We start from the raw sequence: 72,089 nt of genomic DNA, 5'->3' as shown, positions 1-72,089 counted from the left end.
AAAATTGTTTCTATTACTTCCTCATCAGGGGTTGGCGTCCATTCTGCAATAAACTCTTCCAATGCCCTGCTCTGAATTGTTGATGTGCTCTCAAACTTTAGACCCAAACTCGACAAGTCCAAAGCCTACTCCACTATTCTGCCAGTAGCCTCAGGGTTTCAGAGTATCCTTTGCAATGGGAAGCGAGGGACAACCATGATCTCATGGGCTTGGAAGTAGTGGCACAGTTTCCTTGAGGCCACGATGAGACAAAGGATCAATTTTTGCACGCCAGAGTACCTCGATCGAGCCCCCTTTAACAAGGAACTGACGAAGTACACTAGGCGCTACACCACTTTCTTCCTTGCCATGTCCTTGGAGTTGCCATCGCTGCTGTCGGGGGGATGAACCACGGGCAGGCAATAGAACCTAGATCTTTTTCAAAAACATTGGGGCGAACATCGCCGCTCAGTCCGGCTCACACTTGGCCGGGTTTCTCAACCCGGCCAAGTCCCTCAACCCGGCCGAACTCTTTGACACGACCAAGACGGCGACCCGGCCCTACCGGCTGGCGCAAGCCGGCAGAACCCGCCGCATCGAGGCTTCCCCAACAAGCTATTTCCCCCGTGGCGTCTTCCTCCACCCGACCACGGGTCAGCTCCTGTCCCATCCCAGCCATACGATAGGACAAGTCTCCAGTCAGAGATAAGCAAGGCAACAGTGCCCCACCAACTCCTCTGATCGGTGGAGTCATGGCAATAGTGCCCCACCTACCCTGCTAACCGTGGCCGGCGTGGCTACAGTGCACCCGTTGTCACTGCTGACGACAGCAGACAGCGACCAGGCAGAGCGCCACTGTAGCAGACTCGACCTAGCCACTCCGTGATGTCCGGAAACACAAAGAATAGTGCCGCCTGGCACATGGGATCCTCGCCGGGGGAACCGGCGAGCCCTAACACTCGGCGGGTCCCAGCACCGGCTTCCCGGACGATGACAACCCAGCCCCACAGCCTGTAACTTTACCATTATGACCCTGGGGGGTTGACCTATAAAATCCTTTAGGAGGCCTCCATGTACAGGAGAGACGATCAGTAGAACACACATCCACATACACACAAACCAGGGAGAGGGAGCAGCCTAAGCCTTGGCCTGCCTTCCTTCTTCCTCCAGACAACTCTAGGAGTAACTCTGTACCATATCATACAAACCAACCTCGGCAGGACTAGGGGTGTTATCTCTCTGGAGCGCCCCGAACCTGGGTATGTCTTGCGTCCCACGCTCGCTCATGCCGACCTCGCCTCTGGAGCCCACCGATGCCCTCGAGCCACCACCTCTCTTTAGCCATCCTTTGGCATCTGCTGTGCGCCCACCACAATAGTTGGCACCCACCGTGGGGCAGCTCGAGGTCCTGGTTGGCGTCACGTTCCAGACGGGGCTCCCCTCCAACACTGATGAGCCATTCTCGCTGGCGGACGACGTCATCGACATGCTCGCCGCCTCCTTCATCGCGATGCGCATCTCGATGTGCCCGTGGTCGACGAGTACCCCAGCAGGGTGCTTAACATCTCCAACTCCCCCATCTCCCTTGGCGACGGTGCTCCCACTGGGGCGATGGACCTCTGTGTTTGGGTCAAGGTATTCGCCACCAACGCCAACGCCTCCTCTTCGTCCCGCACGGCGAGGAAGATCACCGAAGACGTGTCAGACCGCGCCCACGAGGCCGACCCTCTCTGCGCCATGATGCAGAGCGTCTGCATCCCCATCACAACCAATGTCGACGCCTCCAACACCGCTGAAGCCCAAGCCCAGATAGAGCAGGATCACCGCTGTCTGCTGGATTTGTCCGAGATGCTCGCTGCCATGCAGTGCCGTCTGGACTCCGATCAGCGGGAGCGCAACGCCGCCTATAGCTTCACACCTGCCGCCGCCGAATCAAGCCGGGTTGCTAACGTGCGCGCCCGGGGTGCCGCCACCGGTCGTGCCCTTGGCGCAATCCCTCCCGTATACAAAACCGCAGTGAAAACATGTGTGCCGCCCAGGCAGCCGCGGTCGGCCTGGACCAGCTCCAGGGCGAGGAGCTGAAGGACCGCCTGAAGCGGGTAAATGACCTCCTTGACACGACCAACACGCAGCAGGACCGCCTCAACTAGCTCAACAAACCACGGGATCCGGCTCGCACCGCACCAATGACCCCGAGGACCAGCAGAACACGGCGTCTTCGCCACCCAGCGAAGCTTATTCCGGCCGCACCTAGACCCGGCGCAACCGCGCTCCGGCGACTACTGGCGGCATGGCCGATGAGCCGGCTCTGGAAGATTATCGCCAACACGACCCTGCCACACGACCCGACCGTCGTCTGGCTTCGGTAGACCCGCTCCCCCCCCCCCTCCCCGCGGCGCGGTCACTAGCAGGCTAGACCTGTGCGCCATCGACCACACCGATGCTCGCTACCGCCTCGACCATCTTGCTCTATCCTTGGAGCTAGAGGAGAACAACGTAGTCGGGCCGGCCTGTTTCGGCCAGCGCATCCGGGATGAGCCTTTCCACAAAGGGTTCACGCTTCCCCGCGACACCCCCAAGTACAATGGCACCATTAAGCTGGAGGACTAGCTCATCGACTACACCAACGTCATCGGCATCCCAGGCGGCAACCACCACCTCGCGGTACGCTACACCCCATTCATGCTCCAGGGCTCGGCCTGCACGTGGTTGAAGAGCCTGCCGGCTGACAGCATCAACACGTGGGTCGACTTTGAGTAGGCCTTCGTGTGCAACTCCACCGGCACCTACAAGCGACCCGGTCGTCCCAGCCAGCTCGCCATGTGCGTGCAGGGGCCGATGGAGACCAGCTGCGAGTACGTCGCATGCTGGACCGAGCTCCAAAACAACTACGAGGGCCTCCACGAGGTCCAAGGCATCCAGTACTTCGTCAGCAGATGCTGAGACGGCACCCTCCTCAAGCACAAGCTCCTGCACTACGAGCCGGCCACCATGGCCGCACTCATGGTGATGGCGAACAAGTACGCCAATGCTGACTCTGCCATGAAGATCCAAGTAGCGCTGGACGAAGCCAACAAGGCGAAGCCAGTTCCCCCTTCAAAGTCGGCTAGCGAGAATAGCTGCCAGCAGAACAACCAGCAGAACAACAAGCGCAAGGTCGACCAGCCGGCCCAATGCTACGACAACCGCCTCATCGCGACCGCTGAGCAGGCGCCCGCGGCCGAGCCGGCCGCCAAACACCGGCAAACCGGCAAGACGGCGTGGAAACCCGCCATGAGCTTCGAGGAGATGCTCAACGCTCCCTACAAGCACCACAGCGGCACGAGGTTGTTCACGCACAAACTCCGGAACTACGCCATCACCAAGCGCATCATGAGGGGCGACATCTCGCCCCCCCCCCCCCCCCCCCCCCCCGACTCCGTCTCCCGGAGCGGTGTCCCCTCCTCCTCCGCCTCCGCCTCGGTGGACGGCACAAAATGTGATGACGTTTACCCTGCCCAGAAGGCGATGTCGGAGTAATGGACCACGGGTAGGCTAACCCGAGGCCCAGAACCTTTCAAGACATTGGGACGGGCTGCGCCGCCCATGCCGAGTCCCAGGGACGACTCCGAGACATACCGAGTCCCAGGGACGACTCCAAGATATGCCGAGTCCCAGGGACGACTTCCAGATGAGCCGACTCTCAGCTGACGACTTCCAGAGGAGCCGACTCTCAGCTGACGACTTCCAAACGAGCCGACTCTCAGCTGACGACTTCAAGACGAGCCGACTCTCAGCTGACGACTTCCAGGGAAGCCGGCTGAGGGTAGGCGGCTCACGACTACAACCACCCCTTGCCTTCGCCCCGAGGGACAGGGCAAGGGACGGTCATAGCTTGGTCGTCTCTACCCTGCCTGCGAAGGACCAGCATGGCTACAGTGCGCCATATCGCTGGAGATCTCCATCGTGGCGCGGCACTGTTGCCATGCCGCCCCTGACCTCAGCCTTAGTGGGTGGCGCACTGTGCCCACGACGCCTACCTATACGACCCAAGGACGGCGGGACCGCCTATCAGCGGGTAGGCAGAAGACGGCAAGAGCGCCCTGAAGACGGACCCGTGGGAGTCGGCCCCCTCGAGTCGGCCGGCCCCTCCCACGGGCCCCGTGCGCCATTAATCAAACAAGATGGGGAATGGCGACAGTGAACGCCCGCCATACGGCGGCACTGTTGCCATGACCTCATGACCAAGCTGGCGTCATCAGAAGCACCGCTACAGTACCAGGCCTGTCCGCGGGGCCCGCCAGTCGGCGGGCCCCAGTAGTCGGCAGAGAAGACAACGGCCTGAGAGACAAACGGCTGGGACCCGCGTCCAGCCAGATTACCATTGTACCCCTGGGGAGTAGGCCTATATAAACCCCCAGGAAGCCCATACAAAGGGTTCGGACCCAGATAGCACTAGACCCCAGAATATAGGAAGGAGAGAGCTAGCCTTTCCCTCTTCTACCTCCAGAAACAGCTCCAGGAGCACCATTGTACTCACTTTGCCATAGTGACCATGCGGAGACCCCACAGAGCAGCAGTAGGGGTGTTATCTCCATGGAGAGCCATGAAGCTTGGTAAGATCCGTCGGCGTGCATGTCTTCGCCTCATCCCGCTTCTCGACACCGGCGATGTTCTACTCGCCCCCACCATGATAAGCCATCCTTTGGCATATGTCGTACCCAACCCCCGACATTTGGCGCCCACCGTGGGGCGAGGTGCACCGTCGTCCGGAGACCTGCTCTGGATGGGAACCCTTTTTCTGACCGGCGAGCACAGCCAGCCCAGCACGCCAGATGGAGTCTGTGCCGACGCACTGCACGGCGCTGAGATCGCCTGCGCGGCCAACTGCCTCGCCGAGCTTATCGGCGAGGTTCGCCTCTCCGATGAGCCTGGGTCCGACGCAGGCACGAGCGGCCCCGAGAGCCTCCTCGCGGGTCTCCTCGACCAACTCCACGTCGCCGGCGAGCCTGCCGTGGACCTGGAGTCCATAGGATCCACCGCCCCGATGCTGGTCGACTCCGACACCATGTCGCTCGACATGTTCCCCACCAATGTGGTGGTCTACGATGAGCCGCTCCCTTGCGCGGAGAGCGGCGGAAGCACCATCACGGAGGTCCTCGTCCTCGATCACGGTGAGCGTTCCAGCGAGGGAGCGCACGACCCGCTGGACGCGGCTCTGCGAGACCTCACCGCGCCGATTCCGGGAGATGCTGACGCCGAGACGCTGGAGGCGCACCGCCTCCAGCTTATCGAGGGTGCAAAGAAGCTGGCAAGCATGAGACGCTTGTCAGAAGCCTACCAACGCGAGATGGATCGCGCCGTGGGCGGCTCGCCGGCTCCGACTGGGCCTAGCCGCCTAGGCGTGGTCCGGCAGCGCGGCGTGGCAATCGCCAATCTGTTCGGGGCCGATCGCCCTGTGTATGCCACGCCTACAGAGAACATCTGTGCCGCCCAGGCGGCGGTGGATGAGCTCGACAACTTCGAGGGCCAAGAGCGCCGCCTGATGACGGAGCGAGTTCAGCAGCTCCTAGATGCGGCTGCCGCGCAAAACGAAGCCGGCTGCCACACGGAGGCGCCGCGGCGACAAAACGACGACCCGCCACCCCGCCGAGATCAAGGCGCGACGTCTCGGACGCCGACTGGCAGGGTCCACGAAAGAAAAGACAAGGAGCCGGCTGTCAGCCACAGTCGGACTCGCATCACCATCGAGCGCGACCAAGATGGCCGCCCCAAAGCGGTGGAACGGCGGGACGACTATCTGCCTCCCCCTCCTCGCAGAGAAAGGCGAGTCTCCCCGCCACCCGTAGAGCATCCAACTCTCGGCGACCACCTTGGCCGCCGAGAGGGAGTCAAAGAGAACGATGGCCACCACCGGATCGACCGACTCCACCGATCCCTGGCGCTGGAAGAAGAAGACGAGCTGGGTCCCCCCTGTTTCGGACCCCGCATCCGAGATGAGCCTTTTCCCAAAGGGTTCACGCTCCCCCGAGACACGCCCAAATACACCGGCACCGTGAAGTCGGAGGACTGGCTGATTGACTACTCCATAGCTGTCAATATAGCAAACGGCAACAAGCGTGTTGTCATGAGATATGTTCCGCTCATGCTCCAGGGCAAGGCCCGGACGTGGTTGAACAGTTTGAAGCCCTGTAGCATCAACAGCTGGGTCGACTTCACCGAGGCCTTCGTCCGCAACTTCATGAGCACGTACAAGCGACCTCCCAAGCCTCGCCAACTCTCCTTGTGCGTGCAAGGCCCCAACGAGTCCACTCGCGACTACCTCACACGCTGGGCCGAGCTTCGGAACTCCTGCGAGGGTGTAACGCCTCGGATTCAATGCGCCAGGTGTCTGCCAGTTATTCGTCGTTGTTGCCATGTCATTTGCTTTTGTGTTGCATTTTATCATGTCATCATGTGCATTGCATTGCATACGTGTTCGTCTCATGCTTTCGAGCATTTTCCCCGTTGTCCGTTTTGCAATCCGGCGCTCCTATGCCCTCCGGCGTTCCACTTTTGTCTCCTGTTGTGAGTGGGTGTTAAACCTTCTTGGAATGGCCCGAGTCTTGCCAAGCGTCCTTGGTATACCACCGCTAGACCGCCTGTCAAGTTTCGTGCCATTTGGAGGTCGTTTGATACTCCAACGGTTAACCGCGTAGCCCGAAACCCCCCTTCTCTTTGCAGACCAACACCCCTTCCAAACTGGCCCAAAACCCATCTAACTCCCCTCCATGCTCTCGGTCATTCGATCACGATTGGGTGGCCGAAAACCGCTCCTCATTTGGACTCTCCTAGCTCCCTCTACCTATAAATACGCCCCTCCCCCTCCATTTTCGGGTCCAAACCCTAAAATTTCCCCTCGCCGCTAACGGACACGTCCACCCGCCGCCCGTACATGTTCGCCCCACCGCCGCGCCCAATCCGAACCCGCCACGTGTCCCCGCCGCTGCCGTTCCCACCGCACGCCGCCGCCAGGCCCGCGTTAGGCCCGCCCGGGCCGGATCTGGGCCCGAGCCGGCCCGTGCGTCGCGCCGCTATCACCCGCGTGCTCCCCCACCGCCGTTAGCCGCAGCCGCCCGCCTCCCGGCGCCCCGCCGCCGTCCGCCGCCTTCTGGCGCCCCGCGCCGAGCTCGCCGGAGCCGCACTCCTCCGCCCCGAGGCGCCCGGCGCCGCCTCGCCGTCGAACCGCCCCGCCGCCTCCTTGTCCCTGCGCCCCGCCACGTCCCCTACTCGGCCCCGCCAGCCCCGCCATGGCCGTCGAGCCGAAGCTCCACCGGCGCCGGAGCCGCGCCCGTGCCCCGCCGTCCCCGGCCGGATCCGGGATGGGACGCCTCCGCCGCGCCTCCCCGGCCCTCTCCCCGCCTCCTCCGGCCTTCCTCCGGCCGATCTCCGGCGAGATCCGTCGCTGCTTCGAAATCCGTGCACGAGGTTGACTTTCCCCCCTATGTTTTCGTCTGTCCCCAGATCTGCAGTAATTTTCATGCCATGTTCATCGCATCGTATCTCCGCATCCGTAGCTCCGTTTCATGCGTGTAATATGTCAAATTGTTCGCCTCGACGAGTACATCATTTCATTCCAGTGCATCATATCCATTTGAGCTCATCTTGATGCCTTAATCATCGTTGTAAGAGTGCTTCATGATGTTTTCTGCAGTCTGTTAACAGCACGAGCTCGTCATTTTTGCCATGATTGATGTGTGCATCCTATGAGGTTGATGTCTTCATGTGTTTTGATCTATGCTATGTCTTATTTACAGAGGTGCTTACCATGTATTTTTGTGATCAATGTGGTGACTAGCACAAGCATGCAAACTAGGCATCGTGATTTTGTTGATTTTAGTCCCTGTTCTGCTGTTATTTTGATGCCATGTAAACTTGATGCTACAGAGAGATCCATGCTTATTTTGAGATACTTCAGTAAGGATGTTTTGAACATATGGTTATGCTCTATCCATCCCTGCCCTTGGTTTCAATTATGGAGTAATCTAGCATGTCATTTTCGTGCTCTACTTTTGCTTCAAAATGTTTCCTGGCAGATTGTTTATATGTTATTCAATTTTGCCAAGGTTGTTGTAGTTGATCCTTGCAAGCTATGGACTTGTTCTTGCCTTGGTTTGTTTCATAAACATGCCTTCTTACTGTTGGTTGCCTTTCCATGCCATGTATTGCTCTGTGGTGAGTGGTACAAGCTCATCTACATGCCTTCATAATTCTGTTTCTGCCATGTTTGAATCTGTAATATAACTTGCCATGTTTCCATGGGTGCCATCATATTTTCTGATCCTTTTTGGCTTATGGTCAGTAAGGGACTTTTGATCTATGCAATTAGTAGATTCATGCCATGCCTTTGTTTGCCATGTTAAGTTATTTTAACATGTTGTTTGATAGCTCTAAACATTGCAACCTGATGTTATTTTCTGCAAAGTCTGAATTGTTATTACTTGCAATCTTGCCATGTGTGTTTGAGCATGTTCTAGTGATTTCTGGAGATAGCTCAGTGTTCATGTTTTGTTATGCTTTACCTGTACATCATGCATATGCCTTTTGTTTTCATATTGTGATGCTGTAGCATATTGTTTTGATGCTTGCAATATGCCTAGTTGCTGTTTTGGACAGCTTGTCCTTTAAACTTGTATAGAGTGTGTGTGTTGCACCGTTGCTCCGTTTTGAGTGTGCCCTATATGAAACTTGCTTAGAATTGCATGTAGCTTCATATTATCATGTTGCATCCTTGTTTTGGTGTGTTTGCTTGATGTTTGTATGCATTTTGCATCAATGTCATGTTTAACTTGTTTTGCTCATATCTTCTAGGCCGTAGCTCCGAACTAAATGAACTTTATATGTAACTTGACTAGAATCTCGTGTAGATCATCCTTGTGCCTCTTAACTTGCTGTTTAACAACTTGAACATAAGGTGTATTCAGATCTGGATCAACTTTGAAATTTGCATATGAGGACTTACCGGAATTGTTATATGTTGTTCCCGGCCTCATTTAAACTTGCTTTGATGTGTTGCTCTTATTTGCATCATCCCTTGCCATGAGTAGCTTCATGTAGTCTTGTCTTGCATCATGCTTGTTGTGCATCATGCCTTGTTCATGTGCGGTGTATTTACCATGTTGTGTGCTTCTTCTTGTTAGCTCCTGTTTCGTTGCGATCGTGAGGATTCGTCCGTCTACGCTTGGTTCGGCTTCATCCGTTCGTCTTCTTCATGGACTCATTCTTCTTCCTTGCGGGATTTCAGGCAAGATGACCGCTACCCTGGATCTCAATACTATCATTGCTATGCTAGTTGTTTCGTTCTATCGCTATGCTGCGCTACCTATCACCTGTTCTTCAAGCCTCCCATTTTGCCCTGAACCTCTAACCTTTGACACCTTTCCTATGCAAACTGTTGCTTGGCTATGTTACCGCTTTTGCTCAGCCCTCTTATAGCGTTGCTAGTTGCAGGTGAAGTTGAAGATTGCTCCATGGTGGAGATGATTTTGGTTGAGATATCACAATATCTCTTATATTATTAATGCATCTATATACTTGGTAAAAGGGTGGAAGACTCGGCCTTATGCCTGGTGTTTTGTTCCACTCTTGCCGCCCTAGTTTCCGTCATACCGGTGTTATGTTCCCGGATTTTGCGTTCCTTACGCGGTCGGGTGATTTATGGGAACCCCTTGACAGTTCGCTTTGAACAAAACTCCTCCAGCAAGGCCCAACCTTGGTTTTACCATTTGCCTCACCTAGCCCTTTTTCCCTTGGGAGTCGCGCTCTCGAGGGTCATCTTTATTTTACCCCCCCCCCCCCCGGGCCAGTGCTTGTTTAAGTGTTGGTCCAAACCGAGCGATGTCCGGCGCCCCCTGGGCAATCAGGGTCTATGCCAACCCGACGTCTGGCTCATCCGGTGTGCCCTGAGAACGAGATATGTGCAGCTCCTTTTGGGATTTGTCGGCACAGCGGGAGGCTTTGCTGGACTTGTTTTACCATTGTTGAAATGTCTTGTAAACCGGGATTCCGAGTCTGATCGGGTCTTCCTGGGAGAAGGTATATCCTTCATTGATCGCGAGAGCTTATCATGGGCTAAATTGGGACACCCCTGCAGGGTATAATCTTTTGAAAGTCGTGCCTGCGGTTATAGGCAGATGGGAATTTGTTAATGTCCGGTTGTAGATAACTTGACACTAGATCCGTATTAAAACGCATCAACCGTGTGTGTAGCCATGATGGTCTCTTTTCGGCGGAGTCCGGGAAGTGAACACGGTCTTTGGGTTATGTGTGACGTAAGTAGGAGTTCAGGATCACTTCTTGATCATTGCTAGCTTCACGACCGTTCCGCTTGATCTCTTTTTGCTCTTATTTGCGTATGTTAGCCACCATATATGCTTAGTCGCTGCTGCAACCTCACCACTTTACCCCTTCCTTTCCTATTAAGCTTTGCTAGTCTTGATACCCATGGTAATGGGATTGCTGAGTCCTCGTGGCTCACAGATTACTACAACAACAGTTGTAGGTACAGGTTTATGCGATGATCATGACGCGAGAGCGATGTTTGCTTGTATTGGAGTTCTTCTTCTGCTTCTTCTTCAATCAGGGGATAGGTTCCAGGTCGGCAGCCTGGGCTAGCAGGGTGGATGTCGTTTGATTTTCTGTTTGTGTCTCGTCCGTAGTCGGATGATGCTCTTATGTAATGTGATGTTGTATTCGTGTGGCATTGTATGCCTTATGTATGTATCCCCATCTATTATGTAATGTTGATGTAATGATATCCACCTTGCAAAAGCGTTTCAATATGCGGGTCTATCCTTGGTGGTACCTTCGAGTTCCTTTTGGATAGGGTCGCATATTGGGCATGACAAGTTGGTATCAGAGCCTCGACCGACCCTAGGAGCCCCCTTGATTGATCGTGTAGTTTGGCCGTTGTTGAGTCTAGAAGAAAACTGTTTTCGGGGTCTAGTTATATCAGAGAGTAGGAATTCTTTTTACTCCTTAGCCCCTTCGTCGCTCTGGTCAGGAATCTTGACGTAGGTGTTTTGAATTACTCCTCTTCCCCTTCAAAATTTTCTTTAGGATCACGCAGTTGGTTTTTCGGTAGTTGTTCCTCAGCTCTTTTCATCCGGTGCATTTCTCGCCTAGTCGACTCGACCCTCTTCATCTTTGCAAGCTCAATCCTCAGTTTTTTTCTTTTCCCACCCGCCCAACCCTTTTTCATCTAGGAACCGGAGTCCGTAATCGAGTATCCATCCTACTCGTGCGACGCCTTTGCTTTCTTTCAACCGGTCTTTTTCTCTTCAAGATATTCGTAGATTTCCCCTTCCAAGTTGCCTTTGTTTTTCCCGCCCTCCCACCCTCTTCTTCTAGGAGCCTGAATTTGTCTCAACCATCTATCTCATTCATGCGGAACCTCTTCAGTCTTTCATCAATTGTTTCAACCAGTGAATTCTCGTCTCGTTCGTCATTCTTCATCCCTTTCTTTTTCCGGTGCACTCAATTCAAGTTTTTCGGTTTGATCACATTCTTTTCCTTGAATCAAGTGTTTTCCTTGCTCGTTCGCCTCTCGCCAGTTTATCATTCCGGAGTGTTCAAGACATCTCAGGAGATTCGTCTGTGTTTCAATTAATTCGAGGTTGTCACCTCATTCAAATAGTTCAACTGTTCCGGTGCATCATCTATCTGCTCAACAAACATTTCCAATGGTGTTTTCTTCTAGTGGGCCCTAACCCACAGGTCTTTTCCCAGGATCTTACCTGACTCTTCTAATTTCCCCGGAGTTATTCTCAAATTCTTTTCAAAGTGTGACGTAAGAATGAATTTCATCAGTCAGATGCCTTTCCAAGATCAATTTCAAATTCTTTTCATTGTTGGCTCAACCTTTTCGATTTTCATTCTCCCGGAGTATCTCAGCAATCTTGGTGTTGTTTCTCGTCGTCATTTGAAGACCGAAGAAGAGTTCCTCTTAAATCTTGTTCATTCTCTCGAAGTTTCGCGGTTCTAGCCTCATGTTATCCTCTTGAATTATTCCATTTGTCAGATATTCCTTTTCTCAGCCATCCGGAGTATGTCAGAAGTTGTTTTCCCGTTTCTTTTCACCGGAGGCCATCATTCCAGTTTTTCATTCTCTAATTATCCCGGTGCTTTGTTCAAGTGTTCTTTAATCAGCCTGAGTTCTTCTAGTTCTCTTGCATCTAAATCCCCTCTAGTTTATTTGTCCTTCTAATTCTTCCTGGTGATTCAGTCCCTTTCATCAGTCATTTTTGAATTCTAACGGTGGCTCGTTCAAGATTCTTATTTCATCCTAGTGAGTAATCCATTCCTTCGGAGTTTGTTCATGATGAATAAATTCTAGTTCTAAGTGTTTTCATCTTTTCTTTTCTGGAGTTCAAATTTCCTCAGCCATTTCGTCGGAACCTCCATCTAAATCATCGCAAGGCTTTTATCTTATTTCTTTCTCACCCTTCAATTTTATTTCATCATCCTTTTGTTACCGGAGTTCTTCATGGTGGTTCTTCATGATTTAATCTTTTCTTCAAGAGTTCATCAAGATTTTTGTTGGAGGAATTCAAGTATCCTTTCTTCTTGCGTCTTGAAGTGCAATTAATTCTCCGTATTCTTTTGAAGTGGAGTTTTGCATTTCTTCGTTATCCCCAGATATTCAAGCATTTGCTTGTGGCATAATTTCACCTCAAGTTTTGAGTCGTTTTGATAAGTCCACAACAAGTTTATTCTTTCATTGTTGATTTTCTCAACAACACCGTTCTACCCTTCCTTCTAAATTCTTTTCATTCCATTCTTTCTACTCTTCCGGAGGCATTGTGTTGTTCCTCTCGTCAAGCATCATTCCATCTTCCCTACTTCATGATTCCATCCTCTCCATGTTCAGTCAGAGTTCTACCTAAATTCTTTCAGTCTTATTCGTTTTTTTATCCCGTTCTAACCAGAGTGGTTTCATAGTCTATCTGATTCCGTCAGCTTTTGATTCTCGTCATTCTCGTCGTTCCTCTCTTCTTCTCGAGTGCTCTCGATTCTTTGCTTCTTTTCTTGAGTTCTTGTTTCACCTCATCCCTTTTTCCCTTCCGTCTCGGTCCTAAGATCTCGGGACGAGATCTCTTGTTAGTGGAGGAGTGTTGTAACGCCCCGGATTCGATGTGCCAGGTGTCTGCCAGTTATTGGTCGTTGTTGCCATGTCATTTGCTTGTGTGTTGCATTTTATCATGTCATCATGTGCATTGCATTGCATACGTGTTCGTCTCATGCTTTCGAGCATTTTCCCCGTTGTCCGTTTTGCAATCCGGCGCTCCTATGCCCACCGGCGTTCCCCTTTTGTCTCCTGTTGTGAGTGGGTGTTAAACTTTCTTGGAATGGCCCGAGTCTTGCCAAGCGGCCTTGGTATACTACCGGTAGACCGCCTGTCAAGTTTCGTTCCATTTGGAGGTCGTTTGATACTCCAACGGTTAACCGCATAGCCCGAAACCCCCCTTCTCTTTGCATCCCAACACCCCTTCCAAACTGGCCGAAAACCCATCTAACTCCCCTCCATGCTCTCGGTCGTTCGATCACGATCGCGTGGCCGAAAACCACTCCTCATTTGGACTCTCCTAGCTCCCTCTACCTATAAATACGCCCCTCCCCCTCCATTTTCGGGTCCAAACCCTAAATTTTCCCCTCGCTGCCGACAGACATGTCCACCCGCCGCCCGGACATGTCCGCCCCGCTACCGCGCCCAATCCGAGCCCGCCACGTCTCCCCGCCGCTGCCGTTCCCACCGCGTGCCGCCGCCAGGCCCGCGTCAGGCCCGCCCGGGCCGGATCTGGGCCCGAGCCGGCCCACGCGTCGCGCCGCCGTCGCCTGCGTGCTCCCCCGCCGCTGTTCGCCGCCGCCGCCCGCCTCCCGGCGCCCCGCGCCGAGCTCGCCGGAGCCGCACTCCTCCGCCCCGAGGCGCCCGGCGCCGCCTCGCCGTCGAACCGCCCCGCCGCCTCCTCGTCCCTGCGCCCTGCCACGTCCCCTGCTCGGCCCCGCCAGCCCCGCCATGGCCGCCGAGCCGAAGCTCCGCCGGCGCCGGAGCCGCGCCCGTGCCCCGCCGTCCCTGGCTGGATCCGGGATGGGACCGGCCGGATGCACCTCCGCCGCGCCTCCCCGGCCCTCTCCCCGCCTCCTCCGGCCTTCCTCCGGCCGATCTCCAGCGAGATCCATCGCTGCTTCGAAATCCGTGCACGAGGTTGACTTTCCCCCCTCTGTTTTCATCTATCCCCAGATCTGCAGTAATTTTCATGACATGTTCATCGCATCGTATCTCCGCATCCATAGCTCCGTTTCGTGCGTGTAATATGTCAAATTGTTCGCCTCGACGAGTACATAATTTAGTTCCACTGCATCATATTCATTTGAGCTCATCTTGGTGCCTGAATCATCATTGTAAGAGTGCTTCATGATGTTTTCTGCTGTCTGTTAACAGAACGAGCTCTTTTGTCATTTTTGCCATGATTGATGTGTGCATCCTATGAGGTTGATGTCTTCATGTGTTTTGATCTATGCTATGTCTTATTTACATAGGTGCTTACCATGTACTTTTGTGATCAATGTGGTGACTAGCACAAGCATGCAAACTAGGCATCGTGATGTTGCTGATTTTAGTCCCTGTTCTGCTGTTATTTTGATGCCATGTAAATTTGATGCTACAGAGAGATCCATGCTTATTTTGAGTTACTTCAGTAAGGATGTTTTGAACATATGGTTATGATCTATCCATCCCTGCCCTTGGTTGCAATTATGGAGTAATCTAGCGTGTCATTTTCGTGCTCTACTTTGGCTTCAAAATGTTTCCTGGCAGATTGTTTACATGTTATTCAATTTTGCCAAGGTTGTTGTAGTTGATCCTTGCAAGCTATGGACTTGTTCTTGCCTTGGTTTGTTTCATAAACATGCCTTATTACTGTTGGTTGCCTTGCCATGCCATGTATTGCTCTGTGGTGAGTGGTACAAGCTCATCTACATGCCTTCATAATTCTGTTTCTGCCATGTTTGAATCTGTAATATAACTTGCCATGTTTCCATGGGTGCCATCATATTTTCTGATCCTTTTTGGCTTATGGTCAGTAAGGGACTTTTGATCTATGCAATTAGTAGATTCATGCCATGCCTTTGTTTGCCATGTTAAGTTCCTGTAAATGTTGTTTGATAGCTCTAAACATTGCAACCTGATGTTATTTTCTGCAAACTCTGAATTGTTATTACTTGCAATCTTGCCATGTGTGTTTGAGCATGTTCTAGTGATTTCTGGAGATAGCTCAGTGTTCATGTTTTGTTATGCTTTACCTGTACATCATGCCCATGCCTTTTGTTTTCATATTGTGATGTTGTAGCATATTGTTTTGATGCTTGCAATATGCCTAGTTGCTGTTTTGGACAGCTTGTCCTTTAAACTTGTATAGTGTGTGTGTGTTGCACCGTTGCTCCGTTTTGAGTGTTCCCTATATGAAACTTGCTTAGAATTGCATGTAGCTTCATATTATCATGTTGCATCCTTGTTTTGGTGTGTTTGCTTGATGTTTGTATGCATTTTGCATCAATGCCATGTTTAACTTGTTTTGCTCATATCTTCTAGGCCGTAGCTCCGAACTAAATGAACTTTATATGTAACTTGACTAGAATCTCGTGTAGATCATCCTTGTGCATCTTAACTTGCTGTTTAACAACTTGAACATAAGGTTTATTCAGATTTGGATCAACTTTGAAATTTGCATATGAGGACTTACCGGAATTGTTATATGTTGTTCCCGGCCTCATTTAAACTTGCTTTGATGTGTTGCTCTTGTTTGCATCATCCCTTGCCATGAGTAGCTTCATGTAGTCTTGTCTTGCATCATGCTTGTTGTGCATCATGCCTTGTTCATGTGCGGTGTGTTTACCATGTTGTGTGCTTCTTCTTGTTAGCTCCTGTTTCGTTGCGATCGTGAGGATTCGTTCGTCTACGCTTGGTTCGGCTTCATCCGTTCGTCCTCTTCATGGACTCGTTCTTCTTCCTCGCGGGATTTCAGGCAAGATGACCGCTACCCTGGATCTCAATACTATCATTGCTATGCTAATTGTTTCGTTCTATCACTATGCTGCGCTACCTATCACCTGTTCTTCAAGCCTCCCGTTTTGCCATGAACCTCTAACCTTTGACACCTTTCCTATGCAAACCGTTGCTTGGCTATGTTACCGCTTTTTCTCAGCCCTCTTATAGCGTTGCTAGTTGCAGGTGAAGTTGAAGATTGCTCCATGGTGGACATGATTTTGGTTGAGATATCACAATATCTCTTATATTATTAATGCATCTATATACTTGGTAAAGGGTGGAAGACTCGGCCTTATGCCTGGTGTTTTGTTCCACTCTTGCCGCCCTAGTTTCCGTCATACCGGTGTTATGTTCCCAGATTTTGCGTTCCTTACGCGGTCGGGTGATTTATGGGACCCCCTTGACAGTTCGCTTTGAATAAAACTCCTCCAGCAAGGCCCAACCTTGGTTTTACCATTTGCCTCACCTAGCCCTTTTTCCCTTGGGAGTCGCGCTCTCGAGGGTCATCTTTATTTTACCCCCCCCCCCCGAGACAGTGCTTGTCTAAGTGTTGGTCCAAACCGAGCGATGTCCGGCGCCCCCTGGGCAATCAGGGTCTATGCCCACCCGACGTCTGGCTCATCCGGTGTGCCCTGAGAACGAGATATGTTCAGCTCCTATCGGGATTTGTCGGCACAGTGGGAGGCTTTGCTGGACTTGTTTTACCATTGTCGAAATGTCTTGTAAACCGGGATTGCAAGTCTTATCGGGTCTTCCTGGGAGAAGGTATATCCTTCGTTGATCGCGAGAGCTTATCATGGGCTAAGTTGGGACACCCCTGCAGGGTATAATCTTTCAAAAGCCGTGCCTGCAGTTATATGCAGATGGGAATTTGTTAATGTCCAGTTGTAGATAACTTGACACCAGATCCGAATTAAAACGCATCAACCGTGTGTGTAGCCGTGATGGTCTCTTTTCGGCGGAGTCCGGGAAGTGAACACGGTCTTTGGGTTATGTTTGACGTAAGTAGGAGTTCAGGATCACTTCTTGATCATTGCTAGCTTCACGACCGTTCCGCTTGATCTCTTTTTGCTCTTATTTGCGTATGTTAGCCACCATATATGCTTAGTCGCTGCTGCAACCTCACCACTTTACCCCTTCCTTTCCTATTAAGCTTTGCTAGTCTTGATACCCATGGTAATGGGATTGCTGAGTCCTCGTGGCTCACAGATTACTACAACAACAGTTGCAGGTACAGGTTTATGCGATGATCATGATGCGAGAGCGATGTTTGCTTGTATTGGAGTTCTTCTTCTGCTTCTTCTTCGATCAGGGGATAGGTTCCAGGTCGGCAGCCTGGGCTAGCAGGGTGGATGTTGTTTGATTTTCTGTTTGTGTCTCGTCTGTAGTCGGATGATGCTCTTATATAATGTGATGTTGTATTCGTGTGGCATTGTATGCCTTATGTATGTATCCCCATCTATTATGTAATGTTGATGTAATGATATCCACCTTGCAAAAGCGTTTCAATATGCGGGTCTATCCTTGGTGGGACCTTCGAGTTCCTTTTGGATAGGGTCGCATATTGGGCGTGACAGAGGGCGTGCACGAGGTGCAGGCTATCGAGTAGTTTACTACCGGGTGCAGAGAAGGCACCCTCCTCAAGCACAAGCTCCTCTGCGACGAGCCGAAGACCCTCGATGAGCTGCTGATCATAGCAGACAAGTACGCCACGGCCGACTCCTCCATGAAGGCGGAGATTCAAGTTAGCGCGACTGGCAAAGTCGCCCCTCAGGCTCCAAGAACTCCGGCTGGGGACACCAGTCGGCGGCAACAGTAGAACGACCACAAGCGCAAGGCCCCACAGCCGGCTTCCAACAGCCGGCAAGTGGCGACAGTCGAAGACCAAGAGCCGGAGGGGCCGCCTCCGATGAAGCGGCAGAAAAGCGGCAAGTCCAACTGGTTGTCGGCCTTCTCCTACGAGCAGACCCTGGATGACCCTTGCAAGTTCCACAGCGGCGCGAAGCCGTCGAACCACACCACCCGGAAATGCCACTAGCTGACCAGTATCGCCAAGGGAGACGGCCTACTCCCTCCCCCGCCTGCTGGGCCGCCTCCTCCACCAACGCCCCAGCAGCCGACTGTCAGGACAGTCGGCGCGATACAAGACGAGTTCCCAGATGAGCACGGAGCCTATGTAGTATTCACCAGTGTGGCTGACGATCGACGCAGCAGGCGCCAGCAGCAGCAAGAGGTGAACGCGATCGCATCAAGCACTCCAGAGTTCATGCACCGGTCCGAAAGGCCCATCAGCTGGAGCAGAGCTGATCACCTAGAGGTGATGCCAAATCCAGGCTCCTACGCCCTGGTCTTAGGCGCCACACTCGCCACAGATAGGCGGGCCACGCATTTCTCGCGAGTACTGATAGACAGAGGCAGCAGTATCAACATCCTGTACAAGAATACGATGGAGAAGTTAGGAATCAAGCGAAGACAGCTTCAGAGTAGCCGGACTGTGTTCCACGGCATTGTTCTCGGCCTTTCCTGCTCACCAATCGGCAAGATCCTGATAGACGTCCTCTTTGGGGACAAAGATCATTTCCGCCGAGAGCCAATTTGGTTTGAAGTGGTGGACCTTGAAAGCCCGTACCATGCGTTGCTTGGCCGACCTGCTTTGGGCAAGTTCATGGCAGTCCCCCACTACGCCTACCTCAAGATGAAGATGCCGAGTTCCAAGGGAATTCTAACCGTGGCCGGCGACTACAGAAAGTCGTCCGCTTGCGCGGCCGAAAGCAGTCGGCTGGCCGAGTCCTTGGTGATCGCGGCCGATAAGCGGCTTCTTGATCGGGTTGTGGCGATGGCCGGCAAGCAGCCCGGGATGTCGCCCGACCCCAAGGAGTCGGAGGCAGAAGGATCATTCAAGCCGGCCAGAGAAACAAAGAAGATACCTTTGGACCCAGAGCACCCAGAGAGGTACGCTGTCATGGGTGCAAACCTTGACAGCAAATAGGAAGGTGAGCTCGTCGATTTCCTCCGTGAGAATCGAGACATCTTTGCATGGTCCCCCAAGGACATGCCGGGTGTACCGACGGAATTCCCGAGCACAAATTACATGTCTGGTCTGATGTGAAGCCCGTCAGGCAGCCCTTGCATCGCCTGTCAGAAGAGAAGAGGAGAGTTGTTGGAGAAGAGATAGCTCGGCTCCTGGCAGCCGGCTTCATTATGGAAGTGTTTTTTCCAGAGTGGCTAGCAAACCCAGTGCTGGTGCTGAAGAAGAACAAGCAGTGGCGAATGTGTATCGACTACACAATCCTCAATAAAGCCTGCCCCAAGGACCCATTCTCTCTGCCGAGAATTGATCAGGTGATAGACTCCATAGCCGGATGCGAGCTGTTGAGTTTCTTAGATGCATATTCTGGATATCACCAAATCAAGATGAACCTGGCTGACAGACTGAAGACCGCCTTCATCACGTCGTTTGGTGCCTTCTGTTACCTGACCATGACGTTCGGCTTGAGGAATGCCAGCGCCACCTTTCAGCGTTGCATGCAGAAGTGCCTCCTCAAGCAACTCGGCAGAAATGCCCACGTCTACGTGGATGACGTGGTGGTGAAGATGGAAAAACGTGGAACTCTATTGGAAGACCTCAAGGAAACCTTTGAAAACCTGCGCCAATTCCAGATCAAGCTCAACCCCGAGAAGTGCGTCTTTGGAGTACCAGCCGGCCAGCTCCTTGGTTTCCTGGTATCCGAACACAGCATAGAGTGCAACCCTGTGAAGATCAAGGCCATCGAGAGAATGGAAGCACCCAGACGACTGTTGGATGTGCAAAAGTTCACCGGCTGTTTGGCGTCCATCAGCCGATTCATCAGTCGACTGGGCGAGAAGGCTCTCCCCTTATATCAGCTCCTGAAGAAGACAACCTTTTTTGAATGGACCCCCAAGGCGGACGAGGCTTTTCTCGAACTGAAGAAAATATTGACTACTCCCCCTGTGCTGGCGGCTCCGACTCCCAAAGAGCCCATGCTCCTATACATTGCCGCCACCAGCCGGGTAGTCAGCACAGTCATTGTAGTCGAGCGCAAGGAGGAAGGCAAGGCGCTACCTGTCCAGAGACCGATATATTACCAGAGCGAGGTACTGTCGGCCTCCAAGCAGAACTACCCCCACTACCAGAAGATGTGCTACGGCGTGCATTTTGCCGCCAAGAAATTGAAGCCTTACTTCCAGGAGCATCCAATCACTGTGGTCTGCACAGCCCCACTAGCCGAGATCATCGGAAGCCGAGATGCTTCTGGCCGAGTGGCCAAATGGGCCATCAACCTGGCTCCCTACACCATCTACTACGAGCCCCGCACCGCCATCAAGTCGCAAGCACTGGCTGACTTCCTTGTCGATTGGGCCGAGACCCAGTATCTGCCACCAGCGCCCGACTCCACCCATTGGCGGATGCACTTCGATGGCTCCAAGATGCGCACCGGCTTGGGAGCCGGCGTCGTCCTCACTTCCCCCAAGGGCGACAAGCTCAAATATGCGCTGCAGATCCATTTCGCCGCCTCCAACAACGTGGCCGAGTACGAGGCGCTCATCCATGGGCTCCGGCTTGCCAAAGAACTCGGCATTCGCCGGATCCTGTGTTATGGCGACTCTGACTTGGTGGTCCAGCAATCATCTGGCGATTGGGACGCCAAGGACGCAAACATGGCGAGCTACCGCTTCCTTGTGCAGCAACTCAGCGGATACTTCGAGGGGTGCGAGTTCCTCCACATGCCAAGGAACAACAACGACCAAGCAGACGCTTTGGCACGAATCGGCTCCACCCGCCAAGCAATACCATCCGGCATCACCCTTCGGCGCCTCCTCAAGTCGTCTATCAAGCCTTCACTAGAATCAGACTCAATCTTTGTGCCGGCTCCACCCGAAGAAGTCGGATCCGACTCCAAGAAAGCTGCAGTGAAAGCCGGCCCGGGGACTTCAGAACCCGGCCCGGGGACTTCAGAACCCGGCCAGGGGACTGCGGCGACCAGGCCAAAGACTCTAGAACTCGGCCCGAGGACTACTCTAGTCGGCCCGGGGACTTTGTCAAGTCAGCAAGCAGCTGCGGACTCCAAACCGCCGCCTCCCAGCCCAGCCGCCCTTGTCCAAGTCGCAATAGTGGCAATTGAGGAAATAGCAGCACCCTCATGGGCCTAGGCCATCCTCAAGTTCCTAGTAAACAGAGAGCTGCCAACTGATGAAATCTTGGCTCGGCAAGTGCAACGCCGAGCAACAGCCTACACCATAGTCAATAGAGAGCTGGTTAGGCGTAGTGTCACTGGGGTCTACCAGCGCTGCATCGAGCCAGAGCAAGGCCAAGCAATACTCAGAGACATTCATGAGGGCGAGTGTGGCCACCAAGCGGCCTCGAGGGCACTCGTCGCCAAAGCTTTCCGACACGGTTTCTTTTGGCCAACTGCCCTAGAAGAGGCCAAAGAGTTAGTCCAAAAGTGCAAGGGGTGCCAGATGTTCGGCTCCAAGCCACATCAGCCGGCTTCTGCACTCAAGAATATCCCCATTGCTTGACCCTTTGCGGTTTGGGGCCTGGACATGGTGGGACCATTCAAAATAGCACGAGGCGGCCTAACTCACTTACTTGTCGCGGTGGACAAGTTCACCAAGTGGATAGAAGTGAAACCCATCAAAAAGTTGAATGGTTCGACTGCAGTGACTTTCATCGCCGACATCACAACTCGGTACAGCATCCCACACAGCATCATCACCGACAATGGCACAAATTTTGCCAAAGGCGCCTTGGCCCGTTTCTGCGCGACTCAGGGCATCCGACTGGACTTAGCGTTTGTTGCCCATCCGCAGTCAAACGGCCAGGTAGAGCGAGCAAATGGCCTCATCCTGTCCGGCATAAAGCCTCGACTGGTCGAACCACTGGAGCGTTCGGCCGGCTGTTGGCTTGACGAATTGCCAGCCGTCCTCTGTAGTCTACGCACGACTCCAAACAAGTCAACCGGCTTCACACCCTTCTTCCTCATCTATGGTGCCGAAGCCGTCATCCCGACGGGCATAGAGTTCGACTCCCCCCGAGTCACCATGTACACCGAGGAAGAAGCAGAAGAAGCACGTCAAGACGGCGTCGATCTGCTGGAAGAGGGCCGGTTGTTGGCACTCAGCCGGTCCAGCATCTACCAGCAGAGTCTGCGCCGATACTACAACAGGAAGGTCAGGCCAAGATCTTTCCAAGAGGGCGACCTTGTGCTCCGACTGATCCAGCGAACAGCCGGCCAGCACAAGCTGTCGGCACCTTGGGAGGGCCCCTTCATTATCAGCAAGGTGCTGGGAAACGACTCCTACTACCTAATCGACGCTCAGAAACCCCGAGCACGCAAGAGGGACGACTCCGGCAAAGAGACAGAACACCCGTGGAATGCAAATCTTCTCCGAAGATTTTACAGTTGATGCAGTATGTATCACGCTACCCTTTGTATTAAAGTACCAAGACTTTGGGCCCCCCGAGACGAGCTCGGGGACTGCTTTTTTTGTTATCCATATGATAAGAATTATGCCTTTGAGTATATTACTCTTTGTTAATGCCGCTTGGCACCGGGCTCGACTAGTCGGCCCGGGGACTCGCCGCCTTGTGCTATGAGGTGCTTCCCGCAGTCAGACAAGTAGTGTGTGGCGCCTAAGCTGTCTCCTGTCCAAAGCCGCAGCTCGCAGAGTGACTGTTTGGTTGGCAGGAGTGAGGAAGACCGGGCGCCCATACGAAAAATGGCTAAGGAACCAGGGCACAAACATAGCCTAAGACGGCCTCCAGCATCTTTTAAGCAAGAGCCGACTCATGAGTAGTCGGCTTACCGCTTTCTACTAGCCTCCATTAAGGAAAGCCGACTCTTTAGTAGTCGGCTTGCCGCTTTCTATCCACCTTGGTAAAGAGACTCTATAGTGGCCGAGTACTTGCCTTTCTAAAGAAGCCAAGCATTTGATCCAGCAGCATTCCGCAGAGCGGTTGTCCGTCTGGCAAGGTGGCAACTAAGGGAAGGCGGCAAAGGGAAAAGCCTAAAGAGCAATGAGCAAGGAAAGATAGAACTCGGATAAATATTTACATAGGCCCTTGGCCGAATCTTCAAGTAGAAGTTCAAGATACACCCCGCGGGTGGAATTGTTCGAATTTAACAAAGTTTTTCAAAAGACTACTAAGGCAGATAAAGCTAAGGCAAAGACGGCAGCCTAGGAGGCGGCATCCGAGTTCGGAGGGTTGGAGGAGACGGCGGTGTCAGGCGTCGGGGCGGCCGGCTGGGCAGTCTCGGTTTGACCGTCTCCGGCGGCAGTCGCCTTCTCCGGACGCGGCTCGTTGCTGGAGGCGTGGTCGAGCTGAGGCTGGTCGCTTGCTCCGTCTTCTGGCGCCTCCGTCTCGCCTTCGTCCTCCGCCTCGTCTTCCTCCCCGGTGCTGGAGCCAATCACCTCTGCCGAGTCCTCGTCGTAGTCCGGGTTCATCCCGAACCACTACGGCGGCACCTCCTCGCCGCCTGCAACGCGCTCGGGGACGAAGACGCTGGTATCTGTGTAGTCGGCAATCGCTGCTGCACGCTCAATGAGGGCGCCCTCCACAGCCACCAGCTCCGCCTGGGCCTCTGACTGGAACGCGGCCAGCCGGTCCAGGTCCAGCCCCGGATACCACGCCTTGACAAATTCCAAGGCTCGGCGCGGTCCGGCCCGAGCCGAGGAACCCTTCCAGGCTTCCAGACGGCCAGCTGCGACCTCCAGACAGTCGGCAGTCCGACTGGTAGTGCGCAAAACCGGCGCGTCTGGCCACAGAGCGGCAACCACCTGGGCGCCAGCACGCTGAAGCCGGCACATCAACCGATGGGCCGGCCGAAGACAGGCCTCGATGCTCAGAAGCTGCTCGTCGATGGTCAGGGGGGCGTTAGCAGCGATCTCCACGCCATCTGCCCTCCGTGCCTCACGATCGGCCTCGATGGCCTGTGTGACTGTCTGCGAGTGGCCAGGGAAGAAGTCTGCCAAGACAAAAAAGAAACAAGTTAGAGTCAAAAGTCGGCCAGACCTACAGTCGGCGGCTCAAAGGAAACCAAGAAACTCACCATCGACGATGTTCTCGATCTCATGGAAGCCGGAAGTTAGCTGCGCCTCCTTGTCGGTCCAGGAGGAGCGCTCGCTCTCAAACTCGGCCAGGAGCGCAGCCTCTTTCCTATCTGCCTCCTCCTGCGCCTTCTTGAGCATCTCCTTCTGCTCCGCCAGTTGCGCAGCCAGTTGATCACGCTCCGTGACAAGCTTGCTGCACCCTCCCCCTTGGCGCACAAGGCGGTGTTGGCCTCGCCCAGCTGCTGCTGAAGGGTGGCGTTGGCCCCTGAAGAAGAAAAAAGAAAAAGACGATAAGTCGTCAACAAAGAAAGTCGCTAAGAAGATCCGGCCCGACTGCTCAGCAGTCGGCCTGAATCTCGGGGACTACAGCCCGCGGGTGCGCCAGCGCGCCCCCGCAAAAAAGAAGAAGGACTCACTCCGGCTCTCCGACAAGTCGGCGGTCCGCTTGCCCAGCTCCTCAACAATGCGGTTGAAGGCAGTAGCGCGGAGGTTATGATACTCCTGTAATAAGCATTTCAGGCAAAGTAAAATATTTGGAACTCGCCAGAGGGAGTTCCGAGCCGCCTGCTCAGCAGCCGGCCCAAAACTTGGGGACTACACCCAGTGGGTGCGCTGGCGCGCCCCCATAGAGAAGAACAAGAAAAACAAGAATCAAAGATGAAGGCGTACTCGGACGGCCGTTCGCGCTGCCAGATGCGCCCTGGTGCAGTTTTGGAGGGTGTCGCCCTCAGTTCACAGCTTCGCCTGGACGTCCAGAAGTGCCTGGTTCAGTGGACCTGTGCCGCCTCCGCGCAACCACCCAGCGGGCGCGGCGCTTGTCGCCTCGGCATCTGGGATTGTCGAGCTGGCGGCGCCGGTCTCCAGGGGTCGCGGCGCCGAGGTTGCCCTCTCAAGGCGGCGGCGCATTGGCGAGGCAACTTGGAGAAGCAGCCTCACCTCGGACTCGTCCGCAGTCGGTGGCACCGGCGGGCTCGCCGACTATTTTCCATGCGTGCTCCTAGACGGCGGCGGAGGCGGCAGTGGCGGCACGAGCGTGTCCGACATGGAGGCCTCACCGCTTTCCTTCTCCACGATAGGATTCTCGGTGCCGGCTTCTCAAGTCTGCCCCGTGAACTCCGGGGGCGGCGGCGCGAAGGACAGCGGGATGACGAACAACACCGATTGGCGGTGCGCGGCCTCCTCGGCTTGCCGCCTTGCTGCAACTGCGGCTTCGGCCTCTTCTAGTTTTTTCTGGGCAGAGGCCGCCGCCTTCTCAGCCTCTGCTTTCTCCAGGCGGTCGGCCTCCTCCTCGTCACGCTTCTCCCGCGCGTTTCGCTTTGTCGCCTCCCGGAGGTCGGCGGCGGGGTCAACCCACCGAGTGTTGGCGGACGTCTCCGTCGACCCCATGACGGAGGGGCGGTGACCCTCTCAAGGGTAAGAGGAGCCCTGAAGCAAGGAGGGGGTGTAAAAACTCGGACAGAATTTACCAAAGGAAAAAAAGGCGAAGACAGAAGCACTTACGCAGAGACCAGTGGTGGCCTTTTCACTTCCTTGCGGAAACGATTGGCCTTCGCGGCCGCCTCCTCCCGTTTGGTCGCGGCGGCTGCCCCCTTGAACTTCTTCGGCTTGCCGCCGAGTGAACTCAGCCCGGCGTGGAGCCTCTTCGTGCCGCCTTGGCCGACGGAGGAACTCGCACCCGGCGGGCCAACCCTCTGCTGGCGGCGTGGGACGACTTCCCCTTCGACATCGTCTTCAGGCCAGTCGGCGAAGGTGGCCGAAGGCCTGAAGCTGCTTCCCGCTCCCCCGCCTCTGCCTTCGGCGTCGGCCTCCATCGCTGCCGCCCCCAAGTTGGGGTCATCGACGTTGCTCTCTGTTCGGTCAGGGACGAATTCGCGGGGCGGTCTTTCGATGCCGGCTGCATGCTGAATGAGGGGATTCTGACTCAGAGAAACCAAAAAGATCAGAAGTCGGATTCGGCTACAAAGGAAACAAAGCAACAAGAGATGCGACTTACCACCGGAGGAGGGTTGGCGCGCGAGTACAGCTCCTTGCCGAACTGCCAGTCTGCCGCGAGCTTGCAGTTTGCGATGTGGTTCACCATGTTTGCCACTTCCGCGTGGGGCATTTCCCTGGTGCACATCCGACTTGGGTCCCGGTGGTCGCTCATCTGACTAATCATATGAGGCCGGCCTTGGAGAGGGAGGACTCTTCGCGCCACGAAGGCGGCCAACAAGTCGGCTCCAACCAGGCCCTCCGACTGCGTCAGAACTCGGAGTCGCGCTACGGCGGCGGCTCCGGCGGGAGTCAGCGTCTTGACTCGGTGGGACCAGCTGGGGAGCCTCCCAGCCGGTGCACCGGCTTCGTAAGGTGGCAGATTGACCCAGTCGCCGTCCGGGGCGACGTTCTTCTCGTAAAAATAAGACCGCGGCCACATCTTCACCGACTTGATCAGCAGGATGGAGTGAAACGGATTGTCGGCTGTCGTTCTCCGCATCGTGATGAAGGCGCCGCACTGGGCCGGCACGCCGGCGACGTGCGTGCCGAGCTTGGATTGGAAGAATTCGCCCCACAGCTCGATGGTGGGGAGAACGCCAAGGAAGCCTTCGCACAGGGTGGCGAAGGCAGCCAGCAGCACCACCATGTTCGGCGTGAGGTGGTGCGGCTGGAGCCCATGGAGCTCCAAGAAGGAGCGAAAGAAGCCGCTCGCCGGCAGCCCCAGGCCGCACATGAGGTGCGAGCGGAAAATGACCCGCTCGCCCTCCTCCAGCACCGGCAATATGTCCTTCGCCGGCGCGGCGCGGGCTCGCACGAGGTTTGCACCGGGGAGGCGGAGCGTCTTGCGAAGAAACTCGATGAGGTCATCGTCCACGTCGGAGCCGTCCCACACGCCGGAGCGCACGGCAGGAGCCGCGGCTGCGGAGGAAGAGCTCATCGTGGCGGGCGCGGCGTGGTTCGGTGCGACGGCGGCAAGAAGGAGATAGGAAGCAAAGGAGGCAGGAGGAGGCGGGGGAGCAGGGAACATGGGCGCGTGTGCTTCGTCGCTCCTCTCCCCCGCCTACTTATAGCCTCATAGGCTGAGAAGCCGATGGGTCGGGCGTGGGATTAACTGTGCACGGGACCCCACGCCCTCTCCTCCGATCTACCCCACGAAGTTACTACGCGTAGTAACAACGTGGGAAACCCAACCGTTCGTGCGGCCGCAACGGATCCGTTCGCATGCCGAGGCGCGGTAGTGGCGGGCCCCGCCTGACGGCATGTCCCGTCGCGCGCGTGGGTAGGCAGACTGTCCTCGCCACGTGGCGCTGTGCGACGGGGCAGTGGCGGGCGACCGCGGGTAAACGTATCAGGCACGCCGCCTGATTTCCCGCCGTGACTTTCGAACTCCTTAGGGAGTGAGGCGGCCCTCTGCGAGACCGATTCCGTATAGTCGGCCCAAAGGAAGACGGCAAGCGAGGCCCAGATTCTGCAACCAGAAGAATGAAACTGTTGAAGCCCCACGACGCAGTATCCGCGGAGCCTCACTGGCTTCGGGGACTACTGTCGGAGTAATGGACCACGGGTAGGCTAACCCGAGGCCCAGAACCTTTCAAGACATTGGGACGGGCTGCACCGCCCATGCCGAGTCCCAGGGACGACTCCAAGACATGCCGAGTCCCAGGGACGACTCCAAGATATGTCGAGTCCCAGGGGCGACTTCCAGATGAGCCGACTCTCAGCTGATGACTTCCAGATGAGCCGACTCTCAGCTGACGACTTCCAGACGAGCCGACTCTCAGCTGACGACTTCCAGACGAGCCGACTCTCAGCTGACGACTTCCAGGGAAGCCGGCTGAGGGTAGGCGGCTCGCGACTACAACCACCCCTTGCCTTCGCCATGAGGGACAGGGCGGGGGACGGTCACAGCGTGGCCGTCTCTACCCTGCCTGCGAAGGACCAGCATGGCTACAGTGCGCCATATCGCTGGAGATCTCCATCGTGGCGCGGCACTGTTGCCATGCCGCCCCTGACCTCAGCCTTAGTGGGCGGCGCACTGTGCCCACGACACCTGCCTGTACGACCCAAGGACGGCGGGACCGCCTGTCAGCGGGTAGACAGAAGACGGCAAGAGCGCCCTGAAGACGGACCCATGGGAGTCGGCCCCCTGGAGTCGGCCGGCCCCTCCCACGGTCCCCGCGCGCCATTAATCAGACAAGATGGGGAATGGCGACAGTGAACTCCCGCCAGACGGCGACACTGTTGCCATGACCTCATGACCAAGCTAGCGTCATCAGAAGCACCGCTACACTAATAGGCCTGTCCGCGGGGCCCGCCAGTCGGCGGGCCCCAGTAGTCGGCAGAGAAGACAACGGCCTGAGAGACAGACGGCTGGGACCCGCGCCCAGCCGGATTACCATTGTACCCCTGGGGAGTACGCCTATATAAACCCCCAGGAAGCCCATGCAAAGGGTTCGGACCCAGATAGCACTAGACCCCAGAATATAGGAAGGAGAGAGCTAGCCTTGCCCTCTTCTACCTCCAGAAACAGCTCCAGGAGCACCATTGTACTCACTTTGCCATAGTGACCATGCGGACACCCCGTAGAGCAGCAGTAGGGGTGTTATCTCCACGGAGAGCCCTGAAGTTGGGTAAGATCCGCCGGCGTGCATGTCTTTGCCTCATCTCGCTTCCCGGCACCGGCGACGTTCTACTCGCCCCCACCATGATAAGCCATCCTTTGGCATATGCCGTACCCAACCCCCGACACGCGACCTATGTCGTCTTCACCAGCCTTGGTGACGACAAATGTAGCAAGCGCCTTCTCCGGCAGGAAGTGAACACCGTCATCCAGGTCAAGTCGGAGTACATGCATTGGTTAGATCGCCCGGTCACCTGGCCGGGAGGACCACCTGGCCGTCATACTGAACCCAGGTGGCTACGCCCTCGTCCTCGACCCCACCAACGCCGCACCCTGGCGCACATGCAAGTTCTCTCGGGTCCTCATCGCTGGCGGCAGTAGCATCAACATCCTCTACCGCGACACCATCACCAAGCTCGACCTTGAGGCCAAAGACCTGGAGCCGACCCGGACGATCTTCCACGGCATCATGCCTAGCCTCTCCTGCTCCCCAATCAGCCGGATCCGGCTCGATGTCCTGTTCGGCACCCGCGACCACTTCCGATGCGAGCTGCTTTGGTTCGAGGTGGTGGACCTGTCCAGCGCGCATCACGTGCTGCTGGGCGAGCCCGCGCTCGCCAAGTTCATGGCGATCCGCCACTACGCCTACCTGAATATGAAGCTGCCTGGTCCGAAGGGCCTCATCACCGTCACCGGTGACTACCGCAAGTCCCTGGAGTGCGCCCAAGCCGCCACCAAACTCGCCTAGTCACTGGTCATAGCCGAGGAGCAACACCAGCTCGACCAGATCGTCGCACTGGCCAAAGAGACACCGACCGTGCCAGCTTCGGCCAAGAAGGCGGTTGATGAAGCCTCGTTCCAACCCTCCAAGGAGACCAAGAAAGTCAAGCTGAACCCAGAAGACCCCAACTGTAGAAAGTACGTTGTCTTGGGCGCCTGCCTCGACAGCAAATAGGAAGGCAAGCTCGTCGACTTCTTCCGTGAGAATCGGAATATATTTGCACGGACCCCAAAGGACATGTCGGGTATTCCGAGGAAGTACGCCGAGCACAAACTCCATGTCCGCAAGGTCGCGAAGCCTGTTTGTCAACCCCTATGTCGTTTTTCTGAAGAGAAGTGAAGAACCATCAGTGAGGAGGTCGCCAAGCTGTTGGCGGCCGGCTTCATCATGGAAGTGTTCCACCCTGACTGGCTGGCCAATCCAACCCTCATCCTGAAGAAGAACAACACCTGGCGCATGTGTATAGACTACACCATCCTGAACAAGGCCTGCCCCAAGGATTCATTCGCCCTCCCATGGATCAATCAAGTCATCGACTCCACCGCCGGCTATGAGCTCCTATCCTTCCTGGATGCTTACTCCAGCTATCACTAGATAAAGCTGGACCTGGCTGACGCCGAGAAGACGTCCTTCATCATGCCCTTCATGGCGTATTGCTACATCACCATGTCGTTCGGCTTGAAGAATGCCGACGCCACCTTCCAACGCTGCATACAGAAATGCCTGCTGCCGCAACTCGGCCGCAATATCCACGTCTACCTGGACGACATCGTGGTGAAGACCAAGCAACACCTCATGCTCCTCGACGACCTAAAGGGAACCTTTGCCAATGAGTACCAGATCAAGCTCAACCCAGAGAAGTGCGTATTCGGCATGCCGGCTAGAAAGCTACTCGGCTTCCTCATCTCGGAGTGCGGCATTGAGGCAAATCCGGAGAAAATCAAGGCCATCGAGCGCATGCGCCAGCCGGCCCGGCTGCGCGATGTCCAGAAGTTCACCTGCTGCTTGGCCTCGGTCAGCCGGTTTCTCTGCCGGCTGGGCAAGAGGGCCTTGCCCCTATATCAGCTAATGAAGAAGACGACATCGTTCGAGTGGAACGACTAGGCGGACGAAGCTTTCCAGAATATCAAGCGCTTGCTCTCCACTGCACCCGTCCTGGCCGCACCGGCCGAGAAGGAGCCGTTGTCGCTCTACATAGCCGCCACCTCGCTGTCATTCAGCACGGTGATGGTGGTCGAGCGACCAGAGAAGGGCAAGATCCAGTCCATCCAGCACCCGGTCTATTACCTGGGAGAGGTGCTCTCCGCCTCCAAGCAGAACTACCCGCACTACGAGAAGATGTGTTACAGTGTGTATTTCACCGCCAAGAAGTTGAAGCAGTATTTCCAAGAACACGTCGTTATCGTTGTTAGCACGGACCCCATCGGCGAGATCATGGGTTGCCGGGATGCCTCTGGCCAGGTTGCCAAGTGGGCAATCAAGCTAGCCAGCCATACCATCCTCTACGAGCCCCACACCATGATCAAGTACCAAGCATTGGTCGACTTCTTCGTCGACTGGACCAAGACCCAGTACCTGCCGCTGCCGCCGAATTCGACTCACTGGCGCATGCACTTTGACGGCTCCAAGATGCGCTCTGGCTTGGGAGCCGGCATCGTGCTGTCTTCAACAAAGGGCGGTCGGCTTTGCTATGTGCTCCAGATCCACTTCATCGCCTCCAACAACATTGCCGAGTACGAAGCCCTTGTGCATGGCCTCCGGCTTGCCAAGGAACTTGGCATCCGGCGCATCCTGTGCGATGGCGACTCAGTTTGGTGGTGCAGCAGTGTTCCGGTGAATGGGACGCTCGCGGTGCCAACATGGCCAGCTACCGCTTCCTCGTCCAACAGCTATCTGGCTACTTCGCCGGCTGCAAATTCCTCTATCCTGTGTGCAGAAAACGACGCCGCCCACGCGCTAGCCAATATCATCTTATCCCGGCAGGCCATCCCGCCCGGCATCTCCCTCGAGCACCTGCACAAGCCGTCTGTCGATCCATCTCCGGACTCAGAATCCATCTTCGTCCCGGACGACCCAGTCCGTGTCGGGGCGTCTCCCTCCAGCACCTGCATAAGCCGTCTGTCAATCCATCTCCGGACTCGGAATCCATCTTCGTCCCGGATGACCCGGTCGTGCCTCGACACGGCCCGGGGACTGCTGAACCTGGCCCGAGGTATTCCGAGCCCAGCCCAGGGGCTGCCGTGGCCGATCTAGCTATTGTCGACCCCAACCCGGCCCCGGGGGCTGCCAAGCCCGGCCCGGGGACTGCCTTGCTCAACCTGGCCGCCGTCGTCCCCGACCCGGGGGTTGCCACCTCCGGCTTGGGGGCTACCGCCCCAGAACCCGCCGTTGTGGCCGTCTTCACTGTCGTGACAGCTCCGTCATGGGCCCTGCCCATCTCAGAGTTCCTGGAGAATGGGGTTTTCCCCATGGATGAGACCGAGGCCCGGCAGACCCAATGTCGAGCGTCCGCCTATAGCATCATCAACAACAAGCTCATCAAGCGCAGCAAGAAAAGGGGATAGAGATCCTCCTCCACACACACCAGGGCAAGCACGGGCACCACGCCACCTCGAGGTCTTTGGTGGCCAAGGCTTTCTGACATGGTTTCTACCGGCCCACGGCCCTCCAAGGCACCGAGTGGCTTGTCCTCAGATGTGAGGGGTGCCAGCACTTCAGCAAGCGTAGCCACAAGCCGGCTTCAGTCCTGTGAACTATACCGATCACCTGGCCCTTCGCGGTCTAGGGGCTCGATATGGTGGGACCTTTCAAGACCGCTTGAGGCGGCATGACGCACTTGCTGGTGGCGGTGGACAAGTTCATGAAATGGATCGAAGCGTGCCCAATCAAGAAGCTGGATGGGCCAATAGTCGTCTGGTTCATCAAAGATATCGTGGTATGCTATGGCGTCCTGAATAGCATCATCACGGACAACGACACCAACTTCGCCAAGGGCGCGCTCGCGTAGTATTGCTCCGTCTCTGGCATCCGCCTTGACCTGGCTTCCGTGGCATATCCGCAGTCCAACGACCAGGTCGAGTGGACCAACAGCCTCATTCTATCTGGCATCAAGCCACGGCCGATGGAGCCGCTTGTCTGTTCGCCCGGCAGCTGGCTCGACGAGTTCCGGTCAACCTTTGGAGTCTCCGCACAACGCCAAACCGGTCGATCGGGTTCACCCTGTTCCTCCTCATCTATGGACCCAAAGCCGTCATCCCGACCGACGTCGATTTCGACTCGCTGCAAGTCATGATGTACACCGAAGCCGAAGCCAAGGAACCCTGCGAAGGCGGCATCGACCTACTCGAAGAAGCATGCCTCTTGGCGCTTAGCCGGTCAGCCATCTATCAGCAAGGCCTAAGGCACTTCCATAGCAAGAAGATCAAGCCTCTCGCGTTCCGCGAGGGCGACCTCGTCCTCTGACTCGTCCAGCAGCAAGCCGGCCAGCACAAGTTGTCCTCCCCATGGGAGGGCCCCTTCATCGTCAGCAAAACCATGTGTGATCGTAATGCGTACTACCTCATCCATGCCCGCAAGTCAAGCAAGCGCAAGAGAGACAACACCTGCGAAGAAACAACCTGGCCATGATATGCAGAACTCCTCCACCCATTTTACAGTTAGCTATATGCACGTATGTATCACTACCTTTTGTAACTGCATGAAAACTATGGGGTTCCCGAATGATGCTTGGGGGCTGCCCTTTCCGACCAAATTATTGTGTCTCACGCACTTGTGCAATTTTTTTTAAACCCCCACCGCCGACTCACTCAAGCCCGCGGGCTTGGGGGCTGGCCGGCTCGGCCACCACCCGCCGCCTTCCTTAGCAAACGTTGACGTGTTTACGTCGTTGCGGCCCTACACTTTTCCCTACGCCATAGAATCGGCTTCGGCTGTTGGCTGGCCTGAAACATGGGCCAAAGCACAAGAACGCCACATATACTAAGTTAGGTCCGCCGGATTGACCCACCCGGCCCCGCCACTTTAACTTTACCGCTTGAATGGCTGCTCGCCAACTGGCTTTGTCGTATTGCCGCCAGCCGGCCTAGTGGGTGTTCCGCTCGTGCTCAACGTTTGAAAAGCCTAAGTATCACACACCCATTTCAAGGGTTGAACTCCTTGTCAGGGACCAAAGCCCGTCCGTTCAACTCACGGGAGGGAAGCCTGAGAAGGGAAGCAAGCAAGAAAACGACTCAAAAAACAGAAGCAAAAGTGCAAACATTCACGAAATATTTACATCGCAACTTAAAATAGGCCCAAGGCCAGAGTTCATTACATTCCACCAAAAATCCCCAAGTGGGTGGGTGGACCTGCTACCTAACAGAAATTTTTTGAAAAGATAAAAATAGGATGGCTTCGGCCTCAGGCATCTCCATCGCCGGGTTGCGCAGCTACCGGCTCTCCCTCGGTGGCGTCCGGGTTGGCTGAGGTGCCGGTATCTTCCTCTTCAGCATCCTCGTCCCTGTAGACACCCGTCTCGTCGGAGCTGCCCTCCAGATCATCCAGAAGTAGCCCGAAGTCGTCAGCAGGAACGACTCCGCCGTCATCCATTCACTCCGGCTGCAACCCGTCGTGCATGGTGAACCCGGCGTTATAGCTGGCTCGAGCGGTGATGCATCCGGCTTCTGGCTGTAGCTGGAGCTCCGCACCGGCGTGCTGGCCCATCATCCGATCCAGCGCCAGATTCGGATGCCAAGACATCACAAATCGGAGTGCCATCTCAGTGCCAGCACGAGCGGCGGAGACCCGCCATGTGTGAAGCAGCTCCGAACCCGCCTCCAAGCACCATGCCACCCGCGAGAAGCTGTTCTGCGCGACAGCGCCAGGCCAGAGGGCCATCATCATCCCTATGCTGGCCTCCGAGAGTCGCACCATCTGCTCGCCCAAGATGCTCAGACGAGCTTTGGCGGCGGCCATGATCTCCGAGAAAGTCCAGGCGACCTGCGGGTTGGTCCTGGAGCCCTCGAACCCCTGCGGGTCCTGTTGTAAGCGGACAGCCTCCTCCGCCACCCGGTGCGTCTCTGGGAAGTGCCCTGTCAAAAGAAGAGAAAGACAAATCATCAACAAAGAAGAGAAAGCCGGCTCCTCAACCAGGCAGAAACCAAAGGAAGCACTTACTGGCAAAGTTCTCGTCTAGGTGTTGCGCTTCAAGCAACGTACCGTGCCGCTCCCGGGTGATGGCATGGTCACGCTCCTCAAGCGTCTTCTCCAGATCAGCGACCTTGACAAGGGCTGCCTTTAGCTCGTCGTCCTTGGCCGTGGCCGCCTTCTTGTAATCCTTGAGGCGGTGGAGCTCCATCTGGTGGGCCTTCCCCGGTTTGGTCCCCAGCTCCTTCAGCCACTCCGCCTCCGCCTGGAGCTGGCCCTTGTCGTCGGCCAGCTTATCAGGTTGCTGGCCGGCTTCAACAAGGGCCTGATGGGCCTCCGCCACCTTGGTCGCCTCCGTCTTGAGGCAGTCCACCTCATCCTCCAGCCAGCTCTTGTCACCAACCAGCCGCTCCTGCAGCTGGTCGGCTTCGTCAAGCACCCGCTAGGCCCCCTCCACCTCCACCCTCAGCTCCGCCTCCTCGACCCGGAGCCATTCAATGTCAGCAGCAACCTGATCATACTGGAAGCCGACTCAGAATAGCCGTGTTCGAGAGGATGGCACCTCGGCCGCAGCAATTGCACGGCGTAGATTCAGAAATAGAAGAAGAAGAAATGACTACTTTAAGATTCAACCCAACTACTATGTAGTTGGCCCGAATCTCGGGGGCTACACCTAGTGGGTGCGCTAGCACGCCCCCACTAAAAGAGCATGCGGGAAAGTTACCTTCGGCGATGCTAAGCTCCGCCTCCTTCGTGGTGATCCGCGCCTTGAGCTTGCTTGTGCTTTTCCACGAGCCAGTTGATGACACCGACACGGAGGGAGTCCAGGTGCCATGAGAAACAATAATCAGCATAAGACAACAAGTTTAAGATTTGACCCAACTACTACATAGTTTGCTCGAACCTCGGGGGCTACACCCAGTGGGTGCGCTAGTGTGCCCCCACTCGAGAGCAGCAAGAAGAAAAATTAGAAGGCAAAGGAGGAAGCTCACTATCACGGCACGTTCCAGCTCATGTGCTCGCTCTGTCTGGCCTGGGCAAAGGCCTGCACCCTCTCACACCCACGGAGGCCTTGGCCCCCGGCGGCCATCACCGCCTCCTCCCAGGTCAAGGGCCTGAAGAAGACCTGCTGGGCCCAGCCAGAACCGGCTGCGACCCGGCAGCCTAACGACTCCCCGGCTTGAATACCAGGGCATACTCGCCACTGGGCGCCTCCCCCGTAGTTGGCAAGCTCTCCAGCGCGATCTCCGGCATGACAGCCAGACTCACCTGCGGCACCCCGCCCGTCGGTGTCTGATGCACCCCCTTCGGCGCCACCCACGCTGCCTCCTCCAAGACGGCATCGCCGTCGCCCCCCTCGGCATCCGCCCGCTCAACCGCGCTGGCCCTTGGCGGGGTTCGTCCCTGATCTCCACGACCACCCGGTAGAGGTCCACCACCTCCATGCAGCCATCCTCGCCGCGCTCCCCCTCCAACAGCGGCATGAAGACCATCGTTGCTGGCTCCATGCCCGCCGGAATCGCGGGCCTTGCTGGCTCCTCACCGACCCACGCCCACGTCACGGGCGCACTGGCCCAGGCCAGCGCCGACTCTGCCTCCAGCTCCACCTCGGCCCGGTTCTGATCCCGCCAGGCTAATCCCTCGGCGTCGGCCGGATCCAGACCGAGGTTTAGGTCGGCCTCCTCCTCCTGCTCGATGATGCTGGACCAGGTCTTCCGGAACACAGTGCCACCAAGGGATGCGGCTGTCGGTGTCAAAACCGGCAGATCTCGGGTAGGGGGTCCCGAACCGTGCGTCTAAGGATTGAAGGTAACAAGGAGGCAGGGAACATGATGTTTAACCCAGGTTCGGGCCCCCTTAATGGAGGTAATACCCTACTTCCTGCTTTGTTGACTATACACAGTAGGGCAAAACCCCACTGCAATTTTTATTATAAATTAGCAAAGAGGTCCAGCAATACAAAAGGGCTTGAGGTAAGCCAATAAACCAAAAAGATAGAAAAGAAAGAAAGAAAGAAAGAGCAAAAAAACTACCAGCTAACAGCTACTAAAAATACAAAAGATTACAGGACAAGGTTGTCAAGCCAGAGAAAGAAAGCTCTAGCATAGCTCTTCTTAATTCTGAATCTTAGCAAATTTAGTTCCTCCAAGAAGATTCCTTTCCATCCTTGAATGCTTGGTTGAATGTCCTGAAAAATGAGATTGTTCGTAGTGATCCAGATGGCCCATGAAGCCAGGATGATGATTTCCATGAAGAAAGGCACATGAAGTTTCAGTTTTAGATCAGCAAAAGCCTCGAGAACTGATGCATTACTCTGCCTACTTCCTGCTTGATTGACTTTGATGAGTATAGGGGTTACAAGATTTGCTCTACCTCGAGATCGTAATAGCTAAACCCTACATGTCTAGCCTGTATGATTGTGTTCTTTTTCTGCAAACAAAACCCTCCGGTTTTTATAGACACCGAAGGGATCTAGGGCTGTACAAAGTCGGTTACAGAGAAAGCAAGGTACATGATCCGAATGCCAAGCATGCCATCCACGCAAAGGAGAGTCCTATCCGGACACAGGGGAGGTCTTTCTCTCTTGTATCTTCATGGCCCATCAACCCGGCCCATGTCACATAGGCCGGTTCGCTGAGGACCCCATAGTCCAGGACTCCCTCAGTAGCCCTTGAACCAGGCTTCAATGATGATGTATTCGGCGCGCAGATTGTCTCCGGCATTGCAAGGAAGGTCCCTTCTCTGAATACTCCAACGTAGTCCTCCATGCAAAGTAGTTGTATCCAGATTTTTTTATTAAACAATAACAACCTTAAGCTGTAAGGGCAAAAATATTCGAAACGAAATAAGTCACATTCGTAGGTGATTTTTCCGATGAGGCGATATGTCCTGGCCTTGTTAGCATTCTGAACCGTTTTATAGCCCCGCTTCATATTTCGAGGCACGGCCATTGACACGTCTTGTCAAAGCAGAGATCGTGTCCCCTTATCATGGGATTCTCATCAACAGGGGTTTGGGTAATACAATCGTGCCGTTCACACGTCCCCTTGGGAATAGACGAGATTTAAGGCTCTAGAGGGGGCTCTTGATATCCATTGCTTTTATAAGAAGACAAAGATCTATCTTTTTACCGCACACCTTCTTCCTCCTCAGCCTATCCGCCATTCGAGCTCCAGCGCCCAAGTCTCAATCCTTTCCATTGCCACGGAACACTCCTAGCCATGTCCGGACTGGAGCGCAGGGCAAGTGGATGGCCTCCTCTATTACAGAGGAGAACATCAAGGAGCTCCGGGAAGCTAGGTATCTGGCCACGAACATAGTCCATCGGCTCCCTGCCAAAAAGCAGATCATTCCCACTCCGGAGCCTAACGAAAGGGTAGTGTTCATCCCTCATTTCCTTCACGGACTAGGATTTCCCCTTCATCCTTTCTTCCGCTGTTTCATGTTCTACTATGGGCTAGATTTTCATGATCTAGCCCCAAAATTCTTCCCTCAACCTTTCCGCATTTATCGTTGTGTGTGAGGCATTCATCCGCGTCCCTCCCCACTTAGCCTATGGCTCAAGGTCTTCAATGTGAAGCCAAAGGTGGTCGAGGGCCAACACACAGAGTGCGGCAGCGCCATGGTGAGCAAACTCCCTAATGTCACCTGGCCAAAGAGGACCTTTGTGGAGAGCGTCAAGGGATGGTAGCAGGGGTGGTTCTATATCACGGAACTGTCGGATATCGGGTTCCGGCAAAACCCTTATGGTTCAAACACTGGGGTGCACGAGAAGAGCTCCTCCTATCGAATCTCACTCTCAGCCTCGCCGCGATCCCTAAGCTAGATCGATGAATTCACAGCACAAGAGACACAAGATTTATACAGGTTCGGGCCACCACTGTGGTGTAATACCCTACTCCTGTGTGTGGTGGTGGATTGCATCTTGAGCTGATAATGAACAGTACAGGGGAAGAACAACCTCGCGGGGAGAGGTGTTCTTGAGCTAGTGTGGTGTTCTGCTTGAGAAGGATTCGACCCGTCTCTAGATGAGATGCCTTCCTACTGTGGTGGCTACTTATATTTATAGAGGCCCTGGTCCTCTTCCCAAATAAAGAGAGGGAAGGGATCCAACAACGGCCATTTTTAAAGGGGACAGCTAGTACAAGCTATCCTAACTAAAGGTGGTCTCGCCTGACAAAGGTGCTGGTGGTGACGCCGTCTTGGGCTCCATGGTGACCTCCGTCCTGCTATCCTACCGGTCTTGGTCTTGTTGCACCGATATGGAAACCATTGCCTGACGCATCAGTACTCCATGCCTGCGCTTGCTCCCTTTGCACCAAAGGGGAAACGAGGACACTGCACGGGCTGGCGCCTGCCTGGTCTTGATCGTCATAGCTTGCGTCATGGGCCCCTCGCGAGGTACCCTTTGCCTTGGTCTCTCTGCCTCCTCGCGAGCCTGCCTGGTAAGGCCACTCCTGAGGAGGCCTTGTGTCATCCACCCTGATATGTCTCCAACATATCTATAATTTTTTATTGTTCCATGCTATTATATTACCCATTTTGGATGTTTATGGGTTTTACTTTACACATTTATATCATTTTTGGGACTAACCTACTAACCGGAGGCCCAACCCGTATTGCTGTTTTTTGCCTATTTCAGTGTTTCGAAGAAAAGGAATATCAAACGGAGTCCAAATGGAATGAAACCTTCGGGAGCATGATTTTTGGAACGAACGTGGTCGAGAGGACATGGAGTGCAAGTCAAGAAGCAGTTGAGGCGGCCACGAGGGTGGAGAGCGCCCCCCCCCTAATGGGCGTGTCCCCCTATCTCGTGGGCCCCTCAGGCATCCACCGACCTACTTCTTCCTCCTATATATATCCACGTACCCCGAGAACATCAAAGGCGACCACGAAAAACTATTTCCACCACCGTAACCTTCTATATCCGCGAGATCCCATCTTGGAGCCTTCGTTGGCGCTCCGTCGAAGGGGGAATCGACCATGGAGGGCTTCTACATCAACACCATACACCCTCTGATGAGTTGTGAGTAGTTTACCACAGACCTTCGCGTCCATAGTTATTAGCTAGATGGCTTCTTCTCTATTTTTTGATCTCAATACCATGTTCTCCTCGATCTTCTTGGAGATCTATTTGATGTAACTATTTTAGCTGTGTGTTTGTCGAGATCCAATGAATTGTGGGTTTATGATCAAGTTTATCTATGAGAAATATTTGAATCTCCTCTGAATTCTTTTATGTGTGATTAAGTTATCATTGCAAGTCTCTTCGAATTATCAGTTTGGTTTGGCCTACTAGATTGATCTTTCTTGCAATGGGAGAAGTTCTTAGCTTTGGGTTCAATCTTGTGGTGTCCTTTCCCAGTGACAGCAGGGGTTGCAAGGCACGCATTGTATTGTTGCCATCGAGGATAAAAATATGGGGTTTATATCATATTGCATGAGTTTATCCCTCTACATCATGTCATCTTTCTTAATGCATTACTCTGTTCTTATGAACTTAATACTCTAGATGCATGCTAGATAGCGGTCGATGTGTGGAGTAATAGTAGTAGATGCAGGAAGGAGTCGGTCTACTTGTCACGAACGTGATGCCTATATACATGATCATGCCTAGATAATTTCATAATTATTCGCTTTTCTATCAATTGCTCGATAGTAATTTGTTCACCCACCGTAATACTTATGCTATCTTGAGAGAAGCCACTAGTGAAACCTATGGCCCCCGGGTCTATTTTTATCATATAAGCCTTCAATCTACTTTTATTTGCATCTTTACTTTTCCTATCTATATTATAAAATACCAAAAATATATTTATCTTATCATACTATCTCTATCAGATCTCACTTTTGCAAGTGGTCGTGAAGGGATTGACAACCCCTTTATTGCGTTGGTTGTGAGTTCTTTGTTTGTTTTTGTAGGTGCGTGGGACTTTTGAGGAGCCTCCTACTGGATTGATCCCTTGGTTCTCAAAAACTGAGGGAAATACTTACGCTACTATTGCTGCATCACTCTTTCCTCTTCAAGGAAAACCACCGCAAGCTCAAGACGTAGCAAGAAGGATTTCTGGCACCGTTGCCGGGGAGGTCTTCGCTCAAGTCAAGACATACCAAGTACCCATCACAAACTCATCTCCCTCGCATTTACATTATTTGCCATTTGCCTCCCGTTTTCCTCTCCCCCACTTCACCCTTGCCATTGTATTCGCCCTCTCTTTCCCAATCTTCTTCGCTCTCTTTCGCTTGCCTTTTTGTTTGCTTGTGTGTTGGATTACTTGTCGTCATGGCGCAACATAATACCAAATTGTGTGATTTCTCCAATACCAATAATAATGATTTCCTTAGTACTCCGATTGCTCCTCTTAATGATGTTGAGTCTTGTGAAATCAATACTGCTTTGCTGAATCTTGTTATGAAAGATCAATTCGCCGGCCTTCCTAGTGAAGATGTCGCTACCCATCTAAACAACTTTGTTGATTTGTGTGAGATGCAAAAGAAGAAAGATACGGATAATGATATTGTTAAATTAAAGTTATTTCCGTTTTCACTTAGAGATCGTGCTAAAGTTTGGTTTTCGTCTTTGCCAAAAAATAGTATTGATTCATGGAATAAGTGCAAAGATGCTTTTATCTCTAAGTATTTTCCTCCCGCTAAGATCATCACTCTTAGGAACGATATTATGAATTTTAAATAACTTGATCATGAGCATTTTGCCCAATCTTGGGAAAGAATGAAATTGATGATTCGCAATTGCCCTACTCATGGTTTGAATTTATGGATGATCATACAAAAATTTTATGCCGGATTGAACTTTGCTTCTAGAAATCTTTTAGATTCAGCCACGAGAGGCAGGTTTATGGAAATCACTTTAGGAGATGCTACAAAACTCCTTGATAATATTATGGCTAATTATTCTCAATGGCACACCAAAAGATCTACTAGTAAAAAAGTGCATGCTATAGAAGAAATCAATGTTTTGAGTGGAAAGATGGATGAACTTATGAAATTGTTTGCTACTAAGAGTGCTCCTCTTGATCCCAATGATATGCCTTTGTCTACTTTGATTGAGAATAATAATGAATCTATGGATGTGAATTTTGTTGGTAGGAGTAGTTTTGGAAACAATGCTTATAGAGGAAACTTTAATCCTAGACCGTTCCCTAGTAATTCCTCTAATAATTATGGAAATTCCTACAATAATTCTTATGGCAATTTTAATAAGATGCCCTCTGATTTTGAGATTAGTGTGAAAGAATTTATGATCTCCCAAAAGAATTTTAATGCCTTGCTTGAAGAAAAATTTCTTAAAGTTGATGATTTGGCTAGGAACGTTGATAGACTTTCGCTTGATGTTGATTCAATGAAACATAGATATACTCCTCCTAAGCATGATATCAATGAGTCTCTCAAAGCTATGAGAATTTCCATTGATGAGTGCAAAGAAAGAACCGCTAGATTGCATGGTAAGAAAGATTGCTTTGTAAAGGCGTGTTCTTCTAGTTTCCATGAAAATAATGATGTAGATCTTAAAGTTATTGATGTGTCCCCTGTTAGATCTTTGTTTTGCAATATGAATCTTAATAATGATGGGAGTGGAGATGAGTCAACTTTAGTTAAAAGGCGTCCCAATGATTCGGAGTTTTTAGATCTTGATTTGGTAAAAGTGGGATTGGAGAGGTCGGGACTTTAAATAGCATTGAACCCACTATGTTGGATTTCAAGGAATTTAATTATGATAATTATTCTTTAGAAGGTTGTATTTCCTTGTTGCAATCCGTTGTGAATTCTCCTCATGCTTATAGTCAAAATAAAGATTTTACCAAACATATTGTTGATGCCTAGGTGCAATCTTTTGATGAAAAACTTAATTTGGAAGTTTCTATACTTAGAAAACTTAATGATGAGTGGGAATCTACTATAAAGATTAAAATTAAAGATCATGAGTGTTATGCTTTGTGTGATTTGGGTGCTAGTGTTTCCACGATTCCGAAAACTTTATGTGATATTCTAGGTTTCCATGATCTTAATGATTGCTCTTTAAATTTGCACCTTGCGGATTCCACCATTAAAAAGCGAATGGGAAGGATCAATGATGTTCTCATTGTTGCAAATAGAAATTTGGTGCCCTTCGATTTTATCATTCTTGATATAGATTGCAATCTTTCTTGCCCTATTATTCTTGGTAGACCTTTCCTTAGAACGATTGGTGCGATTATTGATATGAAGGAAGGGAATATTAGATTCCAATTTCCATTAAGGAAAGGCATGGAGCACTTTCCAAGAAAGAAAATCAAATTACCTTATGAATCTATCATGTGAGCTACTTATGAATTGAGTGCCAAAGATGGCACTACTTAGATCTATCCTCGCTTTTATGCCTAGCTAGGGGCGTTACACGATAGCGCTAGTTGGGAGGCAACCCAATTTTATTTGTGTTTTTTGTTTCTGTTTCTGTTTAGTAATAAATTTTGCATCTACCTTCTGTTTAGATGTGTTTTTATGTTTTAATTAGTGTTTTTGCCAAGTAGAACCTATAGGATAACCTATGGTGATAGTTAATTTGATTCTGCTGAAAAACAGAAACTTTGCGCGCACGAAATTAGTTTTGTTAATTCACAGAAACGGGCTTTTGCGTCTATTCTTTCTGCAGTAGATCAATAGACAAATTGCCCAGGACTTCCTATTTTGGTAGGAGTTTTAGAGTTCCAAAAGTATTGGCGGGTTACAGATTGCTACAGATTGTTCTGTTTTTGACAGATTCTGTTTTTCGTGTGTTGTTTGCTTATTTTGATGCATCTATGGCTAGTATTAAGTGGTATGAACATAGAGAACTTGAAATACAGTAGGTTTAACACCAATATAAATAAATAATGAGTTCATTACAGTACCTTATGTGGTGGTTTTGCTTTTTCCACTAACGGAGCTTATGAGATTTCCTGTTGAGTTTTGTGTTGTGAAGTTTTCAAGTTTTGGGTAAAGATTTGATGGACTATGGAATAAGGAGTGGCAAAATCCTATGCTTGGGGATGCCCATGGCACCCCAATATATTCAAGAATAGCCAAAATCCTAAGCTTGGGGATGCCCCCGGAAGGCATCCCCTCTTTCGTCTTCGTTTATCGGTAACTTTACTTTGAGCTATATTTTTATTCGCCACATGATATGTGTTTTGCTTGGAGCGTCTTGTATGATATTAGTATTCGCTTTTAGTTTCCACAATCATCCTTGTTGTACACACCTTTTGGGAGAAGCCCACTTGATTGGAATTTATTAGAATACTCTATGTGCTTCACTTATATCTTTTGACCTAGATAGTTTTTGCTCTAGTGCTTCACTTATATCTTTTTGAGCACGGTGGTGGCTTAATTTTGTAGAAATTGCTAGTCTCTCATGCTTCACTTATATTATTTTGAGAGTATCTTAGAACAGAATGGTATTTGCTATGGTTATAAAATTGGTCCTAGAATGGTAGGCATCCAAGTTGGGTATAATAAAAACTATCATAGGGAGTGAATTGGATGCTATGATCAATTTGATACTTGATAATTGTTTTGAGATATGGAGGTAGTGATATTAAAGTCATGCTAGTTGGGTGATTATGAATTTAAAGAATGCTTGTGTTGAAGTTAGCAAGTCCCGTAGCATGCGCGTATGGTTAAAGTTGTGTAACAAATTTGAAACATGAGGTGTTCTTAGATTGTGCATCCTTATGAGTGGCGGTCGGGGACGAGCGATGGTGTTTTCCTACCAATCTATCCCTCTAGGATCATGCGCGTAGTGCTTGGTTTTTGATGACTTGTAGATTTTTGCAATAAGTATATGAGTTCTTTTGACTAATGTTGAGTCCATGGATTATACGCACTTTCACCCTTCCATCATTGCTAGCCTCTTCGGTACCGTGCATTGCCCTTTCTCACCTTGAGATTTGGTGGAAACTTTGCCGGTGCATCCAAACCCCGTGATATGATACGCTCTATCACACATAAACCTCCTTATATCTTCCTCAAAACAGCCACCATACCTACCTATTATGGCATTTCCATAGCCATTCCGAGATATATTGCCATGCAACTTTCCACCATTCCGTTTATCATTATGACACGCATTACTATTGTCATATTGCCTTGCATGATCATGTAGTTGACATCGTATTTGTGGCAAATCCACCTTGCATAATTTCATACATGTCACTCTTGATTCATTGCCCATCCCAGCACACCGCCAGAGGCATTCATATAGAGTCATATCTTGTTCTAGTTTTGAGTTGTAATTCATGAGTTCTAAATCAATAGAAGTGTGATGATCATCATTATTAGAGCATTGACCCCAAAAAGAAAAAAAAGAAAGGCCAAAAAGAAAAAAAGAATGGCCAAAGAAAAAAAGGAAAAAAAAGAAAGGCCAAAAAGAAAAAAAAAGGCCCAAAAAAAGAAAAAGAAAAGAAAAAAAAGGGGGCAATGTTACTATCTCTTTTTCCACACTTGTGCTTCAAAGTAGCACCATGTTCTTCATATAGAGAGTCTCATATGTTGTCACTTTCATATACTACTGGGAATTTTTCAGTATAGAACTTGTCTTGTATACTCCTACGATGGGCTTCCTCAAATGCGCTAGGTCTTCGTGAGCAAGCAAGTTGTATGCACACCCACTTAATTTTCTTTTGTTGAGCTTTCATACATTTATAGCTCTAGTGCATCTGTTGCATGGCAATCCCTACTCCTCATGTTGACATCAATTGATGGGCATCTCCATAGCCCATTGATTATCCTCGTCAATGTGAGACTTTCTCCTTTTTTTCTCCACACAATCCCCATCATCATATTCTATTCCACCCATAGTGCTATGTCCATGGCTCACGCTCATGTATTGCGTGAAAGTTGAAAAAGTTTGAGATTATTTAAGTACGAAACAATTTCTTGGCTTGTCATCAGGGGTGTATAATTTGGGAACATTTTTGTGTGACGAAAATGAAGCATAGCCTAACTATATGATTTTGTAGGGATGAACTTTCTTTAGCCATGTTATTTTGAGAAGACATGATTGCTTTGATTAGTATGCTTGAAGTATTACTATTTCTTATGTCAATATGAACTTTTATTTTGAATCATTTCGGATCTGAACATTCAAGCCACAATAAATAAAATTACATTGAGAAATATCCTAGGTAGCATTCCACATCAAAAATTATGTTTTTATCATTTACCTACTCGAGGACGAGCAGGAATTAAGCTTGGGGATGCTTGATACGTCTCCAACGTATCTATAATTTTGATTGTTCCATGCTATTATATTACCCGTTTTGGATGTTTATGGGCTTTATTTTACACATTTATATCATTTTTGGGACTAACCTACTAACCGGAGGCCCGGCCCGTATTGTTGTTTTTTGCCTATTTCAGTGTTTTGAAGAAAAGGAAATCCAAAGGGAGTCCAAACGGAATGAAACCTTCGGGAGCGTGATTTTTGGAACGAATGTGATCTAGAGGACTTGGAGTGAAAGTCAAGAAGCAGTCAAGGCGGCCACGAGGGTGGAGGGCGCCCCCTACTGGGCGCGCCCCCTATCTCGTGGGCCCCTCAGGCGTCCACCGACCTACTTCTTCCTCCTATATATACCCACATACCCCGAGAACATCAAAGGCGACAACGAAAAACTATTTCCACCACCGTAACCTTCTGTATCCGTGAGATCCCATCTTGGAGCCTTCGTTGGCGCTCCGCCGGAGGGGGAATCGACCACGGAGGGCTTCTACATCAACACCATAGCCCCTCCGATGAGTTGTGAGTAGTTTACCACAGACCTTCGGGTCCATACTTATTAGCTAGATGACTTCTTCTCTCTTTTCGGATCTCAGTACCATGTTCTCCTCGATCTTCTTGGAGATATATTCGATGCAACTCTTTTTGCTGTGTGTTTGTCGAGATCCAATGAATTGTGGGTTTATGATCAAGTTTATCTATGAGTAATATTTGAATCTCCACTGAATTCTTTTATGTGTGATTAAGTTATCTTTGCAAGTCTCTTCGAATTATCAGTTTGGTTTGGCCTACTAGATTGATCTTTCTTGCAATGGGAGAAGTGCTTAGCTTTGGGTTTAATCTTGTGGTGTCCTTTCCCAGTGACAGCAGGGGCAGCAAGGCACGTATTGTATTGTTGCCATCGAGGATAAAAAGATGGGGTTTATATCATATTGCATGAGTTTATCCCTCTACATCATGTCATCTTTCTTAATGCGTTACTCTGTTCTTATGAACTTAATACTCTAGATGCATGTTGGATAGCGGTCGATGTGTGGAGTAATAGTAGTAGATGCAGGCAGGAGTCTCTCTACTTGTCACGAACGTGATGCCTATATACATGATCATGCTTATATAATCTCATAATTATTCGCTTTTATATCAATTGCTCGACAGTAATTTTTCACCCACCATAATACTTATGCTATCTTGAGAGAAGCCACTAGTGAAACCTATGGCCCCCGGGTCTATCTTTTATCATATAAGCTTTCAATCTACTTTTATTTGCATCTTTAATTTTCCTATCTATATTATAAAATACCAAAAATATATTTATCTTATCATACTATCTCTATCAGATCTCACTTTTGCAAGTGGCCGTGAAGGGAATGACAACCAATTTATTGCGTTGGTTGCAAGTTCTTTGTTTGTTTGTGTAGGTGCGTGGGACTTTTGAGGAGCCTCCTACTAGATTGATACCTTGGTTCTCAAAAAATGAGGGAAATACTTACGCTATATTGCTGCATCACTCTTTCCTCTTCAAGGAAAACCAACGCAAGCTCAAGACGTAGCACACCCCGCGAGGCTTGGCCCCTCGCGAGGGTCTTGAGTGTTGGGTTGAGGAATACGGGCGATACTGGGCCACTGGTTGAGCCACGCAGCAGGCCGCAGGCAGGCAAGTATGGGGACCCCCGTTCCCAGAACACCGACAGTAGCCCCCAGGCCCAAGGCGTGATCGGACTTGGCTTAGCAGCGAAGCCAAAGGGCAAGTGAGGAGCACCGCGGGCCCCAATAGCTCGCGGCCGTGGATGCCGCGTGGGGACTGATTGGACATGGGCGTCTCCGCTTCCCCACATTGCCTTGGCAACTGCCCGATTTGACGAGTCCCTGCCGCATGCAAAAAAAGGGTCATCATTACCTTCGATCGTGGAGGTCGATGGTTAGCCTCCCTTGGGCTATAAATGAGGAGGGGAGATAGCCCTTGTCGCCCATCTCTTCTTGCTCCGCCTGCCTGCTTCTCCTTCCTCGCTCCATGTCCATTCTTGACGCCAATGGCACCGATCCACAGATTCTCGGACGAAGAGAAGGGGAAGGCTCCCCTGGAGGGACCTGACCCGATCCCGCCGAAGAAGAGGTCGGCTCACCGTCGTGGTGAAGTCAAAGGGCTGGAAATGACGAGGTCTTTGTGCGAGCGGCCACCTCCTGGGTTCCCGCTACACCTGCACGCCCAAGCCGAGGGCTCCAGAGAAAGGGATGGCGAGTGACGCCGCCCACGCCGCAGGCGAGGTCGACGAGCCGTGGTGGCGTGCGTCGTCGCTCCTGGAGTCCATGTCGTGGACTCCTCTCGCGAGCTCGTGCTGCACGCGGCGATGCCTCCAAGCACCTGGATCCGCTTCCCTTTGTTCTTCGCCACTGAGATGTCGCCAAGGGGGCATCTCGAGCTTTGGCTGTGGCACACCGACTGTGGCGCTCCGGCGACCGGAGCCCGAGGTTGAAGTCGTTGCCCCGGGCAAGGTCTTCATGACCTGAGGCTAGGGCGAGGTCGCCCGAGTCTGCCGAACGAGGGGGGGGCTTGTGATTCATTTTGAATACAATGGCACCTCCTTGTTGTCCTTCAAAGTCTTCGACGCAGAAGGCCGCCGCCTGGAGTGCTGCCCCAGAAGAGGCAGTCGGGACATCAACGTGGCAGGGGCTATGCCTGCCGTTTGCTTCCCCAATGGCTCCTCCGGCAGCAGCAGCGATGCTTGGGAGTCCAGCGACTCTCCCGAGCTCTTCGTGACTCCAGAGACGAGCGACAACAGCTACGTGCCCCCGAGCTCGCGCCGTTCTCGGAGCAAGGCGGCTGCATCAGGCCGTCGCCGCAGCTGATCTGGATGGGGTCGACTCCGGCCTCCCGTGGCCCACTATTGATGATGGCGTCGACCATGGAGGCGCGGGTAATTAAGGCTCCTTAGGATTCTCGTCTTTTGTTCCCTGCGAGGAATCAAGAAAGCACCCCATGAGGGCATGTAAAGGGTCTGCGATGTCTTTTGCTGATGTGATCCTTACTATGAAACTGTTCGAATGCTTGTCCTCTCCCGGCTTGGTTCCCCCTTTCTAACCCCGCGAAGGTTTAGCGCTCTACGCTGACAGGTCCCGGTCCACAGGCAGGCTGCAGTCGTCGCTGGTATGCTAGGTCGTGATGCCGTGGTCAAGGCCAGGAGGTGAGGGGTCTGAGGTCCAGTAAGAGCCCCTGAGGCGTGATGCTCAGGAGGTCCCCTTTAGCATGCAAGCAGCCACAGAGAGGTGAGAAAGGAAGGCAACATTGCCGTCACAGAGCCGCATCAAGTGAGGATTCCACGCTGCATCGATTAGCTGTTCCAGGTGTGAAACTTATCTTGGTAATATGGAGTCGTTCCCTCACGTTGCGCCGAACTTGTACGTCGGCAGCTGTGGCACAGCTAGGTTAGGCCCTCGCGAGCTTTCCCTTTCTTCCCCACACTCTCCTTCGTGCTCTACGTCCACAGGTCCCGGCCCTCAAGCGAGCTCAGCCGCCACTGGTATGCCAGGTCGCGATGCCGTGGTCAAGGCCAGGGGTGAGGGCTGGAGAGCTAGTAAGAGCTCCTGAGTCACGATGCTCAGGAGCCCCCCTTTTAACGCGCAAGTGGATCGCGTGGGAGAGAGAGAGAGAGAGCTCGTGGTGCCGCCCGCTGTAGACCTCAGGAGGTTCTTGTAAATCAGCACGAGGAAAGAACATGTTGCCATTATGATTGTCGGCCGGCCATTGCTTGCTTTGAGAGAGAGGTGAGGGCACTGAGGGCCTGGTGAGGTGACACGTGCGGGGCTGCCGCGGGCCAGAGCTCGACCACTCAGATTTATCGACGTTGCAGGGACGGACGCATACGCAAGCGCCGTGCCAGCGTGAGCACCTCCCGTGGTAGATGTCAATCAAACAAGCGATAATCACAGGCAGGTTAGGCATGATGGGCAAATCAGCTTAGGTAATCGCAGAATGGATACATGCCACTCGGGCCTGGGATGATGCAGCCCGAGCGGTGCCCCTAGCAAGGTAAATTGAAGGCATAAGAAAAAGGGATACATGCCGCCGAGACGGACACACATGGCCTGGGAATGATGCAGCCGTGAGGGCTCTCCCAGCTGAAATGAACTTGGAAGAGGTCACCTGGTACCGTTGTAGAGGGGAGGGGGTTGGAGCACCTGAAGATGCATGGTGAAGAGGCCGACCCTCATGAGCTGCCGGGGCCCTGAGCCTCGGGAGACTCTGGGGGTCCTAGTGGTTCCTTGAGGACCGCCTCCATGTCCGCTAGGACCGCGTGATGCCTGGCCTCCTGAGCCGCCAGAATTCTCCGTAGGTGAAGCTGGTAGGTGGCAGCTGTCGGTGTCAAAACCGGCAGATCTCGGGTAGGGGGTCCCGATCTGTGCGTCAAGGCTCATGGTAAAAGAAGTAAGGGACATAGATGTTTACCCAGGTTCGGGCCCTCTCGATGGAGGTAAAACCCTACTTCCTGCTTGATTAATATTGATGATATGGGTAGTACAAGAGTAGATCTACCATGAGATCGTAGAGGCTAAACCCTAGGAGCTAGCCTATGATGGTATGAATGTAATTGTGATCGGCCTTCTAAGGACCAACCTCTCCGGTTTATATAGACACCGGAGAGGGCTAGGGTTTACATGGAGTCGGTTACAAGAAAGGAAACATAATACCCGGATCGCCAAGCTGGCCTCCAAGCCAAGGAAAATCCCATCCGGACACGGGCCGAAGTCTTGAGTCTTGTATCTTCACGCTTCAATAGTCCGGACGTTGTACACAGTTCGGCTGTCCGGATACCCCTTAATCCGGGACTCCCTCAGTAGCCCCTGAACCAGGCTTCAATGAGGATGAGTCCGGCGCGTAGTACTGTCTTCGGCATTGCGAGGTGGATTCCTCCTCCGAATACTCCAAAATGGTTATCGAACACGTAGACCGTGTCTGGGTCCGCAGGATGATCTCCGTATGGTATAGATCTGATTTACTGGCAATCTTCGAGCATCGTGCCCTTGTATCATGGCTCGGTCCAATGTGAACCGACGTCTCCTACCCCACAACGACTAGTGTTACGAGGCAGTTTTATTGGCATGTCTCGTCGAGGCAGATATCGTGTCCCTTTTATCACGGGATTTTCCATCAATATGAGCGTGCGTGACCCCATGACGGCCGTTGGTATTACCCCGTGTGTTTTTAGATAAACCTCAAACGGTCACACCGGGGACTCTTGATATTCACCCTCTTTATAAAGGGGTCGAGACCTACACCTCTTTCTTCACCTTCATCGCGCCTTCTTGCACCTCGAGTTCTAACACCCAAAACCTAAGCTCCACCCCTCCGGAATCCGCCAGTATGTCCGGATCTGATCCTCAAGGCCGTTGGGTCGCCTCCTCGATCGAGGAGAAGGACATTGTGAAGCTTAGGGATGTCGGATACCTAACCGCAGATATCCAGCACAGGCTTCCTGCTCCATGGCAAGTTATCCCCACACCGGAGCATAATGAGTGTGTTGTTTTTGTCCCACACTTCCTCCGTGGTTTGGGTTTTACCCTCCATCCCTTCGTGACGGGGCTCATGTTCTATTATGGGCTGGATTTTCATGATCTGGCTCCAGATGCTATCCTCCATATCTCGTCATTCATTATCGTGTGTGAGGCTTTTCTCCATGTCACGCGACACTTCGGCTTATGGCTCAAGACCTTCAATGTGAAGCCGAAGACGATCGATGGGCGACACGTGGAGTGCGGAGGTGCCGTAATAAGCAGAAACACCGATGCCCCATGGCCGGAGGGTTCTTTCCCAGAAGTATCTGACGTATGGTAGCGGAGGTGGTTTTATGCTACAGCCCCAAGGGGCACAAAGGGGGTAGCCGCTCCCGAGTTCCGCTCGGGCCCCCCGTCGCAGTTGGCATCCTAGACAAACATAGGACTGATTGGGGGCCTCCAGGCGACGTACCAATACTGCAGAACCGCATCCGGGAGCTTCTCGAGAGGGATATCAACCTTTTCAGCGGAATGCAAGTGATGTTAATCCGGCGGATGTTGTCGTGCCAGCTCTGGCCTCTTCGTATGTGGGAGTTCAATCCGGATGGCCCGCGGACTATGAAGCACTTCTTCGGCTTAAAGCTCGAAGAGATGTGCAAATTATTCTTCGGGCGGAAGATAACGTGTTCGGGTACCATCGAGGATGTGCGCCTAAGCTGCAATCGCCTAGATACTCAAGTAAGTAGTCTTGATACCGGACACCATGTTTTGTATTTGTCAAGATTGTTTATTCTGAACATCATCCGTGTCCAAGAATGGCTCAGCAAGGCGGAGAGAATCAGGTGTCCGGCGCCACGTCCCTAAGGCTCGCCCGCCCCTACCGTGGCCAAGATGACGACCGGGTACTCAGCAGAATGCCCTCGGGGAAAGGCAAGGGGAAGGATGAGAGATCCAAACCCCACACACTACGCATCAGAACCGGGGATAGTCGGGGAGGAGAGGTCGAGGCCGCCTCCCCACACGGGAAGAAGAGGGCCGCCTCTGAAGATTTGGAGGCAGAGATGCCCAAATTGGGGAAAAAAGGATCCCTAGGTGTCGTTGCCCCGACAGGCACCCTCACCGCCTCATGCCCTCCAACGGGCCAGCCCTCCAACAAGTTGTAAGTCAATCATTAACTTAAAGGTACTGTATTTCTCCTCGATCAATGACTAGGACTCAACTTTTTGCAGTCCGGCTGGCAGCTCTTCTCGACAGGGATCATCTTCGGGCGACCTTCCTCCAGAGATGATGGAGAGCAAGACCCCACCCGCCTCTCCGGTTCTTGACACGGGTGACACCAAGGTGTCGTCACGGAGGAGCCCGGATCCGCCAAGGCCGAAAGCCAATGCGTCAGCCGCCCTAAGTCCGGATGTACTAACGGGCTTACTGGAGCGAGCTGCGCTCTCGGAGGAGCACCGCTCATTAATGAGCGCAGTGCTCAAGAAGATTTCATCCGCTACAAGCGGTTTGAATGAAGCATTCACAAGCCTGCTCAGAGGCTTTGAGGTATGTAATGGAAAACTCACTATTTCTTTGGTTGTAAGGCACGTGCTAGGTGTGCTCCATATAGATAGCAGCCCCTGAGACTCTGGTTGCCCTCCGTAGGCGGCAAACGGGGGATCATAAACCAATGATAGTGATGTAAACGTGTGCAGGTACCTGTGGGTCCGGCCGCCGGCCCGTTCGTTGAAGTTGCCGAACTATCGAGGCAAATTGGGTCGATTGATGCCGATATTACTCTGATGAATGAGCGGCTGGATACATCACAAGGTATGTGCCCTGTCTCCCCCTGCATAGGAAAATATTAAGGTGGCATGTATTAATATAATTTGTTCGGACAGCAGATGGTGCTGCTGCCATGGAGGCCCTGAGGGCTGAACTTGCTCTAGCCAAGGAACAAGCTCGGGTGAGCAATGCGGCTGCCCTAAAGGCGGCCGAGGAATTGAGAGCCGAACAGGCTGCTCATCGCCGAAGCAAGGAAAAGATAGTCAAAATGGCTATCGAGTTAAAACATGCCGCTGACTGGTATGAGCTCCTAAAGAAGGAGCATGAAGATAAGTCGGCTGACCTGAGCAAGGCGCTGAATGCCACCAAGGAAATACGGACCGAGCTCAGGGGTGCGTGGGAGGAGCTTCAACAGGCCGGAAAGATCGCGGCTGGAGGCTCCTATTTTCTGCGGACGAAGTTATTCGATCTGAAGTACGCTCCCCTTGATGGACACTTGAGCTCGCCAGACGCATACGCGGACCTGGCGAAGAGTACGGTTGATGCTATGGAGTTCTTCAAAGATCAGGGTGAAAAGGAGGTGGAGAAGCTTTTTTGGTCGCAGTTCCATGCTCCCACTTGCCCACTGCCGTTAAGTGATAAGATGATTGCTGTGGCGGAGCTTCACAGGCTTTCCGGGCTTGCGATGCGGTCTGTTATAGATCATCTTTGGCCGAAGGAGCTTAAGTCGGACAACTACTTTGGTTTAGTGCAACAGTTCCTTGGGGTCGTGCCCCGGGTCGATGCCATGAGGAGGTCAGCATGCATAGAGGGTGCGCGGATGGCCCTTGCACGCGTTAAAGCGTATTGGACAGATATGGATGCCACTATGGTAGTGTCTCAGGATCCGGTAGGGGGTCAATATCCAGCCGGGCACTACTTAGCGCAGGTCACGGAGGGTGCCTGCCTGATAGAGGCGCAGTGCCCGAAGAATCTCCTCTTCGAGTGATGATTCAAATTATTGTAAAAACATTTTGATTAGAAGGTTATATTTATAATTTGTGTCTGAAAATATGATTGTGTCCACTGTGCGGCCGTATATATATATATATATATATATATATATATATATATATATATATATATATGTGTGTGTGTGTGTGTGTGTGTGTGTGTGTGTGTGTGTGTGTGTGTGTGTGTGTAATCCGAAAGATAGCAGTCGTTGGCTTCAGCCCCCACGCATACAATGCGGGGGTGTTCGCGAAAAAAATGTGCCTGATCACTCTTTATCCAACGTCTTGGTCCGGCAAGGAGGTGATCGCGCGTCGAACTAGGCAACCGGACTATATAGCTGTAACACTTTCGCTTGGCCGCGGGATTCTAATATTGGGGCTACTATGTAGCCCCTGGTACCATCGCGTGCATCCGAATACGGGCGCGTATGTACCTGGCCGGGAAATGGCCCTTCGTTAATGCGGAGGAATCCTAGAGATTCCGGTGAGTCGTCGAGTGGTTGACCAGTCTCTCGCTGTATCATGACGGTCAGTTTTCGGCTTTCTCTACTGAGGCGCTCATCCGGAATAACCAGGGCACAATCGCAGTAGTTCTCCTTTGGCCACCTTAGCCGATTATAACGGAACATAAGGCGGCAAACCCAGGAGCCGGGCAATCCCAACATTTGACCAAAGACATGATTCGGAGCTGATGCATATAAGGCCAAACTCGTGACGCCGAACACTCCCGAAGGTATTCGGACTTTCTAACAGATGATGGGCTCAAGAATGCCCATTCATTATAAACCCTGTTTGTCCAGGTGCGTGCATTAATCTGTCGTGGCGTAATGCCAAAAACGGCAGTATCCTCTGTGGGTATGGAACCCGTGGGATAATGAAACAACAAGAGGCAATAGAAAAGGTTTACACAGGGGCTTAATCTAAAGAGAAACCTGTTGGACGGGGCCCTGCTGCACGTCTGCGCCTTTGTCTCCGTTGTGCCGCATCCTGGAGGGGTATCGCGCGAATGTTGTCTGCGGAAAGAGGGGATCTCATGGAAGAGTGCAACGTAAGTGTGCGATGGATAGTAGAAAAATGTAAAATGCTGGCCTGCCAATAAGGTTGAGCCGATAGTGTGGGGCTTTATTATTAGCCCCTGGTGTCCACTATAGGATTACATATACAAGGCCCTGGTTTAATGTGGGCTGCCGGACTTGTCTAACCGTGTCCATGGTCTTAACGACCTGGTATGATTTTGTTAGAGGCCGCTTATAGTCCGGCCGCTAGGGCCGTCGCGTATTCCTCTGCGCGCGAAAAGCGCTCCGTTGTTCCGCTAACGGTGATGACGCCGCGTGGACCGAGCATCTTGAGTGTAAGGTAGCCATAGTGCGGCAATGCGTTGAAGCGGGCGAAGGCCGTTCTTCCAAGCAATGCTTGATAGCTGCTTTGGAAGGGTGCGATGATGAAGACTAGTTCTTCGCTTCTGGAGTTACCTGGAGAGCCGAATGTTACCTCCAGTATGATGGAGCCCTTGCTGTAGGCTTCAACGCCTGGTATCACCCCTTCAAAGGTGGTGTGAATCTTGCTGATTCTGGATGAGTCTATCCCCATCCTGCGGACAGTGTCCTCATGTATTAAATTGAGACTGCTGCCACCGTCCATGAGGACGTGAGTGAGATGGTATCCAGTCGATTATTGGTCAAGCACCAAGGCATTTGATCCTTCGCGCCGAATACTAGTTCGGCCGTCCAGGTGATCGAAGGTGATCGAACAAGACATCCGGTAGTTAGGTGTGGGTACGATGGGCTCTATATCGCGTGCGTCTTTATGGGCGCATTCGTGCCTTCCCAAGGATGTGCAAGTCGCGTGGATCATGTTCACTGTTTTAACCTCTAGCGGGAATCTTTTCTGTCCCCCAGTGTTCGGTTGGCGAGGTTCATCCTCGTCTTCACTTGGTGTTTCCCTTCCCTTGTGTTCGACATTTAGTTTGCCGGCCTGCTTGAAGACCCAGCACTCTCTGTGCGTGTGGTTCGCAGGTTTGTCGGGGGTGCCATGAATTTGGCATAGTCTGTCCAGAACTCTGTTCAAACCAGACGGTCCCTCTTTACTGCCTTTAGGTTGCTTATTTTGCTGGTTAGGTCGAGAGCCTCGGAATCCGGCATTAACCGTTGTGTTGTCCGGGCTCTCTTCCTTGTTTTGGCGTTTGTTTTTATTACGCCGTGGCTTCCCGTTGCCATCCCTTACTTCGGATGTGCTGGGGTCGCTGGTGCCTTTACGGGCGAGCCAGCTATCTTCTCCCGCACAAAAGCGGGTCATAAGGCTTGTTAGGGCTGCCATTGTCCTTGGCTTTTCTTGGCCGAGGTGTCTGGCGAGCCACTCGTCCCGGATGCTGTGCTTGAATGCCGCTAAGGCTTCGGCATCCGGGCAGTCAACGATTTGATTTTTCTTAGTGAGGAATCTGTTCCAAAGCTTGCGGGCGGACTCTCCGGGTTGTTGGATTATGTGACTTAAATCGTCAGCATCTGGAGGCCGGACATAAGTCCCTTGAAAATTGGCCCTGAAAGCGTCCTCTAGTTCCTCCCAGCTCCCGATTGAGTTTTCGGGGAGGCTTTTCAACCAATGCCGAGCTGGTCCCTTCAGTTTGAGGGGGAGGTATTTGATGGCATGGAGGTCATCTCCACGAGCCATGTGTATGTGGAGGATAAAGTCCTCGATCCAGACCCCTGGGTCTGTCGTTCCGTCGTATGCGTCTATGTTTACAGGTTTAAAGCCCTGTGGGAATTCATGGTCCAGTACTTCATCAGTAAAGCACAGGGGGTGAGCAGCCCCTTTGTATCTGGACGCGCTGTGGCATGCCATCGGCTGTTGTTGTCTTCCGTGTTTGTTCTGAACTGGTGTTTGGTTGTCATGATTGTTTTGACGACCATAGTCCTTCGCCGGGATGTCTCTTTTAGATCCGTAGATAGACCTAGTTGCGCTAGCTTTCTTCTCCAGGTGCTCACGTAAATCGTGGGTGTCTTTGGCAGCTGATTTGTTGCGATTATGAAGTGGTGCTCCTAGTCTCCTGGTCGTGTTGTTCTTCGGTGGAAGAGCCTCGTCGTCGAATTCTGGCAGTAGCTTGCGTTCTGGGTAGCTCTTTGTATGGCGATCGTCGCCGTATCTTTCTTCAGTGTCTAGCACTTTGTTCCATCTGTGATTGAGCGTTTCCTGTGCGGTTTTAAGCCGTTGTTTCTGCTTCTTCAAACTTCTCACTGTGGCCATAAGCTTTCTGTGGAGGTTCTTTCGTTCCACGCGTTCTTCCGGAACGATGAATGCGTCGTCGTCCGGACTATCTTCTTGTCCTGGGCCGAATTTGTGAACTCGTCCCTCTGGATCGTTTTCTTCGGACGTATGACCCGGATTATGTTCGGCGTGACCTGGTTCGTCCTACTCCATCGCTGGTTCTGTTTGGTCATTATTTCCTTCATGTTCGACCGGAGTATCCATTCTTCTGGCGCTCTTGCTGATATTGTTATTGTTGCCGGATTTGGAACGACATCTGCGTCGTCGCTTTGGTTTTTGCCCAAGGGTGATATCTTCCGATTTGTCACCGTCGCCTTCCTTGGGCGTATCCACCATGTATATGTCGTGTGGCGAGGCATGAATCCGGCACCTCATAGATTCTGAGTCTTCTCCTGCATCGCCGTCCATACCGTCGATGTCTTCGGAGTCGAAGTCCAGCACGTCGGTTAAATATCAACCGTGGCTATGAAGTGGGTGGTGGGTGGGCAACAAATGTCTTCGTTGCCTGCTTCCCACTCGAGCCGGACATAATTCGGCCTGAGATTCTCTATCAAAGAGAGGGTTTTGAATGAGTTTAGTATGTCGCCGAAGGGCGAGTGCTGAAAGATGTCCGCCGCGGTGAACTCCATCACTGGAACCCAATCGGGACCAGCTCCAAGTGGAACTCCTCCCCTGAATTGGCCCGCAGCGTGAAGCTGCCGAACACGAAGATCTGTCCGGGGAGGAAAGTCTCACCCTGGGCGACGTTGTTAATGACGATCAAAGGGGCCATCGAGCCTAACAGCGACGTCACAGAGGAACACTCAATGAAAGCACCAATGTCGGTGTCAAAACCGGCGGATCTCGGGTAGGGGGTCCTGATCTGTGCGTCAAGGCTGATGGTAACAAGAAGTAAGGGACAGAGATGTTTACCCAGGTTCGGGCCCTCTCGATGGAGGTAAAACCCTACTTCCTGCTTGATTAATATTGATGATATGGGTAGTACAAGAGTAGATCTACCACGAGATCGTTGAGGCTAAACCCTAGGAGCTAGCCTATGATGGTATGAATGTAATTGTGATCGGCCTTCTAATGACCCACCTCTCTGGTGTATATAGACACCGGAGAGGGCTAGGGTTTACATGGAGTCGGTTACAAGAAAGGAAACATAATATCCGGATCGCCAAGCTTGCCTTCCACGCCAAGGAATGTCCCATCCGGACAAGGGCCGAAGTCTTGAGTCTTGTATCTTCATGCTTCAATAGTCCGGACGTTGTACAAAGTCTGGCTGTCCGGATACCCCTTAATCCAGGACTCCCTCAGCAGCCGCGTTCAGCAGGCCGAAAGGCATGCGAACGTAGTTCTGGGCGGACCATCGCAGCGTCCCGCATGCGAAGGCCAGAGACGCTCCTGAGATGCGGCTCGGTTGAGCCCTGGGACGTCGATGCAGATGTGCATCCCACCATCCTCGCTCGGATGGGGGGCCATGCTAGGCAAGCGACGGTCGCCGCGCATGGCTCTTGCTTCCTGAAGCTCTTGAGTGGTCTTGGTGACGAACTCCTGAACGCTGGGATTTCCACGCCCTGAGACTTCCTGAGGGAAACGTGCCGCGAAGCACGCCTCCAAGTGGTGCCCGAGCGCCTCCCTCATGACGTTGGCAAAGTCTGAGGCCCTCCAGAAGAGAGCCCCCGAGCCCTTCTCGAGGAGGGCGCCGGGCACGCCTTCCTATGCGATGGAAGGAGGCGTCCCTTGCACGAGCGCTGATCCTGACGCGGCACCTCCTGAGATGCCAACCTCCGGAGGCCTTGAGTTGAGCAGTGTCTTCTTCTTCTAGGGAACTGCCTCAGGAGGGTTCTCGCCCTTGCTTTCTGTGTCCTCAATTGATGCAGCTTGGAAGGCACGCTCGAGGGAGCACACCGCATCTCTCTCTTCGCAGGGGACCATGATGATCCCGCCGCTTCCTGGCATCTTGAGGACGTTGTAGCCGTGGTGGGTCGCTGCCATGAACTTGGCCAGGGCCGGATACCCGAGGATGGAATTGTACGACAGGTGGATGTGGGCGACGTCAAAGTCGATGAGCTCGGTGTGGTAGTTGTCGCTCTTGCCGAAGGTGACAGGGAGGCGGACGTGCCCTATCTGGGTGGTGGAACTGTCGGTGACTTCTGAGAAAGGCTTGGTCGACTGGAGCTGATTGTATGGCACTTGAAGTTTGTCGAACATCTCGACGGACAAGATGTTAAGCCCTGCGCCAGCATCGATGAGGGTCCTGGTGACTTGCACGTTGCTGATCACTGGTGAGCAAAGCATTGGGAGGACGCCAGCAGTGGTCGCGCACTTGAGTTGAACTGCCGAGATGAAAGTGATGGCGCACTTGGACCACCTGAGCGGGCGTGTGGCCTCGAGCTTTGGGAGGACTGCATTCACCTCGCGAGCGAATTGCTTGAAGATGCACTGAGAGGCTGGGGCCTGAGCTCCGCCCAAGATGCAAGCGATAGCACGTGGTTCCTGGAAGCCCCCAGCCCGCTCGTCCTAATGATGGTCGTCATTCCTTCTCGGCGGCAGCGGCAGAGGAGGAAGGCCTGTGTTGCCCTGCGGGCAATCTTTGCGAGGTTGATCCCTCCAGGCGCCCTCGCGAGGCTGGTCCTGCCAACGATCCTCGCGAGGTCGGTCATGCCACTCCTAGCAAGGGCCACGGTCATCCCATCATCCTCCGCCACGTCCTCCTCTGCGGCCATAGCCCCGGTCGTTGCACTCGGGGCGTCGACCGAAGCGTTTTTCATGAACAGCCCTGAGCTCCTGGCATTCGTTGGTGTTGTGGGTGTGGAGGTTGTGGTAGGCGCAGAATGGTCGGCTGCCCTTGGATGACTCTGGCTGGTCCCTGCCGCACTTCGTGTCTAGTTCTGTTGTGAGCACGGCTGCTCCCTTGTGCTTCACGTCCTTGGCCTTGGTCTTCTTTTCCTCTGGGTCAGCGGCTGGAAGTTCGAGGAGGGAGAGGCGTCCTTCCTTAGATCTTGCGCACTTGGTCGCCAGGTTGAACAGCTCTAGGGATGTGCACAACTCATCGTGGATGGCGAGCTCCTCCTTCATCTTGACGTCGCGGACGCCATCAGAGAATGCTGAGATGAAGGCCTCGTCCTTCACCTTGGGGATCTTGAGGCGGGCGCTGTTGAAGTGCTGGATGTATTTCTGCACGGTCTCCTCAGGCTGTTGCTTGATGCGGCGCAGGTCACTCACGGCCGGGGGCGGTCATGAGTGCCCTAGAAATTGGCGATGAAGCGGCTGCGCATCTCGTCCCAGGAGGAGATCGAGCTGGGAGGCAGATTCAGGAGCCATGTGCGGGCATCGTCCTTGAGCGCCATGGGAAACCAGTTCGCCATGACCTTCTCGTCTCCGTTGGCTACCTCGATGCCCAGCTTGTAGAGCTGCAAGAACTCCGCGGGGTCGGCGGTACCGTCATAGCAAGGAGGCAGGTCCGGCTTCAACTTGCCCGGCCAGGCGACGCTGCGCAGCTCGGTGGTGAAGGCGCGGCAACCTGATGTGGTCAACGGAGCCCTTTGCTGACGCAGGGCTTGCTCTTGGTGGTACCCCGCACACTGCCGCCAGGGGCAATATGGTGTCTTGGCACGCCGGTGCAGGGACTCGGTCTTGTCATACTGGTGCTGGAACCACGTGAGCGCCTTCTTAATGTCAAGGGATTTCTTGGTAGCTTGTTTCTTGTCGCGCGGGTGCTGGATGCGGTGGATCGCGTCCAGGGGGCGCGCGCCTTGGAGCCAGGGCGCCTTCTTGGGGCGGAGGTTGTGGAGGCGCTCCCTAAGCCGCACCGCCCATGCCTGGCAGAGGGCGAGGTAGCGAGAGGGACAACGCGGGAGAGCCCCCTGCGGCGCTGACGAGCTGGGTGATGCGAGTGAGCCATTCTTCATAGAGGTCGTCGATGAGGCAGTAGTGCAGGAGCTCACATGCCAGAAGCAGCACGGTCTGCGCATCCGTGGGGGCACGACGAGCATGAGACGACGAAGCAACAGGGGACAGCAACGAAGTGGCAGTGCGGCCTTCCAGCTGCACCGAGGGGTGAGGCAAAGATGCTTGCTGCATGTTCCCCGCCGGGCCGGTGGCGGCGTTGGCGGCAGGCGACGGAGAACAACGAGGAGGCCCGCCGACAGGAGCCATCTGGGCGACGCGAGCGACGAGAGAAGCTCAGCGCTTGGCGCGGGCTCGGCGGGCGTCCGACATGGATGCGACGAAGCGATGGGACGTAGATTAGCGGAAGGAAGATTTTGGCGCACCCCTACCTAGCGTGCTAAATGTCGGATATTGGGTTCCAGCAAAACCCTTAAGGTTTGAACAGTGGGGTGCGCACGAAGATCTCCTCCTACCGAATCTCACTCTCAGCCTCGCTGCTATCCCTAAGCTAGATAGATGAATTCACAGCACAAGAGACACAAGATTTATATAGGTTCGGGCCACCGCTGTTGTGTAATACCCTACTCCTGTGTGTGGTGGTGTATTGCCTCTTGGGCTGATGATGAACGGTACAGGGGAAGAGCAGCCTCGCAAGGAGAGGTGTTCTTGAGCTAGTGTGGTGTTCTGCTTGGGAAGGATTCAATCTGTCTCTAGATGAGATGCCTTCCTACTGTGGTGGCTTGTTCTATTTATAGAGGCCCTGGTCCTCTTCCCAAATATTGAGCGGGAAGGGATACAACAACGACTATTTTGAAAGGGGACAGCTAGTACAAGCTATCCTGACTAAAGGTGGTCTTCGCCTGCCAAAGGTGCTGGTGGTGACACCGTCTTGGGCTCCATGGTGACCTCCGTCCTGCCGTCCTCCCGGTCTTGGTCTTGTTGCACCGATATGGAAACCTTTGCCTGACGCCTCGGTACTCCGCACCTGCGCTTGCTCCCTTTGCACCAAAGGGGAAATGAGGACACTGAGTGGGCTAGCGCCCGCCTGGCGCCCGCCTGGTCTTGATCGTCATGGCTTGCGTCATGGGCCCCTCGCGAGGTACCCTTTGCCTTGATCTCTCCGCCTCCTCGCGAGCCTGCCTGGCAAGGCCACTCCTGAGGAGGCCTTGTGTCGTCCGCCCCGCAAGGCTTGGCCCCTCGCGAGGGTCTTGAGTGTTGGTTGACGAACACGGGCCGTACTGGGCCACTGGTTGAGCCACGCAGTAGGCCGCAGGCAGGCAAGTCTGGGGACCCCCATTCCTAGAACGCCGACAGGAACCCCGCGACGCAACATGGGTCGTTGCTCGTGAGTTCAAATCCGGGCCCCTAATGCGGATTACATCCTGGATCTATAAGGGTCTAGATTGGGAGTCGCCTGACGAGGTGACGAAGCTGGAGAGCCTCGTCAAGGGCATGATAAAGAAGAACACCAGCCTTGCCAACATGATCCAGGTGATGCTTTTTCGCCGGATTCTTCCTTGCCAACAGCGGACTCAATACATGTGGGAATTAGGCCCGGCCAGTCCTCGGAACCTGCAGCGGTTCTTCGGCACGACGCATGAAGATATATGGAAGCTGGTCTTCAAGGCTCAAAAGTCGTGCCCAGAGATAACCGAAGACCGCGGCTATGACTGCGCACGTCCGGCCACTCCCGTAAATTTTATGATAACTTTTATTTGCAAATTAAAGGAGTATATTGAACTCTCTTACTCCCATAGGGCTGGACAAAGAAGGCTGAGAAGATCAAATGTCTGGTTCCGCTACCCGAGGACCAGGCTACCCCCTTGCTAACAAAGATGCTGGTTCCGGCGCCGTATCAGGCGCCGAAGAAGAAGGCCAAGAAGAAGGGCAAGGAGACCAGAGGTGGCCTCCGTCATAAGGGTACTTCGGACGTCATGTCCGTAGACTCCGAGATCTCCTCCACCAATGATGAAGATGTAGAGGAGGAAGAGAGCAACTCTCCCCCCAAAAGGAGGGACAAGAAAAGGGCGGCTTCTGCGGATCTGGAGGCGCAGGCGTCCAAGAAGGGAAAACCCTCCCTTTCGGATGATTCCGAAGAGGATGTCGATGCCATCCCAAATCGGCACCCCAGGCCGAAGCCCTTGGCTGAATTGTTAGTATCCGAAGACACCATACACTTATCCGATTTTACGCCTTATTATTTTAACATACTGAATTGCGCATTATAGCCCGGCTCGCGATCTCTCCCAACGATAATCATCATCTGGGAACTCGCTAGGGACGAACGCGATGGAGAGCGAGTCGCCTCCGCTGATCTCTCCACCTACTGCCATGGGTAACACCGAAGTGTTGTCCGAAAGAACCTCTCCAGGTGGCGGCAAAGGGTAATACCTCTATTGCTGAAGACAGGGGGAAATCAACCCCCATGGAGACCGGCGATGGAGGCAACGCTCAATTCGGCCCCCAACCGAATATTATTTTGGAGACCCATATGACTTCAGAATCGGACCAGTAGCCTTCTTCGAAGGAAGGGGGCGCTCCGTCTCCACAGGCGTCCTCTATCAATTCGGAGGCGCCGGACACTCTGATGGAAGCGCTTCAAAGCGCTTCCATTGTGGAGGAACACCGTACCCTTATGGGTACGGTGGTTGAAACGGTTCGACCCGCTAAAAGCGGATTGAACCAAGCATATACCAGCCTTCTAACAGGCTTTGAGGTATGTGAAGTAATTTATTTTTGGTTATTTACAAAAGGAATACCTGTATATAGATAGTAGCCAATGAGACTCTGTTCGGCGTTTCATGAACAAAGGCCGACCAGAGGATCGAATAATACTTCACAGGAGCTAACATATATGTCTACTTGGATGAACAGGCTGCAAAGCTGGTAGCAGCCTCGCATGCGGCCGAAGTTTCTGAACTAAAGTAGAAGCTGGAGGCAAAACAAGGTCTGTTATACCGAAGCATATATGAACTGTTATGAGTTCCAATTTGTTATCTGACTGAGCTTTATGTTTATGCTCATAGTTGACATGTCTCAGTTTGAAGCCCTCAAGAGTGTGCTGGCCAAAGCCAAGAAGGAGGCGGACGAGGAACGAGCCGCCTGCAAAAAGCATGAAGCAAGATTGGAGGAAGCCCAACAAGAGCTCACTAATGCTATAAACAAATGTGGTCCTTGGAGCGCAAGGTGTTGGATCAAGGATCCGAACTTGTTGCAGCACTCCAAAGTGTGAAGGAGGCCCGAGTTGAAGCCCAAGGTGCCTGCCAGGAGATCCGCGAAGCCAAGAAGATCGCGGCGGGTAAGGCTTTTAATATGTAGAGAAAATATATAAGGAGAAAGTACACCTTACTGACACGCATTTGGAGTTCTCCAGGAGCATTTGCGGATCTGCCCTGAAGTATTGCAGGTGCTGCCGATTTCTTCCGGGCCAAAGAGGGGAGCTCGACAGAGAAGCTGTTCTGGTAGCAATACCTTACGCTAGAGCATCTTGTGCCCCTCAGCGATCAGCTGAAACAACTAACCAAGCTACATAGGGTGGTCGGGCTGGCCATGAGGGATATCATAGTCCATCTTTGGCCAGCCGAACCCATACCGAGTAGCTACTTTGGGCTTGTGAAGCGGTTGGTCGATGCCTGCCCACGGCTTGATGCTATAAAGCGGTCGGTCTGCATCGAAGGTGCCCGGATGGCCTTCGCCCGTGTCAAGGTACAGTGGGCGAAGATGAATGCCACCAGTCTTGCAACCGAGGGACCGCACGCAGGCAAGGAGCATCGTACGCCGGAGAAGTATTTCAACGATGTCCTTGAAGGATCCTGCATTATAGAGGGCATGTGTTCGAAGGACATCATTTTTGAATGAATGTATCTGTGATGCCCAAACTCTGTAATGAAAACAATGTGTTCGTATAATTTTAGTCTTGTTTTATCTAAAATTATTTATCCTCTATGGCGGCCGTTTATTAAATCTAAGACTTGACCAGTCGTCGGCTTCAGCCCCTCGCGTAGATACTATGGGGGTGTTCGGAATAGCATAAAAACACACTGGACCCAACGACTTGGTCCTTGAAGGAGGTGCTAGTGCGGCGAACCAGGCAATCAGACTATGCGGCTTTATCACTCTCACTTAGCCATAGGAGTTTGACGATAAGATTGTAGGCGCAACCCCTGGTATTTTTCGGTGATCCGAACTCGGGCGCTGTAGGCATCTGTCCAGGTAAAAACCAGTCCTTTGTGTGACACGGAAAACATCGCAAGAGATTTATACTAAGTCACCGAATAGCTGACTAGCTATCACTGCATCATGACAGTCAGTTTTCGGCTTTCTCTACTGAGGTGTTTATCCGGCTAACCGGAAATACAATCGCAGTAGTCCTCCCTTTACTTCCTTAGACAAACAATCGGAACATAAGGTAGTAACCACAGGAGCCGGGCAACCCAACTATTGACCCAAGACATGATTCGAAGCCGATGCATATAATGCTAGATTCGGGACGCCGAATTGCACTATGGAGGTTTTCAAACTTATGGTAAATTTTAGGAAATGTACGCGGCTGAATAGATCCCTTGGTGATTTAGGTCATGTTGCGGTGTACATGACAATCAGATGAAAGAGAATAAGGAATACAGAATAAGGAATAAGCCAGTACCAAATAGTTTGGGCGAGAAACTATTTCCATAATAGTCTGATTGATACGCTAAAACGTATTTGTAAAGATAATGCTATAAGAATCGAGGCTATTTTACGTGTCGAGCGAAAGGTAAAGCTGTGTACAGGATTTGAAAATGGGAGGAGGTGATCTTGAAAGATCGGTTAAGTACTCCACCGTACATTTGCGCTGCTTTTCACCTTGGTGTGTGATCCTTTCAGAGGATTAATGAATAAGTTTTCATAAGGGGCCGAAAAAGGGCCCTTGACACCATGAAAAGGGGGGTGTGGGTTGTAAGGAACCTGAAAAGAAAAGATGAAGTTAAGAAAAAGATAGATGGGGGTCCAGGTACGGTTGAGCCGTATTGTGGACCTTTTCCTTGATATGCCTCCATCATCGCCCATGGTATTTTAAGTGCGTAGTTATGAGCACGCGGTACATATGCCGCTTCTTGGTTGGGGCGAAGACAAAGGCCAGATTGCTAGTCGAGCTGGACTATCATTTTGCGGGGTAGTCTGGACTCATTTGACGGGGTCCGGTGGCTTGACTGCCGATGCGGAGTTTGGCTTGATAAGGCCGACCTGCACTTCCGCTGCGTGGGCCGCGGTGTGTTCCTCAGTACGGAGGGAGCAATCCATATTTCCATGAACTGTTATAACACCGCGTGGTCCTGGCATTTTGAGTTTTAGATAAGCATAGTGTGGGACCGCATTGAAGCGGGCAAATGTAGTTCGTCCAAAAATTGCGTGATAGCCATTGCGGAAAGGAACGATGTCGAAGATCAAGTCTTTGCTTCGAAAGTTGTCCGGCAAACCAAGTATGACCTCTAATGTGATTGAGCCCATGCAGCGGGCCTCTACACCAGGTATTACTCATTTAAAGGTAGTTTTGGTGGGTTTGATTCTTGACGAGTCAATACCCATTTTCCGGATTGTGTCCTGATAGAGCAGGTTAAGACTGCTTCCGCCGTCCATGAGGACTCTTGTGAGGTGGAATCCATCGATAATTGGGTCAAGGACCAATGCGGCTGCACCTCCATGACGGATACTGGTCGGATGGTCCCTGCGATCAAAGGTGATTGAGCATGCTGACCATGGGTTGAATTTTGGGGCGACTGGCTCTATCGCATAAATGTCCCTTAACGCGCACTTGTGCTCCCTTTTGGGGATGTGAGTAGCGTATATCATGTTTACCGTCTTGACCTTGGGGAAAAATTTCTTCTGCCCCCCTGTGTTTGGTGGACGGGGCTCCTCGTCATCGTCCTCGCTGGGCGACCCTTTCCCCGTGTGCTCCGGGTTTAATTTACCGGTCTGTTTGAATACCCAACACCTTCTGTTGGTATGGTTAGCAGGCTTATCTGGGGTGCTGTGAATCTGGGAAGGTCGATCGAGTATTCGGTCCAGGCTAGATGAACCGTCTTTGTTTCTTTTCAATGGCCTCTTCCGTTGACCGGGCTTAGAGCCACTGAATCTGGCGAACGCCGTGTCTTCGGCATTTTCAGTGTTGTTCCGACGCTTGTTTTTATTGCGTCCGGGCGTGCCGTTTCTGTTTCTTGCTTCGTAAGTGCTAGGATTGCTGGTACTATTGCTGTTACGGGCAAGCCAGCTATCTTTGCCTGCGCAAAAGCGGGTCATGAGTGATGTGAGGGCTGGCATGGACTTCGGCTTTTCTTGGCCAAGGTGTCAGGCAAGCCATTCGTCGCAGATGATGTGATTGAAGGTTGCTAGAGCCTCAGCGTCCGGACAGTTGACAATTTGGTTCTTTTTAATTAGGAACCAAGTTCAGAATTTTCTGGCTAACTCTCCGGGCTGCTACACTATGTGACTTAGGTCATTGGCATTCGGAGGCCGGATATAAGTGCCCTGGAAGTTGTCTCTAAAGGCATCCTCCAGGCCTTCCCAGCTTCCAATAGGGTTTTCTGGGAGGCTGTTAAACCAGTGCCGAGCTGGTCCCTTAAGTTTGAGGGGGAGGTATTTGATGGCATGTAGATCATCACCGCGAGCCAGGTGAATTTGGAGAAGGAAATCTTCAATCCACACTGCGGGATTTGTTGTGCCATCGTATGACTCGATGTTCACTGGTTTAAACCCTTCTGGGAATTGGTGCTCCATTACCTCATCACTGAAGCATAGGGGGTGTGCGGCGCCTCTATATCAGGCCACGTCACGACGCAGTTCAGATGGAGTCCGTATGCGGTTTTCAGCCCAGGTGAAGTTATCCTTGTCGCGCCAGGTTTGATGGATGTCTTCTCACTCCGGGGCCCGCCCCCTCGATCCGTATATTGATCTGGTCTGACCGGCTCTATTATCCAGGTCCTGTCGTAAGTCGTAAGTGTATCCTGCAGCTATTGTCTCCCTACCTTTATGGCGGGGTGGTGCAGGAGGATGTTCAGCTTGAGTTGCTACTCTGTCCTGGCCACGTGGTGGTCGGTCAGGTCTGTCAGCAACGTTATGCATGGGTGGTATAGTCTCTGGGGCCTTGTCATCGAATTGGGGTAGCAGCTTGCGCTTCAGGTAACTCTTGGTTGGGCGTTTGAGGCCGTATTCCTCGGCTGCCAGGACATCAATCCATCTGTCATTGAGCAGATCTTGATCAGCTTGAAGCTGCTTCTACTTCTTTTTCACGCTTCTTGCAGTGGCTATTAGCCGACGCTTAAAGCGCTCTTGTTCAAACGGTTCCTCTGGCACGATGAATTCTTCGTCGCCGAGGCTCTCGTCCTCTTCGGAGATCGGTACGTAGTTACTATCCTCCGAGCCCTCATCCTCCATGGGGTCGTCGGGGTTTACTTGCCCTTCCTCCCAATCATCATGCTTCGATGTTGGTTTGATAGGGGCTTCTTGATCTTCGGTGTCATCTGGAGTATTGTTGTCTCCAGTGCCGGTATTGCTATCTTTTTCGTGCCGCGGATTAGAGCGGCGCCGCTGACGTTAACGCTTTGGTGGTACCGTGGGAGGCTTGTCTTCGAATGAATCCTTCCCCCCTTCGCCATCATCCTCTTTGGGGGTGTCCACCATGTACACGTCATATGTGGAAGTAGTTGTCCAGCATCCGGTAAGCAGCGGGTTCTGGCTTTGCTCTTCTCCGGCATCGTCGTTCATGTCGTCGATGTCCTCGGAAGCATAATCAAGCATGTCGGTTATGTCCTCGAGAGTGGCTATGAAGTGAGTGGTGGGTGGGACGTAAAATTCCTGCTCTCAGCCCCTCGTGCGGGCTGGGCATAGTTCGGCAGCGATCCCTCCATAATAGCGAGAGATCACATTAAGTCCAGAGCCTCATTTAGGGGTGAGGTGTGGACAGGGAAGAGAGAGTCCATGGAGCGCGGTGGGACTTGAGTTCCTTGGCCGAGATCGTATAACACACACCTCGAGAGTTTAGAGCTGATGTACGGGGGTGAGTCCAGCTCGATGAGGATAGAGGGACCCTGGAGTTATTCCGGGCCGACCGGTGAAACGATCTCCTCCGTATCTCCAGTGTTGAGCTCTATGGCTGTGGAGAGTCCGGCGGGTTCTGGACTCCCATCTTCGGAGACGGCGAGGAGTTTTAGATCTAAGGCCGGAGCTGCGGTTGAAGCCGCGAACCCTTGGAAGATCAAGTCTCCTCGGATATCAGTGACGTAGTTAAGGTTTCTGAAACTGATCTGATGACCAGGGGCATAGCTCTCGATCTGCTCCAGATGGCCAATCGAATTGGCACGCAGTGCGAAGCCGCTGAATACGAAGATTTGGCCAGGGAGAAATGTCTCCTTCAGGGTAGTATTGTTGTGGATGATTGGTGGAGCCATCGAGCCTTCTAGTGACGACATAGTGGAACCCTTAATGAAAGCACTAATGTCGGTGCCAAAACCGGCAGATCTCGGGTAGGGGGTCCCAAATTGTGCGTCTAAGGATCGAAGGTAACAAGGAGGCAGGGACACGATGTTTTACCCAAGTTCGGGCCCTCTTAATGGAGGTAATACCCTACTTCATGCTTGATTGACTTTGATGAATACAGGGGTTACAAGAGTTGATCTACCTCGAGATCGTAATGGCTAAACCCTAGATGTCTAGCCTGTATGATTATCTTCTTTTTGTTAGGACTAAACCCTCCGGTTTATATAGACACCGGAGGGATCTAGGGTTGTACAAAGTCGGTTACAGAGAAAGGAAGGTACATGATCCGAATGCCAAGCTTGCCATCCACGCAAAGGAGAGTCCTTTCCGGACACGGGGGAGGTCCTTCTCTCTTGTATCTTCACGGCCCATCAGTCTGACCCATGTCACATAGGCCGGTTCCCCGAGGACTCCATAGTCCAGGAGTCCCTTAGTAGCCCCTGAACTAGGCTTTAATGACGATGTATTCGGCGCGCAAATTGTCTTCGCATTGCAAGGCAGGTTCCTTCTCTGTATACTCCAACGCAGACCTCCATGCAAAACAGTTGTATCCGTCTTTTTTATTAAACAATTATAGCCTTAAGCTGTAAGGGCAAAAATATTCGAAATGAAATAAGTCATGTCCATAGGCGATTTTTCCGGCGAGGCGTTATGTCCTGGCCTTGTTAGTATTCTGAACCGTTTTACAGCCCCACTTCGTATATCGAGCCACGGCCATTGACACGTCTTGTCAAAGCAAAGATCGTGTCCCCTTATCATGGGATTCTCATCAACAGGGGTTTGGGTAATCCAACCGTGTCATTCACATGTCCCCATGGGAATAGGTGAGATTTAAGGCTCCATAGGGGGCTCTTGATATCCATTGCCTTTATAAGAAGACAAAGATCCATCTTTTTACCACACACCTTCTTCCTCCTCAGCCTATCCGCCATTCGAGCTCCAGTGCCCAAGCATCGATCCTTTCCATTTCCACCAAACACTCCTAGCCATGTCCGGATCTGGAGCGCAGGGCAAGTGAATGGCCTCCTCTGTTACGGAGGAGAACATCAAGGAGCTCTGGGAAGCTGGGTATCAGGCCACGGACATAGTCCATCGGCTCCCTGCCAAAAAGAAGATCATTCCCACTCCGGAGCCTAACGAAAGGGTAGTGTTCATCCCTCATTTCCTTCGTGGACTAGGATTTCCCCTTCATCCTTTCGTCTGCGGTCTCATGTTCTACTATGGGCTTGATTTTCTTGATCTAGCCCAAAATTCTTTCCTCAACCTTTCGCCGTTTATCGTCATGTGTGAGGCATTCCTCCGCGTCCTTCCCCACTTTGGCCTATGGCTCAAGGTCTTCAATGTGAAGCCAAAGGTGGTTGAGGGCTAATACGCAGAGTGCGGCGGCGCCATGGTGAGAAAACTCCCCAACGTCACTTGGCCCAAGGGGACCTTTGTGGAGAGCGTCAAGGGATGGCAGCAGGGGTGGTTCTATATCACGGAACCCCGCAATGCCACATGGGCCGCTGGTCCTGAGTTCAAATCCGGGCCCCCGATGCAGCTTACATCCTAGATCAATAAGGGTCTAGATTGGGAGTCGCCTGACGGGGTGACGATGCTGGAGAGCCGTGTCAAGGGCATGATAAACAAGAACACCAGCCTTGCCAGCGTGATCCAGGTGATGCTTTTTTGCCGGATTCTTCCTTGCCATCAGCGGACTCAATACATGTGGGAATTCGGCCTGGCCAGTCCTCGGACCCTCCAGCGGTTCTTCGGCACGACGCACGAAGATATATGGAAGCTGCTCTTCAAGGCTCAAAAGTCGTGGCCGGAGATAACCGAAGACCGCGGCTATGACTGTGCATGTCCGGCCACTCCTACAAGTTTTATGATAACTTTTATTGGCAAATTCAAGGAGTATATTGAACTCTCTTACTCCCACAGGGCTGGACAAAGAAGGCGGAGCAGATCAAATGTCTGGTTCTGCTACCCAAGGACTAGGCTACCCCCTTGCTTACAAAGATTCTAATCTGGCGCCAGAGAAGAAGGCCAATAAGAAGGGCAAGGAGACCAGAGGTGGCCTCCATCGTAAGGGTACTTCGGACGCCGTGTCCGAAGACTCTGAGACCTCCTCCTCCCATGACGAAGATGTAGAGGAGGAAGAGAGAAACTCTCCCCCCAAAGGTGGGAAGAAGAAAAGAGCGGCTTCCGCTGATCTGGAGGCAGAGGCGACCAAGAAGGGAAAACTCTCCCTTTCGGATGATTCCGAAGAGGATGTCGGTGCCATCCCAAAGCGACACCCCAGACCGAAGCCCTTGGCTGAATCGTAGGTATTCGAAGACACC

The sequence above is a fragment of the Triticum aestivum genome, chromosome 2B (assembly GCF_018294505.1).
Source record: "Triticum aestivum cultivar Chinese Spring chromosome 2B, IWGSC CS RefSeq v2.1, whole genome shotgun sequence".
Taxonomy (NCBI): Eukaryota; Viridiplantae; Streptophyta; class Magnoliopsida; order Poales; family Poaceae; genus Triticum; species Triticum aestivum.
The sequence above is the reverse complement of the archived record's forward strand: the minus strand, read 5'-3'. Positions refer to the sequence as shown.